Source organism: Cucurbita pepo, chromosome 10 (genome assembly GCF_057944985.1).
Source record: "Cucurbita pepo subsp. pepo isolate OVF chromosome 10, ASM5794498v1, whole genome shotgun sequence".
Classification (NCBI taxonomy): domain Eukaryota; kingdom Viridiplantae; phylum Streptophyta; class Magnoliopsida; order Cucurbitales; family Cucurbitaceae; genus Cucurbita; species Cucurbita pepo.
In genome coordinates this window covers 7777065-7849153 of record NC_141807.1, presented here as the reverse complement: position 1 = coordinate 7849153, position 72089 = coordinate 7777065, and the positions used below count along the sequence as shown (strand labels likewise).

The 72089-nt window shown below is 35.0% G+C and overlaps 4 non-coding genes across 4 annotated transcripts; all 4 read left to right on the top strand.

Annotated features, from left to right (window-relative positions):
* Window positions 1-14285: 14285 nt before the first annotated feature.
* TRNAA-AGC (transfer RNA alanine (anticodon AGC)) lies at window positions 14286-14358 on the top strand. The gene has a single exon. It is a non-coding gene; the product is annotated as a tRNA-Ala (tRNA).
* Window positions 14359-36781: 22423 nt separating this feature from the next.
* On the top strand, window positions 36782-36854 carry TRNAF-GAA (transfer RNA phenylalanine (anticodon GAA)). The gene has a single exon. It is a non-coding gene; the product is annotated as a tRNA-Phe (tRNA).
* Window positions 36855-38277: 1423 nt separating this feature from the next.
* Window positions 38278-38349, top strand: TRNAC-GCA (transfer RNA cysteine (anticodon GCA)). Its single transcript has one exon. It is a non-coding gene; the product is annotated as a tRNA-Cys (tRNA).
* A 1773-nt stretch (window positions 38350-40122) lies between these two features.
* TRNAQ-UUG (transfer RNA glutamine (anticodon UUG)) lies at window positions 40123-40194 on the top strand. The gene has a single exon. It is a non-coding gene; the product is annotated as a tRNA-Gln (tRNA).
* Window positions 40195-72089: the final 31895 nt, after the last annotated feature.

Below are 72089 nucleotides of genomic sequence, written 5' to 3'. Positions count from 1 at the left end.
GGAGCAACAATACGGAATAAGAATCGAGAAAGGTCGATCCCCCAATCGAAGGCAATAAGCGTTTAGATTGTGGGTCTCCTACTCTCAGATTTCTTCCAAATTCGAGAGCAATCCTCCACCATTTCTCTTCAAACTTCTAAATAACGAAGAATCTGGAGCTCTCAATGTCGGTTTAAGCTCCTCCTATAAAGTCTGAAGTAGGAGAAACAATACGGAATAAGAATCGAGAAAGGTCGATCCCCCAATCGAGGGCAATAAGCGTTTAGATTATGGGTCTCCTACTTTCAGATTTCTTCCAAATTTGAGAGCAATTCTCCACCATTTCTCTTCAAACTTATTCCTACCGTTTCTCAACAAGATTACCCACAAGTTCTATGAAGGAATATAGTGCTAAAGGAGCCTAGAAACCATTCCCCCAATTCAATCAACCATTGAAGAACTTCAAGTAAAACTTGAAAATCCAATCTGAGGATACATGATGATTCGTCGAGCAAGAATGATTACAATCAGTTTCAACACCTCCAAGGAATGCTTCCATAGAAGACCACAAAGAAAAGTAACCTCGAGAGCGTGTCGAATTGAAGGGAATAGGATTTGAAATTAAATTGGGGATAAGAGTCGAATTCCTATCTACGATCTCTTTTCCTTCAAATAAAGGATCCTCTAGCTTCAGAGGAAGAAGTTGAGTAAACTTGATGAAGGAATCGAGAGAGGAAACATCGTAAAACAAGCTACCCAAGAGATTGAAAAATCTAGCGTTTCGAGTGAGTTGAATACCGAGAGCGATTTTTGAAAATTAACATCTTACATTCAAAGACGTTCCTCCAAACCAATTCCTTTAGCCTGAAGAAAGGATATGGAAGAGGTTCGATGAAGAAATAGGGCCTTGAAACCCCTAGAATCGGCTACCCAATAAGAAATCCTTTGTTTTATCTCCAGCGATAAATCAGATTTTGGATGAACTTTGGAAGTGAATATCATAGGCTACGATCCACGAGAAGGTATCAAATCAATCACTAGCCCTTCCTTGTAATACCCATCTTTAAGTTTCACGAAGAAATCGAGGAGAGAAACGCTGTAAATGTGGCTGTACAGGCCGAGTTTCAGATGGCGGGGACGTGAAAAATCCGCATCTTCTTCCTGTTCAAAGGAAGAAAACGAGGATATGGCCAGTTCAACTGAACTGTCCAAGTCAACTCAAAATTTGACCTTTTCTCGGGTTTTCTCAATTTTAACCCCATTCCAGACCGATTCTCATAGAAAATCTTATGGTTTCAGAAACTAGACACAATAAGAAGTACGTGGAAGGAAATTTTGAAGTAATTTAGATACTGGAAGCTCAAGAATGGACGTCCCAAACGTCGACGACGAGGCAAGTAGCCACCTTGGACTTTTTGTTAAGAAATACTTGTAGAAATCGCTTGGATTTTCATATGAACCCTAAACCAAGTATGAATTAAGGATATATGAAAGAAAAACTCAAAGAACCGTGAGTTAAGACCCTGAACCGATCAAATAGCTCGAGATTTAAGTAACGTTAAAATAACCCAGTATATGAGCTCCGCTGCCTATCAAATTTTAATACTGAGCATATTATAGTATGTTGAAATCAGATATGAAATTTGGTGGTCATTGGATAAGGATAAGTAGGTAAACCAAGAAACAGTGTAAAATGACCATAGTGCCCCTAAGGTAATTTACCTTCGATTCATGACCTAGATGACCTTCAAATGCTATGAAATTCATCGGTAGATCTTATTTTATGAAATGTTATATGAATCCTTATCCCAAAAGGTTATATAAGGTAATGAAGTTTCAGAGTTATTGGAAAACTTTAGTTAGCGAAACCAAGATATGGGAGAAAATGCTCATCACGATCCATATGACCTTTGCCATGAAGCACGATGTTTATAAGTTTTGTAGTCAATGTTGCCAATGTTTGCTGCACAAAAAAAGATAGGGATGTTAAATTTTTAAGTCACTCTTGGAATACTAAGTCATAAATTGGGTAACAAAATATTAGGAGCATTGCTTAGGGCTATTATTTATAAGAATATTAAGTCATAAATTGGGTAACAAATTATTGTTTTCAACTACATGTCATCTTCAGATTAACGAGCAAACTAAGGTGGTTAATAGAACGTTATGAGCATTGCTTAGGGCTATTAACAACAACTCTTTAATAAACTAAAATCATACCGTCAACATACTTAAACTATATAAAACTCTCTCGCCTTCCCAATTAAGTTTAGCTCTCCATACAAACTGAATTAAATAGAGGAATCCGCATCTTCATCATGTAAAATTGATGGAATAAGGAAAGAGAATAAGGAAATAGAGAGTTATCCCGGTTTGTTGCCGTTCGTCAATGGATGTTCCCTTCTCTTGAGCTCTCACGTCCACCCCTTTGCCCTAATCAATCCTTGTTGGTCTCCTTTTCTTTCTGCTGTCAACAGCTGCTGGATTAATGTTTTCTTCTTCTTCTCTGGTTTCACAGCAGAGGCTGCTGCTGTGTAATTCGATTTTCTCCCCCAAAATGTGGCTCCTCTCCTCTTGGTCTTCCTTTTTCTTTTATATTGAGCATGAGTTCCCCTTTAGGGCTGAAAAGGAATAAGCAGTCCACATAGGATGTTCCTCATTGGGTAGTCAATGACCCACTTGGACTGATGATGTGGTTTTAAAATTTTCATGTCATCCCCCATTTGTTTCCAAATTTGCTACTCCCACATGGTTTAGCATAAATGTCTAAAATTTTACCATATAACTCAACTAAATATACAATTAAGATCGATTTATGTCAAATCATATTTTTTTTTCATGTTAGACCGCAATAAACGATTTCATGCTCACTTAGTAGAATAAATGGGTAATAAATGAGAAAATTGTGAATAAGGGTGCAATATTAACTATAAAAAGACTTGATATAACTCTACTTTTAGAGAGTTATCAATATTATAATGGCTACTACCTAAATTATAACCTAAAGTTGATAATTGATGTCCAATTAGCAAACCCTAAATTTGTAATCATTGTGGAGTGATTGAAATTACAATGGAAGTAGTTTAAACTCCTAGTACCTTAAATGAAGTTGGTCTCTTCTAATAAAACACGAATTTCTCTTTAATATCATTAATACAATTATGCTTCATCTTGAACCTACTAAACATGGAACTAAAACTGCGTTCAATTTAACTCAATTTTATTGTCATCTTGAATGACATGTAGAATATATTCTTGATTTACCTCGTTATTTCATATTAGTTAAGCTTTTTGAAAAATCACAATTAGACAACAACATAGATGAACTTGGGTCTATTTATTATTTTAAAGAAAATTTCTTTCTCCATCTAATTCCTAAAAACTTTGCAACTAAATTCATATTATGCGAAGAAACAAATTTTTTACTCGCAAGAAGTAAAATATGAAACTTTAACTAAAATTTCATCTAAACAAATTTTATTGCCATACAACATAGATGACAATTGTAGCCTTCAAACAAAAACTAGAATAGTTGTGGTGAACGGGATAGAAACTCTAGTGTTCATCCATAATATACAACCACTACCTAAATTATGACCTAAAAATTTGAAAACATAAGTTGTAGTTGAAAATTACATAAACCAATTAGTAAATCCTAAAGATAGTAGCTAACATAGAGTAATTGAAGCTCCACGTGAAGTAATTTAAAGTTCTAGTTACTTAACTAAAGTTTATCTCGTCTTTAATGAAGCATAAGTTGCACTTAAGTTCATGAAATGTTTATAGACTCCAACTCTTAGTACTATTAATGCAATTATATTTCATATGAGTTTGTCATAAATCAAACTATTGTACAATCAATACAACTTCATTTTCTTGTCATACGAAGCAAAATAGAAGAATTAAATCAAACAAACTGATGAACTGAGCCGAATAAATCCAACCCAACCCAAACTGATTAGTTTGATTCATTTGTTGGGTTGTAGTTTATTTGATAACACTGGCATATTAGAACAATTCAATATTACAAGCCTTACTTACAAGTAAAATACTAGACCATCAACTTTTTATTTTATAGTCCAACAACCGCTCAAGAAAATAGATTTCAAACTTGAGAGAAAAATATATATTGAGTAGGAGCTAAAAATGTTGCATTTTTTTTAGAAAGGGCATTTGGTCTAGTGGTATGATTCTCGCTTAGGGTGTGAGAGATATCATTTACTTGTGTAATATATGTTTCAAATGGAACTATCAAACTAAAACTTACACTAGAAAATAAAAAATAAAAACTCTAAAATAACTTCACTTGTGTACTCCACGATCTAAAATTGAACTATCAAACTAAAACTTACACGAGAAAATAAAAAATAAGAACTCCAAAATAACTTTTATTTTTTTTTTCTTCTCTCTACAGTATAGTCAAAAATAACTTTTATTCTTTTTTCTTCTCTCTACAGTAATTCTATTCTTTTTTTCTTCTCTCTCTACATTAATTCTATTCTTTTTTTCTTCTCTCTCTACCGTAATTAACTTCTAGAAAATAAAAATAACTTCTATTCTTTTTTCTTCTTACACGAGAAAATAAAAAATAAGAACTCCAAATAACTTTTATTCTTTTTTCTTCTCTCTACAGTAATTCTATTCTTTTTTTCTTCTCTCTCTACCGTAATTAACTTCTAGAAAATAAAAATAACTTATATTCTTTTTTCTTCTTACACGAGAAAATAAAAAATAAGAACTCCAAACTCCAAAATAACTTTTATTCTTTTTTCTTCTCTCTACAGTAATTCTATTATTTTTTCTTCTCTCTATAGTAATTAACTTCTATTCTTTAATTAACTTCTATTCTTTAAATAACTTCTATTCTTTTTTCTTCTCTCTATAGTAATTATCGCAAACCCTATGTAAATAATTTAACAGCGGTCTAGATCTAAAAGATCTAAAAGATATAATAATAATTGCTCATGGATTTCATTAACAAAGAAAATAAATGAAATAATGATGATACATTCCATGAACAACTTAATATATAGTCATTAATAAGGGCATTTGGTCTAGTGGTATGATTCTTGCTTTGAGTGCAAGAGGTCTCGAGTTTGATTCTCGAAATGCCTCTCCAAAAGAAAAAAAGCACAATTTTGAAAGAAAAAAAAAAACAAAAAAACAAAATAGTTATCAATGGGGCCTAACCCAAAGGAATGTGTGGCAATGCACCTTCAACTTCTATAAATTTTTCATATATTGAGGCACGGAAAATATATAGACTAGCAACTAAGAATTATAAATCTACTACAAAGACATTTGGTCTAAGTGGTATGATTATCATTTTGGGTGTGAGAGGTCTCAAGTTCGATTCTCAAAATGCCCCCAACAATATTATATCAAAATGAATTATGCAAGATAATATGATTTAAAATGTGGTTTTTATTAAACATTGAACCAATAAGATGAGAATAAAGAATGAAACATATTCTTGGAAGGGCCGGACTTCAAAAAGAGCATTACTGTGGTCACAATCCTTTTAAGAAAGATGCGCCCAAATAACCGAGGAAGAAGTTTCAGAGAGCCATAGGTTCGAATCCTGTCACCTTGATGTGATATTCTAAGGGGCCGAAGTGCAAATCCCCAAAGCCTATCTGTGGTCAAGAAGGCAGGCGAACCACGCACACTGAAAAAAAAAAAAAAAGATCTCCTTTTCTATCACACGTAGAATTGTCATTCTTTTGTCTTTTAAAACCCCTTACCTTATCGGTCATCAGGGAGGTTTTTGGTATCATATATCGAGATAATTAGTATGAAAAATCTATTCCACTAGTGTGACTTAGATACCCTTTCTTTGTGGTATCAGCCATGCTATTTGAATAACCTGAAGTCATCATAGCCTCTCCACCGGTTCCGAAGACTCCTTCGGCATCAATGTGCTCCAATGAAAGAGATGAGACCCTTTCCTGAACCATAACCGAGCATAAAACGCCGAGGAGAAAGTCGAAAGCGAGCTCTTTTCGCGTATACGCAATCTCGAAACCTAATTAGCTCACGGACTGTCTCCTCAACCTTGGCGAGTATGAGTGCTTGGTAAGAGAGAATGTCGAATGAGAAAGACATTCGATTACGGCAACATTCGCAACTACCAAAGTGCACTAAACCTAGTAGAGATCTTCGACCTAACGACAATGGAACTTCAAGCCCATTTTATCAATCCGCTTTGTACCTTATTGTTGACCGAATCGGATGCACGCCAGGCCTAAATTCTCTCTCAGTCACCCGGAGACGAAAGGATGATCAGAGCCGAAGTTTACGAATCGAAGAGAAAGTGGATCTGAGTTCTACACGCTTTCATTTTCAAAAGCTTCGCTTGCCTACGGTACTTTATTTAGGATGTGCAACAATACGGTCATCTCTCAGCCGTGTATAGAGAATTCCTTGATCGTTTCCTTGGCGGATAACACAAATGAAATCGTTTCCTTGACCGCCCATCTTATGAGTCCATTCTTGTCTTGTTGGTTTGTTGTACTATTCTATACCTCACTCGATTGATAGAAAGACGTTCGGGAGCTGGGAGGGCCTATCGTGAGGGAACTTTCCTTTTCACGATAGGCAAAGGTAAAACGGGAGCTGCATATATCCATGGTGATAAAGGCAGAGCGACTCCTTCTTTAAAAGAGGTTGGTTTTATCGAAACTGTTAGATCCGCTTTCGTTAAAGAAAAAATAGTAGCTCTTGGTTTGGCCGATGTCGATTCGTATGCCAATGTGGACTCGACTCAGGATGAGGATTTCGCTTTTCATACTGCTGCTATGAGTCGAAAGAACTGGTAAGCTATCTCGCTAAACAAAAGGAAAAAGCACGTATGCGTTGACCTCTTTAGGACCGGTTGCTTCCTCTTTTTGTTTATACGTTTGGAGAAACCTGCTAAGCACGTCTTTCTTACCAGGTGTGGTTCAATCTTTCAGCTCAAACTTTCCTATCGTCCGATGGAAAAGGTAGGAGTACGACTACCTTTTCCTTTTCTTGCCCGAGCCAAGGGATCATTCAGTTTCTACCAAAAAGTTCGCTATCTATTAGTTGCCGTAATCGAATGTATTTCTCATTTCATGTTAGCTCCTCCAAGAGCTTCCTGGTCCGTAGTAGACGAAATCTTGGACTTCTATCGCACTTATAGCATTGCCTGGTGAGCTCGCCATTGAGGGTGTGCCTTACAGGAGATCGAGCAGCCTTTCTTTCCCTACCTGGTATGCTTTTCCGCTTATCGTGCAACTAGCCAACTAGCCAACTAGCCAAAGAGAGAGGGAGAGGGATCATGTCAATCAATTTGTATGTGCATTTTGTCCGTCCTGTACTTGCTTGCTTAGCTTTCTTAACCAACATCTCCGGTTTCCCTCGAATCAAGAGGTCCTGCTTATCTATACCCAACAGTCACACTTTCAGCCGAAAGACTGATTTTTTTCATAAAGTCGGTTCATAGATCAAGAAAGAATGAAGCTGCTTACAGGGACGGTTATGCGATACGTCTTTTCATACTCGCCTTTTCTTTAACCCTGCTATCAACCTAGCCATTCTCGCTTGTTGCTTTAAGGGGTCTCCCCACTGTAGATTACTTAGATTTGTTCTCGCGTCCCTGTGCCAAAAAGGATGGGTGAGTTTGGTTTGAGTGTTCATCGATTGGGTGGATCAATTTGCTCCGGGGGGGGGGGGGGTGAGACGAGGTGTAGCGCAGTCTGGTCAGCGCATCTGTTTTGGGTATGTTATCCGCTAAATGTTTTAGGACAGGGGGTACAAATTTTCTACATAGGTCATATGTGGTCACAATTCTTTTAAGGAAGATGCTCCCAAATAATCGGTGAACAATAGCCTTTAAAGAAGTTTCAGAGAGCAAGAAGAGGCAGAACAGAGAATAGGAGTGAGTCGTGCAAGGAAGAAGGAACTAGTAGGTTTAATTTGGGTTCTTTTGAACTCAAAAGCGAACCAATTTTTTTCAAACGAACCCAAATTCAAGACTCACTAGCCCATAGTCCATATGTGATAAAAAAAAAAAAAACCTTCCGTGGCCCAACCCTTATTTGCAATCAGCATCCAACCATTTCTTTTTCAACCTACACGTATGCTCCAGGCCAAACTCACGTAACTAGTCAGAAGATGCGGCCCACAACTGAACGAAAGACAAGTGTCACAATCGCACTCTTGCAGTAGTGAGGCAATGATTATGTGACATTTGTTCTAATCCAATGAACAAGTCAACCATGCAAAATTTAGACTGAATGAACAATAACAGTGTATGCTCGAATCACATTTAGAAGAAATATTTTAGAAAACGTGAGCGAGAAAATACGTTAAAAACAATTTCAAATAAAGCAATGTTATAAGCTAAAAGTGAAGAAACAACAACCGGTCATGTTCTCCTATAGTACATTTTGGGACATTTTAGTCCTGATGGGTGTAGATATGATTTTGAGGGCTAATCATACACCCCGTATTGGCACAACAATAATAGTAAAAGCTTATTTAAGATGAAAGCAAGTAAAAGGTGTTTGAAATGAGCATGCCACCATGAACCACAAATCGTTTACAAGAATAGCTGAGACATCTAACATGCAGCCACAGGCAACATGCCTTGGCAAATCATGACCGTGACATCTACCCTTACACAATTTGTCAATATCTCTATCAACCGGCTCTTCATAAACTCAACGTTGTAGAATGAGGCTGACTTTAGGTCTCCCGACGCACTTCTAGCTGATCTCAGTATTGAGAAGTCTTTTCCAACCTACTAGGAGCTATTGAAAATCACTTCTCGGTTTGTTAACTCATCAAGTCTTCTCTGTTGGTGTTTATCTTACTTTCTTCGCTTGAAACAATTTCTTCTTTGCATGATGTCATACCACCTGCTTTTACTTGATGTTTTCTTGGTCGGAATAATAACGTTTCAAGTTACTGACGTGGACAACAGGGTTAGTCTGTATCTATAGGAGCAATTGGATCCTATATGATGTCTTCCTAATCTTGTGGATAACTTCGACTAGTCCATAGAATTTTCGCACCAGTCTTTGGTTCTTGTTGCTTTGAACTCAAAGTTGATCTGACCTTAACTTATCATAACTCTCTATTTGCTTTGAAATTATCGTGGTCGACCCTTCTCTACATCCGTCTGGATGGTATTTTTGCGTGAACATGTGATGCTTTAGTGGTTTGTTTTTGTCTCCCTTCTTCAGTAGAGGTGTTGGCTTGGTGGCTTTGCCAAGCATTTGAGTGATCACTGACAAGAGCCTTTGCAGGTCAAATAAACCCGACTGTGAACATGCCATTTTGCTATTTGTAGAATTCAACTAGCTCAGGCTGAGCCGCATGACATCTATTTGTGGTAGGCGACATAAAACTAATCTTGTGATTTATCTCTCTTGGTGGGGTTAAAACCCAATATCCGACCTTCTTGTTTTGGGTCGTGGTGTTCATGTAGTGGCAATAAAGTTTTTGTTGAGGTTGGCACACTTGAGCTCCCCTTTTCAAATACAACAATGGCAGCAAGTGTAGATTCATCATGGCTAAGATTCTTTCTCAACTGTACTATCGTCATCATTTTCACCCCTCTTGGTTGATGGATGTTTGTCTGAATGATCGTTGGGTTAGACTCCGTTACTACTAGGCATTTTTCTAGGGGCATGTACTTGACTTTGTGTTCTAGCAGGATGTCAATCCCTGATTATTTGGGCTCTAGAAGGTTGGATATGAAGGCTGACTATTTATAGTAAAAATCTGATAGAGATATATATACTAAATAATTAAAGATAGTAGGCGGTTACATGTAGTATAGCTATATATAATAAACTGAAATCATATGTATACCCATTAGTCAGTGCTTTCTAAATGTACATTTCTCATTCTCCATATCCTCTCTTTGCATACCAGAAGTCATTAATACAAAACCATTAGTCAATATTTCTTCTTACATTTTCTCTATCACGTTCTTTGTGTTCATTTAGATCAAGTGTGTGCGTTGTTGTGTGATTCTAATAACTGGTATCAAAGCGAGGAGAGATTCACCACGATCTGTGAAGATGGAAAGTTCAAAGACAGGAATTGAAAAGTTTGATGGATTCGATATCAATTTCTAGAAGATGCAGATTGAAGATTATCTGTACGAGAAACATATTCAGGAACCCATTTTGGGGGTGAAGCTGGATACCATAACCACGGAGGAGTGGAAGCTCAAGGATTGTCACGCCGTAGGGTTAATCTGGTTGACGCTGCCAGGGAACCAAAGAAAGTGCGATTGGAAATGGTCCATACAGACGTTTGGGGACCATCTCCAGTTTCTTCATTTCTAGTACCAAAATTTCATGGATTAGAGGTCTCGCCCTGTGCAACGACAACTCTCTGTTTTCGTAAGGCTAGTCAGATATCTCATGACCACTCTTTTCCTCCTCACCATATCTAGACACTATAATGTTGATCCAGTATTGTCTTATATAGTTAACGTTCACTCTTTAACGTCCGAGGACATTTTATAACTACCACGAAAATCAAAACATACAATAAATTCATACAAGTTTTACAACATATCATATACTGCTTACTTGGTCGCGGAGAGACGTGCCATCGAGCTGAGTCATAGAGATATAAGACTCTTTATCCTGAGAAAAAATCTATATAATTTAAAATCTGGCTGCTCTGATATCAATCTGTCACAACCCAACTTTTAAGGGTTCCAAACTCAAATAGAAACTAAAATTGATAGTGAAAACAAATAAATATAAAAGTAAATTAATATAAAATAAGAAAATGTTGTAAAATTAAAATGAGATGAAGAAAACAACACAACATTAAATATAAAATTAAATTAAATTATAAGACGGTGTTGATCAAATTTATCCAAACAAAAAAAAAAGGGTTTGGGATACAATTACAAACAAAAATACAAAAAAATACAAAAAAACTCAAACGACAAACTAATGCTACAAAACAACCCCATCTGTGAGTGCACAACCTTTGAAGGCTCCCTCATCTCAATGGTAAGTTCTATTACGAACCCATCCAAAATAATCACACTTGTGACCGCATCTCCTGACTTTAAACTGCTAGTCTGAACTTGGTTTCGTCACGAAAGCTTTAGAGATAAATCTATCTTTACAAAAATATTTTTCTCTTAATTTATAATTAGTCATAAAAAGAAATAATTAGTTACAAATTTGGTCTAGAATTCAAAACTTTCAAATCTTACTGTTCCTTAACCAGATTCAAATCTAGATTCTTGAACTCCGAGTACCATAAATAAAGTTGGTATCCTGTAATAAAACATGAATTTCTCTTAAGATCATTAAATTCTTATAGACTCTAGTCTCAATATCATTAATACAATTATGTTTTATCTTGAACACGCTAGACATGAAACTAAAGTGCGTTCAATTTAACTCCATTTTATTGCCATCTTGAATAAGGTGCATTCAATACAACTTTATTTTTTCTTGTCATACGAGGCAAAATAGAAAAATTAAATCAAACAAACTAATGAACTGAACCGAATCAATCCAACCAAAATTGATTAGTTTGTTTCTTTTGTTAGGTTGTTGGTTTATTTGATAACCCTTGTATATTATAACGATTCAACTTTTCGTTTTATAGCCCTCCAACTACTAAGAGAAAAATATATTTGAGTAGAAACTAAAAATAATTGATATACAAGAAAAGGCATTTGGTTTAGTGGTATGATTCTCACTTGGGGTGCAAGAGGTTTTGAGTTCAATTCTTGAAATGCCCCTATGTCTAAATCTTTTCTTATCCAAGGACTTGTGTTTCCTGCAATACGACAAAATACGACCTTAATACCTAGGCCTAAGGCTTCATACATACGTTTCAAGTGGTATAATACCTAGGCCTAAGGCTTCATACATACGTTTCAAGTGGTATAACAAGGGCATTTGGTCTAGTGCTATGAAAGTTCGATTCTCAAAATGCCCCTTCAAGAGATTGTAGTATGAAAGACATTTACCAAGTAAATAAATACATTAAAATAACACAAGTGATACATATGTAAACTATGTTATTAATATTTTATTTCTATTACATCTTTCCTTATTTATGAAATAATGAGCGGAGATATTTTTCATTTTCACAATTACCGATGACGGGAGGTTTACGATTTTTTAATGTAAGAATCGTGGGGATGTAGCTTAGATGGTAGAGCGCTCGCTTCTGATGTGGAAAGTACGGAGATCGATACCTTGCATCTCCAAATGAATCGATCACTAATATATTATTTATTTTCAATTTTTTCTTATTTACGACATAATGAGCAGGGATAGTTTTTCATGTCACTATTATTGATGACGAGACGTTTAGGATTTTGTGACGTGAGAATCGTGGGGATGTAGCTCAAATGGTAGACCGCTTGCTTTGCATGCGAGAGGTACGGGGATAGATACCACGCATCTCCAAAATAAAACTATCTATTATTAAATATATTATTGAAAATTATTTATTTTCAATTTTTCCTTATTCATGACAGGTTGAGTAGCGATATTTCTTCATTTTCACTATTATTGATGATGAAAATTTTAGGGTTTTGTGATGCAAGAATTGTGGGGATGTAGCTTCGCTTAGCATAAGAGAGGTACGACTTAGCATTCGAGAGGTACGAGGATCGATACCTCGCATCTCCAAAAGAAACTATTTATTATTAATATTTTATTTCTATTCAATATTTCCTTATTTATGACATAATATGCAGAGATACTTTTTCATTTTCACAATTATTGATGAAGGGACGTTTAGGGTTTTCTGATGTAAGAATCGTAGGGATGTAGTTCAAATGGTAGAGCGTTCATTTCCCATGTGGAAAGTACGGGGATCAATACCTTGCATCTCCAGTTGAATCTATTACTAAATATATTATTTCTTTTCAATTTTTTCTTATTTAGGACATAATGAGCTCGGATAATTTTTCATTTTCACTATTACTAATGACGAGATGTTTAGGACTTTGTGACATAATAATTGTGGGGATATAGCTTAGATGGTAGATCACTTGCTTTGCATGCGAGAGGTATGAGGATCAATACCTTGCATCTCTAGATTTTCTTCATTTTCACTATTATTGATGATGAGAATTTGAGGGTTTTATGATGCAACAATTGTGGGGATGTAGCTTATGATGGGAAATACGTTATTAATATTTTACTTCTATTCAACCTTTCCTTATTTATGACATAATTAGCGGAGATATTTTTTCATTTTCACTAGAATTGATGACCGGACATTTAGGGTTTTTTGATATAAGTATTGTGGGAATGTAGCTTAGATGGTAGATTGCTTGCTTAGCATGCAAGAGGTACAGGGATCGGATCAATACACCATATCTCCAAAAGAAACTATTCGTTATTACTATTTTATTGCTATTCAATTTTTCCTTATTTATGACATAATGAATAGCGTTATTTTTTTATTTTCACTATTATTGATGACGAGATGTTTAGGATTTTGTGACGTAAGAATCTTGAGGATATAGCTTAGATGGTAGAGCGTTTGCATCCCATGTGAGAATTACTGGGATCGATACCATGCATCAACAAAGGAAACGATTACTAAATATATTAGTTCTTTTAAATTTTTCCTTATTAATGACATAATGAGTGGGGATAGTTTTTCATTTTCAATATCATTGATGACGGGAAGTTTAGAGTTTTTTGATGTAAAATCGTGGGATTGTAGCATGCGAGAGATACGGGGATCGATACCTCGCATCTCCAAAAGAAACTATTCGTTATTACTATTTTATTTCTATTCAATATTTCCTTATTTATGACATAATGAGTAGCGATATTTTTCATTTTCACTATTATTCATGATGAGACGTTTAGGGTTTTGTGACGTAAAAATTGTGGAGATGTAGCTTAGATGGTAGAGCGCTCGCTTTGCATGCGAGTTGTACGGGGATTGATAACCCGCATCTCCAAAAGAAAGTATTTAATTTGTTATTATATTTTTTCATTTTTACAATTATCGATGCCCCGCATCACCAAACCAAACTATTTGTTATTAATATTTTGATATTTTGTTTTCACTATTATTGATGGGACATTTAGGGTTTATGATGTAAAAATCATGGGGATGTAGCTCAGATGGTAGAGCACTCGCTTTGCATGCGAGAGGTACGGGGATCGATGCCCCGCACCTCCCAAAATAGGACTATCTATTATTAAATATATTATTTCTTTTAAATTTTTCCTTATTCATGACATGTTGGGTAGCAATATTTCTTCATTTTCACTATTATTGATGACGGGAAATTCAGGGTTTTGTGATGCAAAAATTGTGGGGATGTAGCTCAGATGGTAGAGTGCTCGCTTAGCATGCGAGAGGTACGGGGATCGATACCCCGCATCTCCAAAAGAGAGATTATTTTTTTAAGTATGAGTTAATTTAACATGTTATGTATCTGTGGGTACGAGAGAAAAAGAAAACATACTTATATAAGGATTATTATATCATTATGGCTATGCCAGTTTTACAGATAAAAGAGAGTATTATATCATTATGGCTATGCCATTTTTACAGATAAAAGAGAGTATTATATCATTATGGCTATGCCATTTTTACAGATAAAAGAGAGTATTATATCATTATGGCTATGCCATTTTTACAGATAAAAGAGAGTATTATATCATTATGGCTATGCCATTTTTACAGATAAAAGAGAGTATTATATCATTATGGCTATGCCATTTTTACAGATAAAAGAGAGTAATGTCCCACAAGCACATATAGAGAAAGGAAAGATACTTATATAAGGATTATTATATCATTATGGCTATGCCATTTTTATAGATAAAAGAGAGTAATGCCCCACAAGCACATATAGAGAGAACTTATTGTAAGTAAAGAAAGCAATCTAGTAGTTATACTGCTACTTGTGAAGAGGGAATTTGATGAATTCCTCAAAAGATAAGAGCTTATAGGATGGCGGTAGATGCATATGACGGAACTTCTTCACAATTGCAATATCTGACCAATGAATATTATTGTCAGCTTATAGGATGGCGGTAGATGCATATGACGAAACTTCTTCACAATTGCAATATCTGACCAATGAATATTATTGTCATTTATAGCTTCTATCACAATACTATAAAATTGGCCTATATGGGACTGAAAAGACCATTCACCACACGCTTGTAAATTAAATTATATCTATCACCTCTGAAATTTTCCACGGCAAACCTTCCAATAGCTTGCACTTCTTCATCATTGAAATCCTTTATTGGAACTAGATTTTAAGGCAAATCTTCTCCACGACTCACTTTTGAACACTTTTTATAGATAGTTTCAACAAACTTACTTTGCTCGTGAATACTTTGGAGTTCAATATTTATAGTTGGAGAACGCTATCCAAATTGATATGGTCGAATCTTACAACAAAGTCTAATTGAGCCTCACTCTATTAGGAGATAGCCTCGAATCAAATTCTTTAGTTTGGGCAATGGTTGCATTGTTTTAGTCAAACAACCGAGACTAGTGTATTACCAATAGTATAGACATTTTGTACGTGTATTTTCTTACATATTAACAATTGTATACAAATAATAATTAAATTTATGAGTAGAAGTTTGGATGGAGTTTTATTAAATAGTTACTTCAATTATATATAAAAATATATAAGATTTTATTTTAATTTTTTTTTTTTTTTATATACATTTAGGAGAACAAAACAAAGACTCAAGAAGATGTCATTCCTGCCATGTTTTAATTTTTATTCTTTCTTATTTCTCGAAGATTAAAAAAAAAAAGTTATCCTCTCTCAAATATGGTTCGTTATTTGATTATTTTCTCTTGAGTGAATTTTAAGTGAAACACATTCTCTACCCAAGTAATTGCAAGATGCAAGCTTCACACCAAGAGGAATCAAAGTCCCAAGTATCAACGTCCTTAAGTGTCAATTTTTATTCTCCATCTCAACATAAATTAAACTTATTTTCGTGAAGATATCTATTTATAAAAGCAAAATATCTCAGAGTCACAAAAATAAAAATGAGATATAGATACGAGACATAAATATGATACCAAATAGATATGATAACTGTAAGGATTAGATTTGATCGAGTTATTTGGATTAGATTTTATCTAGTTATTTGAATTAGATTTGATCGAGTTATTTGGATTAGATTTTATCTAGGTATTTGAATTAGATTTGATTTAGTCATTCTTCGATTGGATGAGAGATTTCTCCCAATTCTTCTGATCTTTCCAGTTTTCTTTTTCTGTTCCTAACATTTTGGTATTAGAGTCATGCCCTAAACTAGTTAAAACTAGAAGCAGCAGTCTTCTACTCGTGTCATAATAAAAGTATGTCGATGGAGAGTCCACTTGTGCAGTCTGCTGGAGGAAGGAGTCAAGGTCGTGGAAGCTTTAGAGGCATAGGAAGGGGACGAGGCAGACAAACCTTCAACAAGACCATAGTGGAGTGCTATAACTGTCACAAGCTAGGACATTTTCAATGGGAATGTCAAAGCAATACCAGACGAGACAGACAAACCTTCAACAAGGCCATAATGGAGTGCTATAACTGTCACAAGCTAGGACATTTTCAATAGGAATGTCAAAGCAAGGAGAATGAGACAAACTATGCAGAGAGTCAAGAAGAGATGTCGCTGAGGCTTACGTGAATATGAATAAGGCCAATAAAGAAGATATGTGGTTCCTTGACTTGGGATGTAGCAATCATATGTGTGGGAAGAAGAAATATATTTTCAGATTTTGATGGAAGTTTCAGAGATTCAGTGAAGCTAGGCAACAACTCAAGCATGGTTGTAACCGAAAAGGGTAATGTACTGCTGGAAATGAATGGAATCATAATGATAATCACAGGAGTATTCTATGTGCCAGACCTGAGGAACAATTTGTTGAGTATTGGTAAATTGCAAGCAAAGGGGTTACCTTTTTGTTTCAAAATAGAACATGCAAGATGTTTCATCCTGAGAGAGGCTTAATCATGGAGACAAAGATGTCTTTGAATCGAATGTTCGTATTGCATGCTATATCTCAACCTGTAGCAGCCGTTCAAACTCAATTGAAATTTATGGGGAGTAGTGGTTCAAGGTCTTTGTCCTACACTCACCGCTCCAATTCCTATCGCCATAGTCAGAGAAGCAGAAGGGACCCAAGTTCTTCCCCCTATCATTCCACTACCAATTCCAGGAGAAGCAGCCGTTCAAGTTCCCTCAGCCGCCAACGTAGAAGTAGGTCTTCCTCGTTATCTCCTTTCCCCAAATCGTCCAGTTCCAGTCCTAGTCGTGCATCCACTGATCGGAATCATTCCATAGAGAAGCTTAAGAAAGAGAAAGAAGAGAAGAAAAGGCGTGAAACAGAGTTGAAGAAGTTAGAAGAAGATGCAGCTAGGAGGATGGAAGAACTAATTCAGAAGAATGTTGAAGAAAGGCTAAAATCTGAAGAGACTAAATTAGAAATACAGAGGCGAATAGAGGAAGGTCGCACGAAGTTGTTTGATGATGTTGATGTGCAGCTTGAGAAAGAGAAAGAAGCCGCTCTTACTGCTACAAGACAAAAAGAAGAACAAGCACGAAAAGAGAGAGAAGAGCTAGATAAAATGCTGGAAGAGAATAGAAGTGTTAGGCTATGGAGCCTGATACTTATTTATAGCTTGGTCAACGGTTATATCCGGTAAAGCTATATTTAGTAAAGCTATATATAGTAAAACTATATATGGTAAAGCTATATCCGGTAAAGTTATATATGGTAAATAGCTATATATAGTAGATGGCTAAATCTGGTAAAACTATTTATAGTAAACTATACCATATATATATCTGGTCCGGTAGAGCTTTGAAAATGTACTTTTCTATTCTCTGTACTCTCTCTTGTTGTACATACCTGAAGTCATCAATACAAAATCCTTTTAGCCAGAGTTCTCCTTGCAACTTTTCTCTATCCTTTTTTTCTTTGTGTTCATCTAGATCGAGCGTGTGCGTTATTGTGCGATCCTAACAACTGGTATTGATCCTAACAAGAAGAAGGGTAGAAAAAACACAGCAACGATTAGTTCTGGAGCTGCAGCGGAAGGAAGAAGAACAATATTGTGAGCTCGAGTTGATTTAGAGACAAAAAGAGGAGGCAGCTCAGAGAACTAAGCTAGATGATAAGAGTTTGAGTTATGTTTTGCTGGGAGTTAGTGAAGAGTCAAAAGCTTACGGACTCTATGATATAGAAACGGCAGATGAAAATAAGGATATAAAAGTGGCAGATGAAAATAAGGATATAGAAGTGGCAGATGAAAATAATGATATAGAAGCGGTAGATGAAAATACTGCAGAGGAAAATATTTCATCTGGCTCTTTGGCTGAAGCAAGCTCTCCTAGCTCGAATAAGGCAATGAATAAGAGACCACCAGTCTGGATGAGGGACTATGCAATAGGAGAAGTTTTTTTTTGTAAAGAAGATGACGAAGCTCAGCCATGTTTACCCCTACTGAACCTTCAAACTTTGTAAACTTTAGAGAAGTATTGAAGAGTGAGAAATGGAGGCAAGCCAGGGATCTGGAGTTATAAACAGAAATGGCACATGGGAATTGATGAAGTTACCTGGTGGAAGTTTGGTATGAGATCGTAGATATAAACTGATTACTATTCGTGTTCGGTTTAAGGGAGGGATTGTTAGGATTAGATTTTATTGAGTTATTTGGATTAGATTTGATCTAGTTATTTGAATTAGATTTGATTTAGTCATTCTTCAATTGGATGAGAGATTTCTCCCAATTCTTCTGATCTTACCGTTTTCTTTTTCTGTTACTAACAGTAACATGTCATTTTTAAAAAACTAGGATACCGATGTGGCAATGATACATTAATTAAAAAGAATTATTTCAAAAAATTTATCAATTTTATATTAGAAATAAATTCATATAAATAAGTTTATATATTTGTATACTTAAAAAAAAGCTTAATGTATGTTCCACTCTCAAAATATATTCAAAGTCAAGTGTCTGATACGATGGATTATAAATTTGTAATGTATCCATTGTATTAACAAGTGTTCAGTACATGCCCAACACGTGTCAGATTAGTGAACTTAAGTTATTCTCATGCTCTCTTTACACCCATTTAAAGTAGTTTGAAAACTAGCACGTCAAATATTATAATTGACTAACTACAACTTCAATTTTGTGCTTTAAGGATGGTTTTGACCCAAGAGAAATAAAATCCTTAATTTAGTACATGGTAGCAAAGATGGACATGAGAATGAGTTATTCTCATATGGAAAGAGATTTAACCTTAAGTTATATCTCATATCCTCTCTTAACAAATTATTTAGTTTTATTTAGTATGTTTGAGAAAGATACGTCCATCAATCCTAAAAAAATAAAATAAAATAAAATAGAATAGATTAAATTAGCCACTAACATAATTAAAAAAAAAAAAAGAAACATAAAGGATGAATTGATTAAATTGGCTAATTGCTAACATAATTAAAAAAAAATGAAACAAACACACCGAAGTAAGATTAGGAACACAAGTAAAAAAAAAGAAAAAAAAAAAGAAAACACAAACAGCCAAAAAAATCAAGATTTGGAAAGTGTTAAACAGTTTTGATATATAGACATTTCAAGACCTTACTCGTGCAATTTTCCCATGAAATCTAACACTAGAGCATCATAAAAATGTAGAGAAATGATTGAAATTGATGTCATGTTCATATAGGTTAACTTTAATACAAAAGAAAAATCAAACTTTGTTAAGGATAAAATGGGGACACCAGCCTAAGCTAATCAGGTAGGTGGCCTTACCATCCATATGGTTATATTTGATGTTGACTGTGCTCGTGGTTCTGCAAGTGTCATATATATTGATATGTGTGAAATGTTTGTGAATCGATATGCTTATGATATGTTATAATATGTGAATTGTATGATAATACTTACGGTACCATGTGTTCAATGGTATATTTGAGATAGGATACGAGAAGGATGCACTAAACGTAATGTAAAGATAGGAGTAAGACATGTTCATGAAACGTTATGGTTTGGTTACGTATCGAAGTGTTATGGGTATGACAGATTGATAACAATGATATGGTCACGATGGATTCATAAAACAATACGATTAGGTTATGGGTAGAAAGGGATAGGATTATGATAGATTGATAGAACGATAGCATTAGGATACGTTCCTGTAATGTTAAGACTAAGGTACGTTCAGGTAACGACACAACTATGATATGTCTAAGGACGTTAAGGCTATGATAAATTAGGGAATGATATAATCACGAAGTTTTTACGACATGATATGATTATGATACGACATGTGAAGGACAGATATATATCCAACAAGTGTCTAAGAGGGACGTGAGAATAAATTATTCTCGAGCTTTCTTTACATCGGTCAAAGAGTATTTCATAAGCTTTCAAGATGAAGGGTTTTCTCTTTTCTTCTTCCTTCTTTCTCCATTTTTACGTTTATTTTTATTTTTTTTTAAATAAAAAAAAGTTTAATGTGAGAATGAAGAAGTTAGAAAGGAGAAAGAAATGAATGTAATAAAAATTTTCGGTCGGTAGGAATGGAAATGGTGAATGGGTCCTTGACGATAGTCGACCGCTATACTCTTTTTTTGGATGTATGTGATGATTATCAGCAATATGAGTTCTGTCAATACCACACCGTTATCAAGAGGAAGTAAAGTAGAGTAGAATAGATCAAGTGATCCATTTGTTGAGAGTACTGTAAGAGGCACACAATTAAGAATGTTGGATATAACTACTCTTTCACATCTGAGGGATGAGTATCCAACTACAATATCAAAGAAACTTCGGGTGGTAGCGATTGCTTGCATTGGTGTCTCCGTGGTATCCCAGACACATGTAACATGATTTTTCTTGCTCAAATATAGCTTCATTTGTCTTAAAAGTTCACTTTTGAGTAATCGTGGAAGGCTTCTTAATTTGTAGCCTCTGGTGAATATGATCACTCCGAGGTGGGTTTGTTAGTGATGATGCAATTATATAATCAGGGTTTTATATCAATCGTTCCATTTATATCTATAAATGAAATTTGTGGTGTATTTTTTGGAAATTCAACAATAATCATCGGTTATTTGGTTACCATTCTAAAGAAATTCAACTTTCGACCTTTTGTGAATGCTCAAAGCTACTTGCAAAGTACTGTTGATTATGATCCATAATACTCACTGACTCGAAATTGAGGTTTGTTCATGTTTGAAAATGTGAGAAACCAAAAGACAAGATGCTAATTAATATTGTTTGTGATTGTTGTGGTGAATTCTTCATCTTTGAATACATATTTTGGTTGGCTCATGAATTTTTCCATCTTTTAAAAATATTATTTTTTTAGTTCGTGCCTAATTTCGCTATTGAATCACAATATTGCAATATTTTAAGTTATTTTTAAGATTAAAGGTCCATGAATAAAGTAATTACGGCAAGTTCTTTTTATGCATCTTATTTTGATCTAGCACATAAATGCTTCCTAATTATTCTATTTATTTTTTTATGAATTAGGTTATGAAGATCATTTGAATTATAAACGCTTTAATTCAAACAATATTTAATAACTAATCATTTTAATATTTATACTCAAATATACTAACAAGTACTAGTAACACTAGTCTCAATGACTTAAAGAATACAACTATTATCTCGAACTATAAAGAATTTAATTCCAACCTATTCTAATGGACAAATGCTTTATTAGACTCTATTGTAAGATTTCACTTCATCAATTTAAGTAGCGTTCAACTACAACTATAAATATCAAATTCTTATGTATTCATGAACAAAATCGGCCTAACAATGTCTCTTGGAACTATTTACAAAAGGTGTTAGAATGAGTCGTGTGGAAGGGTTGCCTTTAGATGCTTTAGTACCAATTAAAGATGTCAATATCCTAGTAGTGCAGAATGCAGGAAGGTTCGTAGTTGAAAAGAATAACGAGAATAGAGGACATCGTTTCATCTACAAGCGTGTGGTGAACGGTCTGGTTGGTATGACTAGAGAACGTCGTCCTCACAGAATTTATATCATTGTGATAGAAGTTATAAATAACAATGATATTCCTTAGTCTTTTATTACAAAGGTGCAGAACTTTTAAAGAAGATCTCGTGTTCCTTGTCCCCAAGTAGCAATACAACTACTAGAATGCTATCTCTACTTATAATAAAGCCCCCTCTCTCTCGAAATATATATGTGTGTTTGTGGATGTATTACTCTCTTTTATTAATGAAATATGACATAGTCATAATGATATTATGAGTATCTTTTCTATCCCTCCCTTCCTTATCGCTATATAAAGAATATGAAGATTATAAGTAAAAGATGTACAAGTAATTTGTTACTTTTGAACTTAAAATGCTTATAATTCAATATATCTTTGTTATCATCAATAATTATCAAACGGTATATAATTTTGTCCAAGTAAGGTCGCTTCTCATTCCCTGTATGATATCATAACACAAAATCGAGCGGAAGGGTTAACGATAAAATGATAACAAAAACTCATTCGTCGAACTAACTTTAAAGGAAGGGTTGGTTGGAAACCATGTCTATACTTCTTTGCTTTAATCACAGGTAACTAAAGATATATAAGAACAACAGAATATGGCATGCCCAGTCAAAACATAAAAAATTTCTTGCCATGTTATAGTTAATGAATATGGTATGCACAAAGATCCGATGTCACACTTTATGATTGGAGACCAATACAGTGAGCTATGGTCGTCCATAACGTCCTTTGGTCCAATTATGTCAAGCAAATGTTGTAGCAAGCAAAGAGTTTTTTATTAGTTTGCTATTGCAAAAAGCTCGGTTTAAGGCACAAATGTCTCTGATGTGAAAGGCGCACCAATTCAACGAGATTTAAGTAACCATGAATAAGACACATGATACAGCTTGTAAACAAAACGATGTCCATGACTCTTGTTATTTTCTTCCACTACAAACCTTCTAGCCTCTTGCCCTTTTTTGTCATTGACATCCTTAATTGAAATTAGAATTGAAGGAAACACTTCTCCACAACTCATTATGGAACACCTTTGATAGATAGTTTCAACAGATTTACTTTGCCGAGGAATACTTTAAAATTCGATATTTATAGTTGAACGCTACTTAAATTGATGAAGTGAAATTTTACAACAGATGTTAATAAATTGTTTGTTAATAAATCGTTTGTCTATTAGAAGAGAGCTTGGAATTAAATTCTTTATAGTTGGGATAAGGGATGTTTTAGTCAAATTAAGTATACTTTTTAGTTTTAAAATAAATTAATTTTTTAGTTTAAAATAAATTGTTTTTTTAGTTTTAATTTTATTCCTAATAAATTAATTTTGATGTGGTGTTATGTATTTTAATAAAATTAATATTAACTTAATCAACAAAAATTTGTATTTTTTTTTAAATTATAAGCTAAATTAATAAAAATACCATTGAACTTTGCACTTTATCCAAAAAAAATACTCATAATTTTTTTAGAAGTTTCAATAATACTCATAATTTATAGAAACTATTAATTTATTTTTTTAAAAAATACAGTTGAATTTTCAAAAAAAAAAAAAAATTGAAAACTACTCCGTTAACTCTCAAAAGTGTTTAAAAAAAGATAGATGGGGAGAAAATTGTGTTCATTGGGAGAAAATTGAAGGTTATTTTAGGAGAAGGTTTTCAAGATCAATATAAGATCCTGAAAACATAACAAGAAGTAATATCGTAGCTTAAGGTCGCCATTAAGAACCTACTAGTAGGCTACTTACTAAGTTTTACTCACTCCATGTTTATCATTTTTTTTCGAGTAACTAAGAGTTGGTCGTGGATGAGAGCGGACTTTGGAGTGTGGGCCATGGACTAACCTCTATTTTTAATCTAGTATTTTTTGTTCTTCTTTTAAGTCTGCTTCTTATTTTGTGTTTGTAACGAGTATGTATATGTAACACCCAAAAAATGAAGGAAATTATCTCCCATAAGAATAAGCCACTCATGAAAGACCCAATGGATAGAAAGGAAAAAAATTAAAGGATTAAGCAAGAACAAAGGACTTAGTCAAGTCACTCGTGTCCCCTAACCAGTGATTTCACGGAGTTAAAAGCCTTTTGAAAAGGATTGGAAACGAAAAAGTAAATCAAAAGGGCAAAAAAGTCATTTTATCAATTATAAAAAATCTTTCCGGATTTGTAATTCCTTATCTAGAAGGAATCTCAAGATTAAAAAAAAAGGGAAAAATGATAAAAAAGGGATTAGAAATTTGTAGAAAATTTTTGGATTTTTCAAGAAAAATAATAATAAAATATTCCGAAAGTGGTAAATTACCAAAAAACCCTAGAAGAATGGATAATTACAGAAATGCCACTCTAATTAGAATCAGAGCATCTACCGTGACCATCCGAGCAAAATCTTTCAAACTCAAATCTCAACCGTCGGATGTCCTCCAAAATTTGATATGATCTAGAACGAACACGCACGGATCATCACATCCAACGACTAGTATGCAAAGCCAAGGTCGAATGGCGATGATCGGAGTTGATATCACCAAAAAATTATCCAGAAAGATCGATCTCTAAATAACAAAGATTCTGGAGCTCTCAATGTCGGTTTAAGCTCCTCCTATAAAGTCGGAAGTAGGAGCAACAATACGGAATAAAAATCAAGAAAGGTCGATCCCCCAATTGAAGGCAATAAACGTTTAGATTGTGTTTCTCCTACTCTCAGATTTCTTCCAAATTTGAGAGCAATCCTCCACCATTTCTCTTCAAACTTCTAAATAACGAAGAATCTGGAGCTCTCAATGTCGGTTTAAGCTCCTCCTATAAAGTCTAAAGTAGGAGCAACAATATGGAATAAGAATCGAGAAAGGTCGATCCCCCAATCGGAGGCAATAGGCGTTTAGATTATGGGTCTCCTACTCTCAGATTTCTTCCAAATTCGAGAGCAATCCTCCACCATTTCTCTTCAAACTTATTCCTACCGTTTCTCAACAAGATTACCCACAAGTTCTATGAAGGAATAGAGTGCTGAAAGTGCCTTGAAACCATTCCCCCAATTCAATCTGCCATTGAAGAACTTCAAGAAAAACTTGAAAATCCAACCCGAGGATACATGATGACTCGTCGAGAAAGAATGATTCCAATCAGTTTCTGTACTTCCAAGGAATGCTTCCATAGAAGACCACGAAGAAAAATAACCTCGAGAGCGTGCCAAATTGAAGGAAATAGGTTTCAAATTTAAATTGGGGATAAAGAGTCAAAATTCCTATATACGATCTATTTTCCTTCAAATTAAGGATTCCTCTAGCTTCAGAGGAAGAAGTTGAGTAAACTTGATGAAGGAATCCAGAGCTAAAACGTCGTAGAATAAGCTACCCACGAGATTGAAAATCTGGCGTTTCGAGTGAGTTGCATACTGAGAACGATTTCTGGAAATTAAGGTCCTACACTCAAAGGCGTTCCTACAAACCAATTCCTTTAGCTTGAAGATAAGATATGGAAGAGGTTCAATGAAGAAATAGAGCCTTGAAACCCCTAGAATCGGCTACCCAATAAGAAATCCTTTGTTTTATCTCCAGCAATAAATCAGATTTTGGATGAACTTTGGTAGCGAATGTCTTAGGCTACGATCCACGAGAAGTTATCAAATAAATCCCAAGCCCTTTCTTGTAACATCCATCTTTAAGTTTCACGAAGAAATCGAGGAGAGAAACACTGTAAATGTGGCTGTACAGGCCAAGTTTCAGATGGCGACGATGCGAAAAATGTGCATCTTATTTCAGTTCAGAGGAAGAAAATGATGATACGGCCTGTTCTTTCTTGTAACATCCATCTTTAAGTTTCACGAAGAAATCGAGGAGAGAAACACTGTAAATGTGGCTGTACAGGCCAAGTTTTAGATGGCGACGATGCGAAAAATGTGCATCTTATTTCAGTTCAGAGGAAGAAAACGATGATACAGCCTGTTCTTTCTTGTAACATCCATCTTTAAGTTTCACGAAGAAATCGAGGCGAGAAACACTGTAAATGTGGCTGTACAGGCCAAGTTTCAGATGGCGACGATGCGAAAAATGTGCATCTTATTTCAGTTCAGAGGAAGAAAACGATGATACGGCCTGTTCAACTGAACTGTCCAAGTCAACTCAAAAGTTGACATTTTCTCGGGTTTTCTCGTTGTATGAATCCTATGAATCCTTTTCCCGAGAGGTTATATAAGGTAATGAAGTTTGGGAGTAAGTGGTATCCCTAAAGTAATAGATTCCTCAGGCTCCTAGGATAACTAAAGTGGTATCCCTAAAGTAATAGATTCCTCAGGCTCCTAGGATAACTAAAGTGGTATCCCTAAAGTAATAGATTCCCCAGATGTGGTATCCCTAAAGTAATAGATTCCCCAGATGTACCCTTGGTCGCTATTCCTAAGAACTTATAAGTTCCAAGCTTGACCCAAGACATTATGCATAGAGGGATGTACCCTTGGTCGCTATTCCTAATAACTTATAAGTTCCAAGCTTGACCCAAGACATTATGCATAGAGGCCCCTATTTCTCTTTAGGTGGGATGCTAGGGTATATGTACCATGCACCACAATTATGACAACGCCACCTATGCACTCAAGGGAAGTGGTAACACCATTTTGTTTTAAAATGTCTTGTGTTGTCAAAGGTCCTACCGGGAGTAGAACCCAAGTCGTTGGATTTAAAGTCCAAAATGCTAACCACTACACCATAGAACCCCTTGTAAAAATTTATTTTGGAATGGTTTTCCTATTTTATGCAGATTCCACAAGAAGGGAGATCCTATCATGAGTCAAACACAAGTTATTGGATTCAAAGTTCTAGAGCTGTTTTATCTAACTCGTTGTGATCTTGAGCACCTTTAGAGTGGTTGCAGAAGTAACCCTCCAATGTTGATTGAAGCTCTCGGAGAACATGTAATTTTATATATTTCTTATAGTTAATTTATATATTGTTGTATATTACAAACAAATTGAAATAATACTTTACATCCCCGTCTTTCTTTCTTCCGTGCAAAACTTAACATGAAAACTATATTATTTCAATATTCACTCGAGAAACAAGGGGTGAAAACTATATTATTTCAAACCCTCCATTATTGCTTCTACTTTGCGTGAAAATGCTTCCACTAAATCATGTTACTAACTAGTTGGTTTTGTTTGGTTCAATTCTTGGGTCCACTAGATTGAATTGACGTAGCTCAATTAAACTCTTGATAATATAAAAATCATAAGTTTCTTAAATTAAGTTAACTTAAAAGTTTAACCCCTAATTTTTTTTAGGATATTTAGCTTTGTGTCTAGTTGATCTCTAAATGCTTAGAAGTATCTAATAAGACTTCTATTTAAGGAACTTTTCACTATAAAAGATGTAAGACTTCACGTTTATTATTAAGGAATTTCAAATGAGTGATTTGATATATCGTAGAGGACAAAATATTTATTTGTTCAAATATCTTACGTTGACCATTCTTTTTTGTCAAGTATTTTGAATATTATCATTGTGAATTACTAATGGCATTATATTGAATCTCATTAATAACAATATCTCAAAACTCAGATAAAGATGACATCAAAATTAATACTTTAATTTCATCTTCAAAATTTATTTCCACTTAACTCAGTTGACTAATAATCATAATAGTTACCCGTGCACAAATATTTACAACCTTACAAGAAAAAAGTGTTTAAAATAGTTTCAAAATATAGAAAAAAAAATAGTAGGAATTGGTCAAAGTCAACATCCATGGATCACTTATGGCACAACACAAAACATAGGAGGGTAACATTTTTTCATTTCTCTACTATATTAGGCCCTTTGGTTTATTGGCTTTACAAGAGGGAGACATGAAGTTTTCTATGTTCAAAATAAATTTGGTTGATTGTTTTCTGGTTAGCATTGGTACCATCAAAACTTGTTTATTTCTTTGAAATGTTTGAGTTTACAATTTACATGTTTTCATTGTTTTCATTTTTCTACTTTGTCGGCTTGCATTTAGAAACGAAGCAAAATTAGTCTGAGGGTTTTAGGCAGATTGTTATAATTCTAATTTTTAACTAAAAAAAAAAATTAGTCTCATTGTCACGCTTAAAACTACCCTATAGGTATAATCGACTTATTATCCTTCCACCAATAGGAGAAAAAGACAACGTTACTATGTGAAACTAGTTTCATGTCATTTATTCAACAATAAGGGTGTTAGCATGCATTTGGAAATGAACCCATATTTAAAAAATTTATATAAAATAGAAAAGAATTGTTATCTCAAAGACAATGATACTATGTGAAACTAGCCTCAAGATGCTTCCTTAACTCTTAGGGGCAGTAAACCAACGGTTCCTTCACCCAAGACCCATGGCCCGACTCCCAACATGGAAGGGATAATCTAGAGAATCATTCCAAGAACCCTAACGGATGGGTTACAAACTCACATTTCGGTGGGTTCTCCAAGCACGGATTGGAAGTTAAAAGAGGTTGAAAACAAAGTAAAATGATAAAGGAACCAACCAAATTCGAACAAACTCACATTTCGGTGGGTTCTCCAAGCACGGATTGGAAGTTAAAAGAGGTTGAAAACAAAGTAAAATGATAAAGGAACCAACCAAATTCGAACAGGTGACCTCTTGATCTGCAGTCAAATGCTTTACCACTGAGCTATGGACCCATTTTGCATGATTTCAACCTTAATGACCCCTTCTACAGAGTATCAGTCTAAAAGTGTAAAAAGTTTCTCTCCAAAATAAAAGGGCCCAACCAAGTTCAAACGGGTGACCGGTCAAATTCTCTACCACTGAGCCATGGATCCATTTTGTAGGATTTTAACCTTAGTGACCCCTTAGACATAGTGTCGGTCCAAAAAGTATAACAAATTTCTATCCAAGATAGAAGGGCCTGTTAGGATCGCACAACAACACACACGCTCGATCTAGATGAACACAAAGAACAGGATAGAGAAAAGTGCAAGGAGAACTCTGGCTAAAAGGATTTTTCTATTGATGACTTCACGTATGTACAGTAAGAGAGAATTACATAGAATAGAAAGTACTTTTCAAAGCTCTAGTGGACGGGATATATATAGTTCAGTTTACTATATATACGTTTACCAGATTTAACCATCTACTATATATAGCCATTTACTATATATAGCTTTACCCGATTTAACCATCTACTATATATAGCTATTTACCATATATAGGTTTACCGGATATAGTTTTACCAAATATAGCTGTACCGGATATAGCTTTACCAAATATAGCTTTACCGGATATAACCGTTGACCAAGCTATAAATAAGCCGCAGGCTCCATAACCTAACAATTCTCCCACTTGGAGACTGATCTAGTCAACCAAGAATTTCATTCTCAAACGACCATGAGCATCTTCATGGTCTTCATGGCACCATATCAATTGAGACTTTGCACAACCTCAATATTCCAACATCAACACATTTTGTCAACATGTTTGCTGGATTCTTTGCACCCTCTATCTTCTCCAAACACATCACCATCTTTCACTAACCTGCAAGTGAAATGGTATCGTCTTATGTGTTTTCTCTTTAAATGATAGACCGGGTTCCTTCGCCAACTGTATGACACTATGACTATTTTTGTTAAGAATCTTCGTGCTGCTTCTTGCCCATTCTTCCAGATAGTCAGTCATCCATATCGTCTTCTTTCCAGCTTCAACTATTGCCACGTACTCAATGTCAGTACAACGCATTTTTGAAGCCTAGACGTCCCATCATCCATGGCTTGCTCCTACTTGGTTGTATCCTCCAACTGTAGGATCTCATCAAAGGGTTGTGGTTCCCTTTCATCAGCAACAGATAGTGTAATGAAGGTACATACATATCTGGTACTCTGATAGTAAAGGATGATCTTCTCAACACCAGTTCAAGTGTCAGTTGCTCCACTGCTGATTCCTCCGCAACAACCTCAGGAGTTTGTTGAGTATCTTCTACAAGATCACTTGGTGATTTTCTCCGCAACTCAACCTCAACTCCCACTTGCTTTGTTGTCTTGGAACCTTGCTTCACATCTGGTTCCTCAGCAGTAGTCTCAGGAGTTTCTTGAGTATCTGCTACAACATCACTAGGTGAGTTTCCCTGCAACTCAAGCTCAACTCCCACTATCTTCGTGCTCTTGGAACCGTGCTCCACATCTGGTTCCATTTCCAATCGCACTTTCTTCAATTCTCTAGCGGTCCTTGTGAAGCTAACTCGTTTCTGCTTGCTCATAACGTAGTTCTCACAACGACCCACATCAACAGATTTCAAACCTTCTAAAACTCCTTTCGCAGCCAGCCTCTTCATTCCTTTCGCGCTCATAGGTTCAAGTCTATTGTGCTGTAGACTTGAATTTGAAGCACTCTCAGCAACAATAGCTATGTTCATACACCCTGCAGTGGTGTATAAGGTTCCATATTTTGAGCCACGTGCTACCACCGTAGCACCCTTCATAATCTTCCACGAACTCTTCCCTAACTTTGTTTCGTACGCCACCACAGTTTGGCGTCGTCTATGAGATACATCGCGGCTACGGTCACCTTCTTGTCGTCGGTACAAGCCGTCGTGGCTTTGAAGTACTATTCGACATCAAAGATGAAGTTTTCCAACTCTTTGGCATCCCGATTCCCTTTGAAGGCTCTAGGGTCTGGGAACCTTAGTTTGTTGGATCCTGCATTAGTTTGCCCAGCCGTGACGCCCTCCATGGCTTTCATGGTCACTTCAATTCGAGTGCTCATGGCGGCCATCCTGTCTTGGAGGTCGTCGATTGTTGTTCTGAATTCATCAGCTAATCCATTGAACAAACTCATCATTGTATTTTGTAGTACGTCGAACTCTTCGCCACGTCCCTCTTTGTGCGCGACAGAGCTATCCGGACTACCAGACGATTTTGGGCTGCTCGTAGGAGCAACTCTTTCTTGGAGCGAGGTCTCTCGAAACATCAGTTCTGCGATTGGCAACCCATCCAGGCGGTTGCCCATTGCATCGACTTCTACGACTTTCTCGCTCAGTTCGATCACCCGCTTTTCCAGGAACCGGAGCGTGTCAGGGACTTCTTTGAGGAACAGCATTTCCTCCTCTATTAGCATAAGCCGGTCGGCTTGTGCTTTGGGTGTCGACTTTGACGTCGACATGATCTTGGTCTTTATGACGTTACGGAGCTAACAAAGCTCTGATGCCACTTGACACAATCGCGCTTTCGAAGGCAGCGGACTAGCGATTGTGCGGCACTCACTTTCCAGCGACAAGTGAGCTTAAGCCAATTTGTTCTTGCGTCGCCTACGGCCAAGCGACGTACGATCGAGCCTCTAGCCTCGGTTTTAAAAGAAGGTTTTAGAAAACGAGGAGAGAGAGAGATTTTAGAAATAGAGATTTTGGAAAGAGACGTTATATAAGCAAGCAAGAGAAAGATAACAACGGCTTAGCATATATAACCTTGGGTAGGGAAAAGTTGACAACTAGTCATATCCCCCTATAGTACATTCTGAGCCATTTTAAGTCTGGTAGGCCTAGACATGATATTTTTGAGGCGTCATACGCCCTAGAATTACAAAAGAAAAAACACTAGAATGAAAAGACATGACAAGGGTTGGCTTGTCATGGGCATGCGGCCATGGGCAACATGCCCTGGACGAGCATGACCGTGACACGTGGCTCGCCTGCCTTCCTGACCACTGATAGGCTTTGGGGATTTGCACTTCGGCCCCTTAGAATACCACATCAAGGTGACAGGATTCGAACCTATGGCTCTCTGAATCTTCTTCATCGGTTATTTGGGCGCATCTTTCTTAAATAGATTGTGACGACAGATGACCTATGTGACAACAGCGGACAACATGCATGCCTTCCTTACCACGGATAGACTACGGGGCTTTGCACGTCGACCCCTGAGAATATCACATCAAGGTGACAAGATTCGAACCTATGGCTCTCTGAAACTTCTTCATCGATTATTTGGGCGCATCTTTCTTGAAAGAATTGTGACGACAGATGACCTATGTGACGACAGCGGACAACATGTCTGCCTTCCTGACCACGGATGCACTACGAGGCTTTGCATTTCGGCCCCTGAGAATACCACATCAAGGTGACAGGATTCGAACCTATGGCTCTTTGAAACTTCTTCATCGGTTATTTGGGCGCATCTTTCTTAAAAGGATTGTCACGACAGATAACCTATGCGAAGACAGCGGACAACATGTCTGCCTTCCTGACCACGGATAGACTACGGAGCTTTGCACTTCGACCCCTGAGAATACCACATCAAGGTGACAGGATTCGAACCTATGGCTCTCTGAAAATTCTTTATCGGTTATTTGGGCGCATCTTCCATAAAAGGATTGTGACAACAGATGATCTATTTGACGACAGCGGACAACATAATGAAAAGTTCCTAGAAAGAATACAATAGAACAATTTGTGTAATGCTCTTTTTAAAGTCCGACCCTTCCAAGAATATGTTTCATTTTGTATTCTCTTCTTCTTGGTTCAATGTTTAAAAACCACATTTTAAATCATATTATCTTGCATAATTCATTTTGATATAATATTGTTGTGGGCATTTTGAGAATCGAACTTCAGACCTCTCACACCCAAAATGATAATCATACCACTTAGACCAAATAACTTTGTAGAAGATTTATAATTCTTATTTGCTAGTCTATATATTTTTCGTGCCTCAATAATCATACCACTAAGTTGAAGAAGCATTGCCACGCATTCCTTTGGGTTAGGCCCCATTGATAACTATTTTGTTTTTTTTTTTTGTTTTTTTTTTCTTTCAAAATTGTGATTTTTTTCTTTTTGAGGGGCATTTCGATTATCAAAACTTGAGACCTCTTGCACCCAAAGCAAGAATCATACCACCAGACCAAATGCCCTTATTAATGACTATATATTAAGTTGTTTATGGAATGTATCATCATTATTTCATTTATTTTCTTTGTTAATGAAATCCATGAGCAATTATTATTATATCTTTTAGATCTTTTAGATCTAGACAGCTGTTAAATTATTTACGTAGGGTTTGCGATAATTACTGTAGAGAGAAGAAAAAAGAATAGAAGTTATTTAAAGAATAGAAGTTAATTAAACAATAAAAGAATAGAAGTTATTTAAAGAATAGAAGTTAATTACTAGAGAGAGAACAAAAAAGAATAGAATTACTATAGAGAAGAAAAAAGAATAGAATTAGAGAAAAAAAAAAGAATAGAAGTTATTTAAAGAATAGAAGTTAATTACTAGAGAGAGAACAAAAAAGAATAGAATTACTATAGAAAAGAAAAAAGAATAGAATTAGAGAAAAAAAAAAAGAATAGAATTATTTTTATTTTCTACAAGTTAATTACTGTAGAGAGAAGAAAAAAAAATAGAAGTTATTTTGGAGTTCTTATTTTTTATTTTCTCGTGTAAGTTTTAGTTTGATAGTTCCATTTGAGACATATATTACATAGTTCCATTTGAGACATATATTACACAAGTAAATGATATTAAGAGCATTATCATTAAATGATAATATACTAGGTTGAGACATATATGGTGGAGTACACAAGTATTTTGGAGTTCTTATTTTTTATTTTTTCGTGTAAGTTTTAGTTTGATAGTTCCATTCGCACCCTAAATGAGAATCATACCACTAGACCAAATGCCCTTTCTAAAAAAAATGCAACATTTTTAACTCCTACTCAATATATTTTTTTCTCTCAAGTTTGAAATCTATTTTCTTGAGCGATTGTTGGACTATAAAACAAAAAGTTGATGGTCTAGCATTTTACTTGTAAGTAAGGCTTGTAATATTGAATTGTTCTAATATGCAAGTGTTATCAAATAAACTACAACCCAACAAATGAATCAAACTAATCACTTTGGGTTGGGTTGGATTTATTCGACTCAGTTCATCAGTTTGTTTGATTTAATTCTTCTATTTTGCTTCGTATGACAAGAAAATGAAGTTGTATTGAATGTACCATAGTTTGATTTATGACAAACTCATATGAAATATAATTGCATTAATAGTACTAAGAGTTGGAGTCTATAAACATTTCATGAACTTAAGTGCAACTCATGCTTCATTAAAGACGAGATAAACTTTAGTTAAGTAACTGGAACTTTAAATTACTTCATGTGGAGCTTCAATTACTCTATGTTAGCTACTATCTTTAGGATTTACTAATTGAACAGAGTTCTTGGATTTAGGGGATTGTTTTATGTAATTTTCAACTACAACTTATGTTTTCAAATTTTTAGGTCATAATTTAGGTAGTGGTTATATATTATGGATGAACACTAGAGTTTCTATCCCGTTCACCACAACTATTCTAGTTTTTGTTTGAAGGCTATAATTGTCATCTATGTTGTATGGCAATAAAATTTGTTTAGATGAAATTTTAGTTAAAGTTGCATATTTTACTTCTTGCGAGTAAAAAATTTGTTTCTTCGCATAATATGAATTTAGTTGCAAAGTTTTTAGGAATAAGATGGAGAAAGAAATTTTCTTTAAAATAATAATTAGACCCAAGTTCATCTTTGTTGTTGTCTAATTGTGATTTTGCAAAAAGCTTAACTAATATGAAATATCGAGGTAAATCAAGAATATATCCTACACGTCATTCAAGATGACAATAAAATTGAGTTAAATTGAACGCAATTTTAGTTTCATGTTTAGTAGGTTCAAGATGAAGCATAATTGTATTAATGATATTAAAGAGAAATTGGTGTTTTATTAGAAGAGACCAACTTCAGTTAAGGTACTAGGAGTTTAAACTACTTCCATTGTAATTTCAATCACTCCACAATGATTACAAATTTAGGGTTGGCTAATTGGACATCAATTATCAACTTTAGGTTATAATTTAGGTAGTAGCCATTATAATATTGATAACTCTCTAAAAGTAGAGTTATATCAAGTCTTTTTATAGTTAATATTGCACCCTTATTCACAATTTTCTCATTTATTACCCATTTATTCTACTTAGTGAGCATGAAATCGTTTATTGCGGTCTAACATGAAAAAAAAATATGATTTGGCATAAATCGATCTTAATTGTATATTTAATTGAGTTATATGGTAAAATTTAAGACATTTATGCTAAACCATGTAGGAGTAGCAAATTTGGAAACAAATGGGGGATGACATGAAAATTTTAAATCCACGTCATCAGTCCAAGTGGGTCATTGACTACCCAATGAGAAACATCCTATGTGGACTACTTATTCCTGTTCAGCCCTAAAGGGGAACCCATGCTCAATATAAAAGGAAAAGGAAGACCAAGAGGAGAGAAGCCACATTTTGGGGAGAAAATCGAATTACACAGCAGCAGCCTCTGCTGTGAAACCAGAGAAGAAGAAGAAAACACTAATCCAGCAGCTGTTGACAGCAGAAAGAAAAGGAGACCAACAAGGATTGATTAGGGCAAAGAGGTGGACGTGAGAGCTCAAGAGAAGGGAACTTCCATTGACGAATGGCAACAAACCGGGATAACTCTCTATTTCCTTATTCTCTTTCCTTATTCCATCAATTTTACATGATGAAGATGCGGATTCCTCTGTTTAATTCAGTTTGTATGGAGAGCTAAACTTAATAGGGGAGGCGAGAGAGTTTTATATAGTTTAAGTATGTTGACGGTATGATTTTAGTTTATTAAAGAGTTGTTGTTAATAGCCCTAAGCAATGCTCCTAACATATACCCTCAACATGTCTTCCAATATTTGCTTGAGCACTTCTGTTTGACCATCTGTTTATGGGTGGAATGTCGTACTATAACTGCGTACCCAATGCCTTAGTTGAATTTTCCAGAAGCGAGATTTAAATCTGGCATCTCGGTCTAATACTATTACCTTTTGTTGAATTTCCAGAAGCGTACCCAATACATTTACGGATAAATATTCATTTTTAATGTTAGCAAGAGTAGCTCAGTTGGGAGATTGTTAGACTGAAGATTTGAAGGTCACACGTATTTTATCCACGTTCAACGCACCTAATACAAGTTTATTACCAGGCTATACAATCTAAAAACATAACTTGCTCATTCAATCTAAAATTAGTGATATTTCTTTTTTTAAATATAATGAATTAGCGGAAATACCTTTACTTATGAATTTTCATTTTTAATATTAGCAGGGATAACTCTGTTGGGAGAGCGTCAGACTGAAGATTTGTAGGTCACGTGTTTGATCTCCACGTTCACCGCACCTAATTCTAGTTGCATAACCCGACTATTCAATCTAAAATTAGTCATTATGCCTTTCTGAAATCTCAATGAATTATCGAAAATACCTAACGTGTTCTAGTTCACCGCACCTTATACAAGTTGGATAACTTGAATATCTTATTAAAAATTAGTGATTATTTCTATTTAAAATTTCAATGAATTAGCGAAAATACCATTACTCATGAATTTTCATTTTTAATGTTAGTGTGAATAGCTCAGTTGAGATAGCGTTAGATTGAAGATCTGAAGGTCTTGTGTTCGATCCATTTTCACCACACATGGTTCATGGTGCATAATTTGACTATTCAATCTAAAATTAGTAATTATTTCTTTCTAACATTTGAATTAATTAGTGGAAATACCTTTACTTAAAACTTAAAAACTTTCATTTTTAATGTTAGCGGGGATAGCTCAGTTTGGAGAGCCTCAAATTTAAGATTTGAAGGTCACGTGTTCGATCTCCACGTTCACCGCACTTGTTTCTTTTTGCATAACCTGACTATTCAATAAAAAATTAGTCATTATTTCTTTTTAAAATCTCAATGAATCAGCGAAAATACCTTTAATGATGAATTTTCATTACCAATGATTGCGGGGATAGCTCAGTTGGGAGAGCGTCAGACTGAAGATCTAAAGGTCACGTGTTCGATCCACGTTCACCGCACTTTGTTCATGTTGCATAATTTGACTATTCTATCTAAGATTAGTGATTATTTATGTTTAAAATATAATGAATTAGTGGAAATACCTTTACTTATGAATTTTCAATTTTAATATTAGCGTGGATAGCTCAAGGAGAGCGTCATATTGAAGATTTAAAGGTAACGTTTGATCCACGTTCACTGCATTAGCAATTATTTCTTTTTAAAATCTCAATCTCAATTAATTAGTAGAAGGAAGATTTAAAGGTAACGTTTGATCCAGGTTCACTACATTAGCGATTATTTCTTTTTAAAATCTCAATGAATTAGCATAAGATCTGTCACGTTTTTTATCCAACTGGCATAAGTTGACTAAGTTGCATAACTTTACTATTCAATCTAAAACATGTGATTATTTATTTTTTATGCTATCTAGGATGGCTTAGTTGGGAGAGCATCAAATTGAATATTGGAAGGTATTATGTTCAATCTACATTCATCGCACCTTATAGTTTTATGCATTTTTATTTTTAATGTTAGCGGGGATAGCTCAGTTGGGAGAGTGTCAAACTAAAGATTTGAAGGTAGCATGTTTAATCTCCACGTTCACCGCACCTGTTTCCATTTGCCATAAGCTGACTATTCAATAAAAAATAAACTAGTTACGACTGATATCGATCCTAATAAGACGGTGATGTGTTTGGAGAAGATAGAGGGTGCAAAGAATCCAGCAAACACGTTGACAAAATGTGTTGATGTTGAAATATTACTAGATCAGTCTCCAAGTGGGAGAATTGTTAGGTTATGAAGCCTACAGCTTATTTATAGCTTGGTCAACGGTTATATCCGGTAAAGCTATATTTGGTAAAGCTATATCCGGTACAGCTATATTTGGTAAAACTATATCCGGTAAACCTATATATGGTAAATAGCTATATATAGTAGATGGTTAAATCGGGTAAAGCTATATATAGTAAATGGTTATATATAGTAGATGGTTAAATCTGGTAAATCTATATATAGTAAACTGAACTATATATATAACGTCCGCTAGAGCTTTGAAAAGTACTTTCTATTCTCTGTAATTCTCTCTTACTGTACATACGTGAAGTCATCAATAGAAAAATCCTTTTAGCCAGAGTTCTCCTTGCACTTTTCTCTATCCTGTTCTTTGTGTTCATCTAGATCGAGCGTGTGCGTTGTTGTGCGATCCTAACAGGCCCTTCTATCTTGGATAGAAATTTGTTACACTTTTTGGACCGACAATATGTCTAAGGGGTCATTAAGGTTAAAATCCTACAAAATGGATCCATGGCTTAGTGGTAGAGAATTTGACCGGTCACCCGTTTGAACTTGGTTGGGCCCTTTTATTTTGGAGAGACACTTTTTACACTTTTAGACTGACACTCTGTAGAAGGGGTCACTCAGGTTGAAATCATGCAAAATGGGTCCATAGCTCAGTGGTAAAGCATTTGATTGCAGATCAAGAGGTCACTCGTTCGAATTTGGTTGGGCCCTTTTATCATTTTATTTTGTTTTCAACCTCTTTTAACCTGCAATCCGTGCTTGCAGAACCCACCGAAATGTGAGTTTGTACCGAAATGTGAGTTTGTAACCCATCCGGTAGGGTTCTTGGAATGATTCTCTAGATTATCCCTTCCATGTTGGGAGTCGGGCCATAGGTCTTGGGTGAAGGAACCGTTAGTTTTCTCATTGTCTTTGAGATAACAATTCTTTTCTATTTTATATAAATTTTTTAAATATGGGTTCATTTTCAAATGCATGCTAACACCCTTATTGTTTAATAAATGACATGAAACTAGTTTCACATAGTAACTTTGCCTTTCGCTCCTATTGGTGGAAGGATAATAGGTCGATTATACCTATAGGGTAGTTTTAAGCGTGACAACGAGACAAATTTTTTTTTTTTAGTTAAAAATTAGAATTATAACAATCTGCCTAAAACCCTCCGACTAATTTTGCTTCATTTCTAAATGCAAGCAGACAAAGTAGAAAAATGAAAACATGTAAATTGTAAACTCAAACATTTCGAAGAAATAAATAAGTTTTGATGGTACCAATGCTAACCAGAAAACAATCAACCAAATTTATTTTGAACATAGAAAACTTCATGTCTCCATCTTGTAAAGCCAATAAACCAAAGGGCCTAATATAGTAGAGAAATAAAAAAATGTTACCCTCATCTATGTTGTGTTGTTTCATAAGTGATCAATGGATGTTGACTTTGACCAATTCCTACTATCTTTTTTTCTATATTTTGAAACTATTTTAAACACTTTTTTCTTGTACTCCTTATAATTTTACCTTTTAAAGTTGTAAATATTTGTGAACCGGTGACTATTATGATTATTAGTCAACTGAGTTAAGTGGAAATAAAATTTGAAGATGAAATTAAATTATTAATTTTGATGTCGTCTTTACCTGAGTTTTGGGATATTGTTATTAATGAGATTCAATCTAATGCCATTAGTAATTCACAATGATAATATTCAAAATACTTGACAAAAAAAAAAAAAAAATGGTCAACATAAGATATTTGAAATAAATAAATATTTTGTCCTCTGTGATATATCAAATCACTCATTTGAAATTCCTTAATAATAAACGTGAAGTCTTACATCTTTTATAGTGAAAAGTTCCTTAAATAGAAGTCTTATTAGATATTTCTAAGCATTTAGAGATCAACTAGACACAAAGCTAAACATTCTAAAAAAGATTAGGGGTTAAACTTTTAAGTTAACTTAATTTAAGAAACTTATGATTTTTATATTATCAAGAGTTTAATTGAGCTACGTCAATTCAATCTAGTGGACCCAAGAATTGAACCAAACCAAACCAACTAGTTAGTAACATGATTTAGTGGAAGCATTTTGACGCAAAGTAGAAGCAATAATGGAGGGTTTGAAATAATATAGTTTTCACCCCTTGTTTCTCGAGTGAATATTGAAATAATATAGTTTTCATGTTAAGTTTTGCACGGAAGAAAGAAAGACGGGGATGTAAAGTATTATTTCAATTTGTTTGTAATATACAATAATATATAAATTAACTATAAGAAATATATAAAATTACATGTTCTCCAAGAGCTTCAATCAACACGGGAGGGTTACTTCTACAACCACTCTAAAGGTGCTCAAGATCACAACGAGTTGGATAAAACAGCTCTAGAACTTTGAATCCAATAACTTGAGTTTGACTCATGATAGGATCTCCCTTCTTGTGGAATCGGCATAAAATAGGAAAACCATTCCAAAATAAATTTGTACAAGGGGTTCTATGGTGTAGTGGTTAGCACTTTGGACTTTGAATCCAACGATCTGGGTTCAACTCCCGGTAGGACCTTTATGAAATGACCTTGATGTGAAAACACAGAATAAGGAACGACAACATAAGACATTTTAAAACAAAACGTTGTTACCACTTCCCATGAGTGCATAGGTGGCGTTGTCATAATCGTGGTGCTATTTATTAGAGACCAAGGGTATAAGCCCAGCATGATATTGTGCAGACCAAGGGTACATCTGGGGAATCTATTATTTTAGGGATACCACTTTAGTTATCCTAGGAGGTAAAGTCATATGGAGAGCATTTTCTCCCATATCTTGGTTTCACTAACTAAAGTTTTCCAATAACTCCCAAACTTCATTACCTTATATAACCTCTCGGGAAAAGGATTCATACAACATTTCATAAAAGGTACATCTGGGGAATCTATTATTTTAGGGATACCACTTTAGTTATCCTAGGAGGTAAAGTCATATGGAGAGCATTTTCTCCCATATCTTGGTTTCACTAACTAAAGTTTTCCAATAACTCCCAAACTTCATTACCTTATATAACCTCTCGGGAAAAGGATTCATACAACATTTCATAAAATAAGATCTACTAAGAAAACACGAGAAAAGGTAAACTTTTTAGTTGACTTGGACAGTTCAGCTGAACTGGCCGTATCATCGTTTTCTTCCTCTGAACAGGAAGAAGATGCACATTTTTTGCATCGCCGCCATTTGAAACTCGGCCTGTACAGCCACATTTACAGTGTTTCTCTCCTCGATTTCTTCGTGAAACTTAAAGATGGATGTTACAAGAAAGGGCTTGGGATTTATTTGATAACTTCTCGTGGATCGTAGCCTAAGATATTCGCTACAAAAGTTCATCCAAAATCTGATTTATCGCTCGAGATAAAACAAAGGATTTCTTATTGGGTAGCCGATTCTAGGGGTTTCAAGGCCCTATTTCTTCATTGAACCTCTTCCATATCCTATCTTCAGGCTCAAGGAATTGGTTTGGAGGAACGTCTTTGAGTGTAGGACCTTAATTTCAAGAAATCGTTCTCGGTATGCAACTCACTCGAAACGCCAGATTTTCGATCTCGTGGGTAGCTTATTCTACGACGTTTCAGCACTGGATTCCTTCATCAAGTTTACTCAACTTCTTCCTCTCAAGCTAGAGGAATCCTTAATTTGAAGGAAAAGAGGTCGTAGATAGGAATTTTGACTCTTATCCCCAATTTAATTTTGAAACCTATTTCCTTCAATTTGGCACGCTCTCGAGGTTATTTTTCTTCGTGGTCTTCTATGGAAGCATTCCTTGGAGGTACAGAAACTGATTGGAATCATTCTTGCTCGACGAGTCATCATGTATCCTCAGGTTGGATTTTCAAGTTTTTCTTGAAGTTCTTCAATGGTGGATTGAATTGGGGGAATGGTTTCTAGGCTCTTTCAGCACTCTATTCCTTCATAGAACTTGTGGGTAATCTTGTTGAGAAACGGTAGGAATAAGTTTGAAGAGAAATGGTGGAGGATTGCTCTCGAATTTGGAAGAAATCTTAGAGTAGGAGACCCATAATCTAAACGCTTATTGCCTTCGATTGGGGGATCGACCTTTCTCGATTCTTATTCCATATTGTTGCTCCTACTTTAGACTTTATAGGAGGAGCTTAAACCGACATTGAGAGCTCCAGATTCTTCGTTATTTAGAAGTTTGAAGAGAAATGGTGGAGGATTGCTCTCGAATTTGGAAGAAATCTGAGAGTAGAAGAAACACAATCTAAACGTTTATTGCCTTTAATTGGGGAATTGACCTTTCTCGATTCTTATTCCGTATTGTTGCTCATACTTTCAACTTTATAGGAGGAGCTTAAACCGACATTGAGAGCTCCAAAATCTTCGTTATTTAGAGATCAATCTTTCTGGATAATTTTTTGGTGATATCAACTCCGATCATGGCCTTATCGACCTTGGCTTTGCATACTAGTCGTTGGATGTGATGATTCGTGCGTGTTCGTTCTAGATCATATCAAATTTTTTAGGACATCCGACGGTTGAGATTTGAGTTCGAAAGATTTTGTTCGGATGGTCACAGTAGATGCTCTGATTCTAATTGGAGTGACATTTCTGTAATTATCCATTCTTCTAGGGGTATTTTGGTAATTTACCACTTTACTAATATTTTATTATTATTTTTCTACAAATTTCTCATCCTTTTTGATCATTTTTCCCTTTTTTTTTTGAATCTTGAGATTCCTTTTAGATAAGGAATTACAAATTCGGAAAGATTTTTTATAATTGATAAAATGACTTTTTTGCCCTTTTGATTTACTTTTTCGTTTCCAATCCTTTTCAAAAGGCCTTTAACTCCTTGAAATCACTTGTTAGGGTACACGAGTGACTTGACTAAGTCCTTTGTTCTTGCTTAATCCTTTAATTTTTTTCCTTTCTATCCATTGGGTCTTTCATGAGTGGCTTATTCTTATGGGAGATAATTTCCTTCATTTTTTGGGTGTTACACATACATACTCGTTACATACACAAAATAAGAAGCAGACTTAAAAGAAGAACAAAAAATACTAGATTAAAAACAGAGGTTAGTCCATGTCCCACACTCCAAAGTCCGCTCTCACCCACGACCAACTCTTAGTTACTTGGAAAAAAAAATGATAAACATGGAGTGAGTAAAACTTAGAAAGTAGCCTACTAGTAGGTTCTTAATGGCTACCTTAAGCTAGAATATTACTTCTTGTTATGTTTTCAGGATCTTATACTGAACTTGAAAACCTTCTCCTAAAATAACCTTCAATTTTATCCCCATGAACACAATTTTCAACCATCTATTTTTTTTAAACACTTTTGAAAGTTAACGGTATTTTTTTTTTTTTTTAACACAGTTTTGAAGCTTTTTTTTTTTTTTTTTTTGAAAATTCAACGGTATTTTTGTAAAAAACAAATTAATAGTTTCTATAGATTTTTTTTTTAAAGATTAAGTGTATTATTGAAACTTCTAAAAAAATTATGAGTATTTTTTTTAGATAAAGTGCAAAGTTCAATGGTATTTTTATTAATTTAGCTTATAATTTTAAAAAAAATACAAATTTTTGTTGATTAAGTTAATATTAATTTTATTAAAATACATAACACCACATCAAAATTAATTTATTAGGAATAAAATTAAAACTAAAAAATCAATTTATTTTAAACTAAAAAATTAATTTATTTTAAAACTAAAAAGTATACTTAATTTGACTAAAACATCCCTTATCCCAACTATAAAGAATTTAAATTCCAAGCTCTGTTCTAATAGACAAACGATTTATTAACATCTGTTGTAAAATTTCACTTCATCAATTTAAGTAGCGTTCAACTATAAATATCGAATTTTAAAGTATTCCTCGACAAAGTAAATCTGTTGAAACTATCTATCAAAGGTGTTCCGCAATGAGTTGTGGAGAAGTGTTTCCTTCAATTCTAATTTCAATTAAGGATGTCAATGACAAAAAAGTGCAAGAGGCTAGAAGGTTTGTAGTGGAAGAAAATAACAAGAGTCATGGACATCGTTTTGTTTACAAGCTGTATCATGTGTCTTATTCATGGTTACTTAAATCTGGTTGAATTGGTGCGCCTTTCACATCAGAGACATTTGTGCCTTAAACCGAGCTCTTTGCAATAGCAAACTTATTAAAAACTCTTTGCTTGCTACAACATTTGCTTGACATAATTGGACCAAAGGACGTTGTTGATGACCATAGCTCACTGTATTGGTCTCCAATCATGAAGTGTGACATCGGATCTTTGTGCATACCATATTCATTAACTATAACATGGCAAGAAATTTTTTATATTTTGACTGGGCATGCCATATTCTGTTGTTCTTATATATCTTTAGTTACCTGTGATTAAAGCAAAGAAGTATAGACATGGTTTCCAACCAACCCTTCCTTTATAGTTAGTTCGACGAATGGGTTTTTGTTATCATTTTATCGTTAACCTTTCCGCTCAATTTTGTGTTATGATATAATACAGGGAATGAGAAGCGACCTTACTTGGACAAAATTATGTACGGTTTGATAATTATTGATGATAACAAAGATATATTGAATTATAAGCATTTTAAGTTCAAAAGTAACAAATTACTTGTACATCTTTTACTTATAATCTTCATATTCTTTATATAGTGATAAGGAAGGGAGGGATAGAAAAGATACTCATAATATCATTATGACTATGCCATATTTCATTAATAAAAGAGAGTAATACATCCACAAACATACACATATATATTTCGAGAGAGAGAGGGCTTTATTATAAGTAGAGATAGCATTTTAGTAGTTGTATTGCTACTTGGGGACAAGGAACTCGAGAACTTCTTTAAAAGTTCTGCACCTTTGTAATAAAAGACCAAGGAATATCATCGTTATTTATAACTTCTATCACAATAATATAAATTCTGCGAGGACGACGTTCTCTAGTCATACCAACCAGACCGTTCACCACACGCTTGTAGATGAAACGATGTCCACTATTCTCGTTATTCTTTTCAACTACGAACCTTCCTGCATTCTGCACTACTAGGATATTGACATCCTTAATTGGTACTAAAGCATCTAAAGGCAACCCTTCCACACGGCTCATTCTAACACCTTTGGTAAATAGTTCCAAGAGACATTGTTAGGCCGATTTTGTTCATGAATACTTAAGAATTTGATATTTATAGTTGTAGTTGAACGCTACTTAAATTGATGAAGTGAAATCTTACAATAGAGTCTAATAAAGCGTTTGTCCATTAGAATAGGTTGGAATTAAATTCTTTATAGTTCGAGATAATAGTTGTATTTTTTAAGTCATTGAGACTAGTGTTACTAGTACTTGTTAGTATATTTGAGTATAAATATTAAAATGATTAGTTATTAAATATTGTATAAATTAAAGCGTTTATAATTCGAATGATCTTCATAACCTAATTCATAAATAAATAAATAAAATATTGTATAAATTAAAGCATTTATGTGCTAGATTAAAATAAGATGCATAAAAAGAACTTTCCGTAATTACTTTATTCATGGACCTTTAATCTTAAAAGTAACTTAAAATATTGCAAGATTGTGATTCAATAGCCTATTATGAAATTAGGCCCGAACTAAAAAAATAATATTTTTAAAAGATGGAAAAATTCATGAGCCAACCAAAATATGTATTCAAAGATGAAGAATTCACAACAACAATCACAAACAATATTAATTAGCATCTTGTCTTTTGGTTTGTCACATTTTCAAACATGAACAAACCTCAATTTCGAGTCAGTGAGTATTATGGATCATAATCAACAGTACTTTGCAAGTAGCTTTGAGCATTCACAAAAGGTCGAAAGTTGAATTTCTTTAGAATGGTAACCAAATAACCGATGATTATTGTTGAATTTCCAAAAAAATACACCACAAATTTCATTTATAGATATAAATGGAACCATTGATAGAAAACCCTGATTATATAATTGCATCTTCACTAACAAACCCACCTCGGAGTGATCATCTTCACAAATTAATAAGCCTTTCCGAATTACTCAAAAGTGAACTTTTAAGACAAATGAAGCTATATTTGAGAAAGAAAAATCATGTTACATGTGTCTGGGATACCACGGAGCCACCAATGCAAGCAATCACTACCACCCGAAGTTTCTTTGATATTGTAGTTGGATCTATGAGACTCATCCCTCAGATGTGAAAGAGTAGTTATATCCAACATTCTTACTTGTGTGCCTCTTACAGTACTCTCAACAAATCGATCGCTTGATCTATTCTACTCTACTTTACTTCCTCTTGATAACGGTGTGGTATTGACACAACTCATATTGCTGATAATCATCACTTACATCCAAAACAAGAGTATAGCGGTCGACTATCGTCAAGGACCCATTCACCATTTCCATTCCTACCGACGGAAAAGTTTTATTACATTCATTTCTTTCTCCTTTCTAACTTCTTCATTCTCACATTAAACTTTTTTTTATTTAAATAAATAAATAAATAAACGTGAAAAGGGAGAAAGAAGGAAGAAGAAAAGAGAAAACCCTTCATTTTGAAAGCTTATCAAATACTCTTTGACCGATGTAAAGAAAGCTCGAGAATAATTTATTCTCACGTCCCTCTTAGACACTTGTTGGATATATATCCGTCCTTCACATGTCGTATCATAATCATATCATGTCGTAAAAACTTCGTGATATATCCTTCCCTTATTTATCATAGCCTTAACGTCCTTAGACATATCATAGTTGTGTCGTTACCTGAACGTACCTTAGTCTTAACGTTACAGGAACGTATCCTAACGCTATCGTTCTATCAATCTATCATAATCCTATCCCTTTCTACCCATAACCTAATCGTATTGTTTTATGAATCCATCGTGACCATATCGTTGTTATCGATCTGTCATACCCATAACACTTCGATACGTAACCAAACCATAACGTTTCATGAACATGTCTTACTCTTATCGTTACATTACGTTTAGTGCATCCTTCTCGTATCCTATCTCAAATATACCATTGAACACATGGTACCGTAAGTATTATCATACAATTCACATATTCTAACATATCATAAGCATATCGATTCACAAACATTTCACATATATCAATATATATGACACTTGCAAAACCACGAGCACAGTCAACATCAAATATAACCATACGGATGGTAAGGCCACCTACATGATTAGCTTAGACTGGTGTCCCCAATTTATCCTTAAGAAAGTTCGATTTGTCTTTTGTATTAAAGTCAACCTATATGAACATGACATCAATTTCAATCATTTCTCTAAATTTTATGATGCTCTGGTGTTAGATTTCATGGGAAAATTGCACGAGTAAGGTCTTGAAATGTCTATATATCAAAACTGTTTAACACTTTCCAAATCTTGATTTTTTGGGTGTTTGTGTTTTTTTTTTTTTTTTAATTATGTTAGCAATTAGCCAATTAATCAATTCATCCTTTATGTTTATTTTTTTTTAAATTATGTTAGTCATTACTTTTGGCTAATTTAATCTATTCTATTTATTTTATTTTATTTTAATCTTTTGCTATTGACGGGCGTATCTTTCTAAAACATACTAAATAAAACTAAATAATTGGTTAGGAGAGGATATGAGATATAACTTAAGGTTAAATCTCTTTCCCTATGACAATAACTCATTCTCTTGTCCATCTTTGCTACCATGTAGTAAATTAAGGATTTTATTTCTCTTGGGTCAAAACAATCCTTAAAACACAAAATTGAAGTTGTGGTTAGTCAATTATAATATTTGACGTGCTAGTTTTCAAACTACTTTAAATGGGTGTAAAGAGAGCATGAGAATAACTTAGTTTCACTAATCTGACACGTGTTGGGCATGTACTGAACACTTGTTAATACAATGGATACATTACAAATTTATAATCCATCGTATCAGACACTTGACTTTGAATATATTTTGAGAGTGAAACATACATTAAGTTTTTTTTTAAGTATACAAATATATAAACTTATTTATATGAATTTATTTCTAATATAAAATTGATAAATTTTTTGAAATAATTCTTTTTAATTAATGTATCATTGTCACATCGGTATCCTAGTTTTTTAAGAATGACATGTTACTGTTAGTAACAGAAAAAGAAAACGGTAAGATCAGAAGAATTGGGAGAAATCTCTCATCCAATTGAAGAATGACTAAATCAAATCTAATTCAAATAACTAGATCAAATCTAATCCAAATAACTCAATCAAATCTAATCCTAACAATCCCTCCCTTAAACTGAACACGAATAGTAATCAGTTTATATCTACGACCTCATACCAAACTTCCACCAGGTAACTTCATCAATTCCCATGTGCCATTTCTGTTTATTGCTCCAGATCCCTGGCTTGCCTCCATTTCTCACTCTTCAATACTTCTCTAAAGTTTACAAAGTTTGCAGGTTCAGTAGGGGTAAACATGGCAGAGCTTCATCATCTTCTTTACAAAAAAAAACTTCTCCTATTGCATAGTCTCTCATCCGGACTGGTGGTCTCTTATTCCTTGCCTTATTCGAGCTAGGAGAGCTTGCTTCAGCCAAAGAGCCAGATGAAATATTTTCCTCTGCAGTATTTTCATCTGCCGCTTCTATATCATTATTTTCATCTGCCGCTTCTATATTCTTATTTTCATCTGCCGTTTCTATATCATAGAGTCTGTAAGCTTTTGACTCTTCACTAACTCCCAGCAAAACATAACTCAAACTCTTATCATCTAGCTTAGTTCTCTGAGCTGCCTCCTCTTTTTATCTCTGAATCAACTCGAGCTCACAATATTGTTCTTCTTCCTTCCGCTGCAGCTCCAGAACTAATCGTCGCTGTGCTTTTTCTACCCTTCTTCTATTCTATTCCAGCATTTTATCTAGCTCTTCTCTCTCTTTTCGTGCTTGTTCTTCTTTTTGTCTTATAGTAGTAAGAGCGGCTTCTTTCTCTTTCTCAAGCTGCACATCAACATCATCAAACAACTTCGTGCGACCTTCCTCTATTCGCCTCTGTATTTCTAATTTAGTCTCTTTAGATTTTAGCCTTTCTTCAACATTCTTCTGAATTAGTTCTTCCATCCTCCTAGTTGCATCTTCTTCTAACTTCTTCAACTCTTTTTCACGCATTTTCTTCTCTTCTTCCTCTTTCTTAAGCTTCTCTATGGAATGATTCCGATCAGTGGATGCACGACTAGGACTGGAACTGGACGATTTGGGGAAAGGAGATAACGAGGAAGACCTACTTCTGCATTGGCGGCTGAGGAAACTTGAACGGCTGCTTCTCTTGGAATTGGTAGTGGAATGATAGGGGGAAGAACTTGGGTCCCTTCTGCTTCTCTGACTATGGCGATAGGAATTGGAGCGGTGAGTGTACGACAGAGACCTTAAACCACTTTTCTCCATAAGTTTCAATTGAGTTTGAACGGCTGCTACAGGCTGAGATATAGCATGCAATATGAACATTCGATTCAAAGACATCTTTGTCTCCATGATTAAGCTTCTCTTAGGATGAAACACCTTGCATGTTCCATTTTGAAACAAAAAGGTAACGCCTTTGCTTGCAATTTACCAATACTCAACAAATTGTTCCTCAGGTCTGGCACATAGAACACTCCTGTGATTATCATTATGATTCCATTCACTTCCAGCAGTACATTACCCTTTCCAGTTACAACCATGCTTGAGTTGTTGCCCAGCTTCACTGAATCTCTGAAACTTCCATCAAAATCTGAAAAATATTCCTTCTTCCCACACTTATGATTGCTACATCCCGAGTCAAGGAACCACATATCTTCTCTATTGGCCTTATTCATATTCACGTAAGCCTCAACGACATCTCTTCTTGACTCTCTGCATAGTTTGTCTCCTTCTCCTTGCTTTGACATTCCCATTGAAAATGTCCTAGCTTGTGACAGTTATAGCACTCCACTATGGCCTTGTTGAAGGTTTGTCTGCCTCGTCTGGTATTGCTTTGACATTTCCATTGAAAATGTCCTAGCTTGTGACAGTTATAGCACTCCACTATGGCCTTGTTGAAGGTTTGTCTGCCTCTAAAGCTTCCACGACCTTGTCTCCTTCCTCCAGCAGACTGCACAAGTGGACTCTCCATCGACATACTTTTATTATGACACACGTAGAAGACTTCTGCTTTTAGTTTTAACTAGTTTAGGGCATGACTCTGATACCAAAATGTTAGGAACAAAAAAAGAAAACTGGAAAGATTAGAAGAATCGGGAGAAATCTCTCATCCAATTGAAGAATGACTAAATCAAATCTAATTCAAATAACTAGATAAAATCTAATCCAAATAACTCGATCAAATCTAATCCTTACAGTTATCATATCTATTTGGTATAATATTTATGTATCGTATCTATATCTCATTTTTCTTTTTGTTACTCTGAGATATTTTGCTTTTATAAATAGATATCTTCAAAAAAATAAGTTTAATTTATGTTGAGATGGAGAATAAAAATTGACACTTAAGGACGTTGATACTTGGGACTTTGATTCCTCTTGGTGTGAAGCTTGCATCTTGCAATTACTTGGGTAGAGAATGTGTTTCACTTAAAATTCACTCAAGAGAAAATAATCAAATAACGAACCATATTTGAGAGAGGATAACTTTTTTTTTTTTAATCTTCGAGAAATAAGAAAGAATAAAAATTAAAACATGACAGGAATGACATCTTCTTCAATCTTTGTTTTGTTCTCCTAAATGTATATAAAAAAAATAAAAAAATAAAAATCTTATATATTTTTATATATAATTTAAGTACCTATTTAATAAAACTCCATCCAAACTTCTACTCATAAATTTAATTATTATTTGTATACAATTGTTAATATGTAAGAAAATACACGTACAAAATGTCTATACTATTCGTAATACACTAGTCTCGATTGTTTGACTAAAACAATGCAACCATTGTCCAAACTAAAGAATTTGATTCGAGGCTATCTCCTAATAGAGTGAGGCTCAATTAGACTTTGTTGTAAGATTCGACCATATCAATTTGAATAGTGTTCTCCAACTATAAATATTGAACTCCAAAGTATTCACGAGAAAAGTAAGTTTGTTGAAACTATCTATAAAAGTGTTCAAAAGTGAGTGGTGGAGAAGATTTGCCTTAAAATCTAGTTCCAATTAAGGATTTCATTAAAGAGGAGATAAACTTTAGTTAGGTAAGGGGAACTTTAAATTACTTCATGTGGAGCTTCAATTACTATATGCTAGTTACAAGCTTTAGGATTGACTAATTCGACACGAATTCATGGATTTAGGGAAATTTTTGTGTAATTATCAACTACAACTTATGTTTTAAAATTTTTAGGACATAATTTAGGTAGTTGTTTTTATGAGTCGTAAACTTGTTTCTTTGCATAATATGGATTTAGTTGAATTATTATTATCGATAAGATGGAGAAAGAAATTGTCTTTGAATTGACTAATAGACCTAGGTTCATCGTTGTTGTCTTTTAACTTGTGATTTTGCAAAAAGCTTAACTAATATGAACTGTCATGTCACAAGAATATACCCTACACATCATTCAAGATGGCAATAAAATGGAGTTAAATTGAACGCACTTTAGTTTCATGTCTAGCGTGTTCAAGATAAAACATAATTGTATTAATGATATTGAGTCTGAAGTCTATAAGAATTTAATGATCTTAAGAGAAATTCCTGTTTTATTAGAGGATACCAACTTTATTTATGGTACTAGGAGTTCAAGAATCTAGATTTGAATCTCGTTAAGTAACGGTAAGATTTGAAAGTTTTGAATTCTAGACCAAATTTGTACCTAATTATTTCTTTTTATGACTAATTATAAATTAAGAGAAAAATATTTTTGTAAAGATAGATTTATCTCTAAAGGTTTCGTGACCAAACCATGTTCAGACTAGCAGTTTAAAGTCAGGAGATGCGGTCACAGGTGTGATTATTTTGGATGGGTTCGTAATAGAACTTACCATTGAGATGAGGGAGCCTTCAAAGGTTGTGCACTCACAGATGGTGTTGTTATGTAGCGTTAGTCTGTCTTTGTGTTTGAGCTTTTTTGTATTTTTTTTTTTTTTTTTTTTTGTAATTGTATCCCAAACACTTTTTTTTTGTTTGGATAAATTTGATCAACACCGTCTTATAATTTAATTTAATTTTATATTTAATGTTGTGTTGTTTTCTCAATCTCATTTTAATTTTACAACATTTTCTTATTTTATATTAATTTACTTTTATTTTTATTTGTTTTCACTCTCAATTTTAGTTTCTATTTGAGTTTTGAACCCTTAAAAGTTGAGTTGTGACAGATTGGTATCAGAGCAGCCAGATTTTAAATTATATAGATTTTTTCTTAGGATAAATAGTCGTATATCTCTATGACTCAGCTCGATGACACGTCTCTCCGCGACCAAGTAAGCAGTATATGATATGTTGTAAAACTTGTATGAATTTATTGTATGTTTTGATTTTCGTGGTAGTTATAAAATGTCCTTGGACGTTAAAGAGTGAACGTTAACTATATAAGACAATACTGGATCAACGTTATAGTGTCTAGATATGGTGAGGAGGAAAAGAGTGGTCATGAGATATCTGACTAGCCTTACGAAAACAGAGAGTTGTCGTTGCAAGGGCGAGACCTCTAATCCATGAAATTTTGGTACTAGAAATGAAGAAACTGGAGATGGTCCCCAAACGTCTGTATGGACCATTTCCAATCGCACTTTCTTTGGTTCCCTGGCAGCGTTAACCAGATTAACCCTACGGCGTGACAATCCTTGAACTTCCACTCCTCCGTGGTCATGGTATCCAGCTTCACCCCCAAAATGGGTTCCTGAATATCTTTCTCCTACAGATAATCTTCAATCTGCATCTTCTAGAAACTGATATCGAATCCATCAAACTTTTCAATTCCAGTCTTTGAACTTTCCATCTTCACAGATCGTGGTGAATCTCTCCTCGCTCTGATACCAGTTATTAAAATCACACAACAACGCACACACTTGATCTAAATGAACACAAAGAACGTGATAGAGAAAATGTATGAAGAAATATTGACTAATGGTTTTGTATTAATGACTTCTGGTATGCAAAGAGAGGATATGGAGAATGAGAAATATACATTTAGGAAGCACTGACTAATGGGTATACATATGATTTCAGTTTATTATATATAGCTTAACTACATGTAACCGCCTACTATATATAATTATTTAGTATATATATCTCTATCATATTTTTACTATAAATAGTCAGCCTTCATATCCAACCTTCTAGAGCCCAAATAGTCAGGGATTGACATCCTGCTAGAACACAAAGCCATATACATGCCCCTAGAAAAATGCCTAGTAGTAACGGAGTCTAACCCAACGATCATTCAGACAAACATCCATCAACCAAGAGGGGTGAAAATGATGACGATAGTACAGTTGAGAAAGAATCTTAGCCATGATGAATCAACACTTGCTGCCATTGTTGTATTTGAAAAAGGGAGCTCAAGTGTGCCAACCTCAACAAAAACTTTATTGCCACTACATGAACACCACGACCCAAAACAAGAAGGTCAGATATTGGGTTTTAACCCTACCAAGAGAGATAAATCACAAGATTAGTTTTATGTCGCCTACCACAAATAGAGGTCATGCGGCTCAGCCTGAGCTAGTTGAATTCTACAACTAGCAAAATGTCATGTTCACAGTCGGGTTTATTTGACTTGCAAAGGCTCTTGTCAGTGATTACTCAAATGCTTGGCAAAGCCACCAAGCCAACACCTCTACTGAAGAAGGGAGACAAAAACAAACCACTAAAGCAACACATGTTCAGGCAAAAATACCATCCAGACGGATGTAGAGAAGGGTCGACCACCATCCAGATGGATGTAGAGATATTGACAAATTGTGTAAGGGCAGATGTCGCGGTCATGATTGGCCGAGGCATGTTGCATGTGGCTGCATGTTAGATGTCTCAGCTATTCTTGTAAACGATTTGTTGTTCATGGTGGCATGCTCATTCCAAACACCTTTTACTTGCTTTTATCTTAGATAGGCTTTTACTATTATTGTTGTGCCAATACGGGGTGTATGATTAGCCCTCAAAATCATATCTACACCCATCAGGACTAAAATGTCCCAAAATGTACTATAGGAGAACGTGACCAGTTGTTGTTTCTTCACTTTTAGCTTATAACATTGCTTTATTTGAAATTGTTTTTAACATATTTTCTCGCTCACGTTTTCTAAAATATTTCTTCTAAATGTGACTCGAGCATACACTGCTATTGTTCGTTCAGTCTAAATTTTGCATGGTTGACTTGTTCATTGGATTAGAACAAATGTCACATAATCATTGTCTCACTACTGCAAGAGTGCGATTGTGACACTTGTCTTCCGTTCAGTTGTGGGCCACATCTTCTGACTAGTTACGTGAGTTTGGCCTTGAGCATACGTGTAGGTTGAAAAAGAAATGGTTGGATGCTGATTGCAAATAAGGGTTGGGCCACGGAAGGTTTTTTTTTACCACATATGGACTATGGGCTAGTGAGTCTTGAATTTGGGTTCGATTGAAAAAATTTTGTTCGTTTTTTAGTTCAAACGAACCCAAATTAAACCTACTAGTTCCTTCTTCCTTGCACGACTCACTCCTATTCTCTGTTCTGCCTCTTCTTGCTCTCTGAAACTTCTTTAAAGGCTATTGTTCACCGATTATTTGGGAGCATCTTCCTTAAAAGGATTGTGACCACAGATGACTTATGTAGAAAATTTGTACCCCATTTCCTAAAACATTTAGCGGATAACATACCCAAAACAGATGCGTTGACCAGACTGCGCTACACCTCGTCTCACCCCCCCCCCCCCCGGAGCAAATGGATCCACCCAATCGATGAACACTCAAATCAAACTCGCCCATCCTTTTTGGCACAGGGACGCGAGAACCAATTCGAGTAATCTACAGTGGGGAGACCCCTTAAGGCAACAAGCGAGAATGGCTAGGTTGATAGCAGGGTTAAAGAAAAGGCGAGTACAAAAAGACGTATCGCATAACCGTCCCTGTAAGCAGCTTCATTCTTTCTTGATCTATGAACCGACTTTATGAAAAAAATCAGTCATTCGGCTGAAAGTGTGACTGTTGGGTATAGATAAGCAGGACCTATTGGTTCGAGGGAAACCGGAGATGTTGGTTAAGAAAGCTAAGCAAGCAAGTACAGGACGGACAAAATGCACATACAAATTGATTGACATGATCCCTCTCCCTCTCTCTTTGGCTAGTTGGCTAGTTGCACGATAAGCGGAAAAGCATACCAGGTAGGGAAAGAAAGGCTGCTCGATCTCCTGTAAGGCACACCCTCAACGGCGAGCTCACCAGGCAATGCTATAAGTCCGATAGAAGTCCAAGATTTCGTCTACTACGGACCAGGAAGCTCTTGGAGGAGCTAAAATGAAATGAGAAATACATTCGATTACGGCAACTAATAGATAGCGAACTTTTTGGTAGAAACTGAATGATCCCTTGGCTCGGGCAAGAAAAGGAAAAGGTAGTCGTACTCCTACCTTTTCCATCGGACGATAGAAAAGTTTGAGCTGAAAGATTGAATCACACCTGGTAAGAAAGGTGGGCTTAACAGGTTTCTCCAAACGTTTAAACAAAAAGAGGAAGCAACAGGTCCTAAAGAAGTCAACGCATACGTGCTTTTTCCTTTCGTTTAGCGAGATAGCTTACCAGCTCTTTCGGCTCATAGCAGCAGTATGAAAAGCGAAATCCTCATCCTGAGTCGAGTCCGCATTGCCATACGAATCAACATCGGCCAAACCAAGAGCTACTATTTTTTCTTTAACGAAAGCGGATCTAACAGTTTCGATAAAACCAACTTCTTTTAAAGAAGGAGTCGCTCTGCCTTGATCACTGTGGATATATGCAGCTCCCGCTTTACCTTTGCCTACCGTGAAAAGGAAAGTTCCCTCACGATAGGCCCTCCCAGCTCCCGAACATCTTTCTATCAATCGAGAGAGGTATAGAATCGTACAACAAACCAACAAGACAAGAATGGACTCATAAGATGGGCGGTTAGGGAAACGATATCATTTGTGTTATCCGCCAAGGAAATGATCAAGGAATTCTCTATACACGGCTGAGAGATGACCGTATTGTTGCACATCCTGATTAAAGTACCGTAGGCAAGCGAAGCTTTTGAAAATGAAAGCGTGTAGAACTCAGATCCACTTTCTCTTCGATTCGAAAACTTCGGATCTGATCATCCTTTCGTCTCCGGGTGACTGAGAGAGAATTTAGGCCTGGCGTGCATCCGATTTGGTCATAAATAAGGTACAAAGCGGATTGATAAAATGGGCTTGAAGATCCATTGTCGTTAGGTCGAAGATCTCTACTAGGTTTAGTGCACTTTGGTAGTTGCGAATGTTGCCGTAATCGAATGTCTTTCTCATTCGACATTCTCTCTTACCAAGCACTCATACTCGCCAGGGTTGAGGAGACAGTCCGTGAGCTAATTGGGTTTCGAGATTGCTTATACGCGAAAAGAGCTCGCTTTCGACTTTCTCCTCGGCGTTTTATGCCCGGTTCTGGTTCAGGAAAGGGTCTCATCTCTTTCATTGGAGCACATTGATGCCGAAGGAGTCTTCGGAACAGGTGGAGAGGCTATGATGACTTCAGGCTATTCAAATAGCATGGCTGATACCACAAAGAAAGGGTATCTAAGTCACACTAGTGGAATAGATTTTTCATAATAATTATCTCGATATATGATACCAAAAACCTGCTTGATGACTGATAAGGTAAGGGGTTTCAAAAGACAAAAGAATGACAATTCTACGTGTGATAGAAAAGGAGATATTTTTTTTTTCAGTGTGCGTGGTTCGCCTGCCTTCCTGACCATGGATAGGCTTTGGGGATTTGCACTTCGGCCCCTTAGAATACCACATCAAGGTGAAAGGATTCGAACACATGGCTCTCTGAAAATTCTTCATCGGTTAATTTGGCTCATCTTTCTTAAATAGATTGTGACGACAGATGACCTATGTGACAACAGCGGACAACATGCCTGCCTTCCTGATCACGGATAGACTACGGGGCTTTGCACGTTGGCCCCTGAGAATACCACATCAAGGTGACAGGATTCGAACCTATGGCTCTCTGAAACTTCTTCATCGGTTATTTGGGCGCATCTTTCTTAAAAGGATTGTGACGACAGATGACCTATGTGACGACAGCGGACAACATGTCTGCCTTCCTGACCACGGATGGACTACGGGGCTTTGCACTTCGGCCCCTGAGAATATACAACATCAAGGTGACAGGATTCGAACCTATGGCTCTCTGAAAATTCTTCATCGGTTATTTAGGTGCATCTTTCTTAAAAGTATTGTGATGACAGATGACCTATGTGACGACAGCGGACAACATGCCTGCCTTCCTTACAACAGATAGACTACGGGGCTTTGCACTTCGGCCCCTGAGAATACCACATCAAGGTGACATGATTCGAACTTATGTCTCTCGGAAACTTCTTTATCGGTTATTTGGGCGCATCTTCCTTAAAAGGATTGTGACAACAGATGATCTATTTGACGACAACCGACAACATAATGAAAAGTTCCTAGAAAGAATCTATTTGACGACAACCGACAACATAATGAAAAGTTCCTAGAAAGAATACAATAGAACAAATGATCAATTTGGGACAACATAATGAAAAGTTCCTAGAAAGAATAGAACAATTTATGTAATACTCTTTTTGAAGTCGGGCCCTTCCAAGAATATGTTTCATTCTGTATTCTCATCTTCTTGGTTCAATGTTTAAAAACCACATTTTAAATCATATTATCTTGCATAATTCATTTTGATATTAATATTGTTGGGGGCATTTTGAGAATCGAACTTGAGACCTCTCACACCCAATACGATAATCATACCACTTAGACCAAATGCTTTTGTAGTAGATTTACAATTCTTAGTTGCTAGTCTATATATTTTCCATGCCTCAATATATGAAAAATTTATAGAAGTTGAAGGTGCATTGCCACGCATTCCTTTGGGTTAGGCCCTAATAACTATTTTATTTTTTTTGTTTCAAATCCTTTGGGTCTTTGGGTTTTATTTTTTTTGTTTTTTTTCTATCAAAATTGTGCTTTTTTTGCCACGCATTCCTTTGGGTTAGGCCCCATTGATAACTATTTTGTTTTTTTGTTTTTTTTTTTCTTTTTGAGGGGCATTTCAAGAATCAAACTCGAGACCTCTTGCACCCAAAGCAAGAATCATACCACTAGACCAAATGCCCTTATTAATGACTATATATTAAGTTTTTTATGGAATGTATCATCATTATTTCATTTATTTTCTTTGTTAATGAAATCCATGAGCAATTATTATTATATCTTTTAGATCTAGACCGCTGTTAAATTATTTACATAGGGTTTGTGATAATTACTGTTGTAGAGAGAAGAAAAAAGAATAGAAGTTATTTAAAGAATAGAAGTTAATTACCGGAGAGAAGAAAAACTAATAGAATTACTATAGAGAGAAAAAAGAATAGAAGTTATTTATATTTTCTAGAATTTAATTAGGAGAGGAGAGAGAAAAAAAGAATAGAAGTTATTTATATTTTCTAGAATTTAATTACGGTAGGGAGAGAAGAAAAAAAGAATAGAAGTTATTTTGGATTTATTATGTTTTATTTTTTATTTTCTCTTTTATTTTTTATTTTCTCGTGTAAGTTTTAGTTTGATAATTCCATTTGAGACATATATGGTTGAGTACAGAAGTACAAGAACAAAGAATAGTTTGATAATTCCATTTGAGACATATATGGTGGAGTACAGAAGTGAACAAAGAATAGAAGTTATTTTGGATTTCTTATGTTTTATTTTTTATTTTCTCTTTTATTTTTTATTTTCTCGTGTAAGTTTTAGTTTGATAATTCCATTTGAGACATATATCGTGGAGTACACTTCCATTTGAGATTTCTTATGTTTTATTTTTTATTTTCTCTTTTATTTTTTATTTTCTCGTGTAAGTTTTAGTTTGATAATTCCATTTGAGACATATATCGTGGAGTACACTTCCATTTGAGACATATATCGTGGAGTACACAAGTAAATGATATTAAAAGAGCATTATCATTAAATGATAATACACTAGGTTGAGACATATATCGTGGAGTACACAAGTAAATGATATTTAAAAAGAGAATTATCATTAAATGATAATACACTAGGTTGGCTCATCTTTAGATGACATGAAAATAGGGGCATTCTGAGAATTGAACTAGAGACCTCTCGCACCCTAAGCGAGAATCATACCACTAGACCAAATGCCCTTTCTAAAAAAATGCAACATTTTTAACTCCTACTCAATATATTTTTTTCTCTCAAGTTTGAAATCTATTTTCTTGAGCGGTTGTTGGATTATAAAACAAAAAGTTGATGGTCTAGTATTTTACTTGTAAGTAAGGCTTGTAATATTGAATTGTTCTAATATGCAAGTGTTATCAAATAAACTACAACCCAACAAATAAATCAAACTAATCAGTTTCGGTTGGGTTGGATTTATTCGGCTCAGTTCATCAGTTTGTTTGATTTAATTCTTCTATTTTGCTTCGTATGACAAGAAAATAAAGTTGTATTGAATGTACCATAGTTTGATTTATGACAAACTCATATGAAATATAATTGCATTAATAGTACTAAGAGTTGGAGTTTATAAACATTTCATGAACTTAAGTGCAACTCATGCTTCATTAAAGACGAGATAAACTTTAGTTAAGTAACTGGAACTTTAAATTACTTCATGTGGAGCTTCAATTACTCTATGTTAGCTACTATCTTTAGGATTTACTAATTGGACAGAGTTCTTGGATTTAAGGGATTGTTTTATGTAATTTTCAACTACAACTTATGTTTTCAAATTTTTCGGTCATAATTTAGGTAGTGGTTGTACATTATGGATGAACACTAGAGTTTCTATCCCGTTCACCACAACTATTCTAGTTTTTGTTTGAAGGCTATAATTGTCATCTATGTTGTATGGCAATAAAATTTGTTTAGATGAAATTTTAGTTAAAGTTGCATATTTTACTTCTTGCGAGTAAAAAATTTGTTTCTTCGCATAATATGAATTTAATTGCAAAGTTTTTAGGAATAAGATGGAGAAAGAAATTTTCTTTAAAATAATAAATAGACCCAAGTTCATCTTTGTTGTTGTCTAATTGTGATTTTGCAAAAAGCTTAACTAATATGAAATATCGAGGTAAATCAAGAATATATCCTACACGTCATTCAAGATGACAATAAAATTGAGTTAAATTGAACGCAGTTTTAGTTTCATGTTTAGTAGGTTCAAGATGAAGCATAATTGTATTAATGATATTAAAGAGAAATTCGTGTTTTATTAGAAGAGACCAACTTCATTTAAGGTACTAGGAGTTTAAACTATTTCCATTGTAATTCAATCACTCCACAATGATTACAAATTTAGGGTTTGCTAATTGGACATCAATTATCAACTTTAGGTTATAATTTAGGTAGTAGCCATTATAATATTGATAACTCTCTAAAAGTAAAGTTATATCAAGTCTTTTTGCACCCTTATTCACAATTTTCTCATTTATTACCCATTTATTCTACTTAGTGAGCATGAAATCGTTTATTGCGGTCTAACATGAAAAAAAAAATATGATTTGGCATAAATCGATCTTAATTGTATATTTAGTTGAGTTATATGGTAAAATTTCATACATTTATGCTAAACCATGTGGGAGTAGCAAATTTGAAAACAAATGGGGATGACATGAAAATTTTAAATCCACATCATCAGTCCAAGTGGGTCATTGACTACCCAATGACGAACATCCTATGTGAACTACTTATTCCTTTTTAGCCCTAAAGGGGAACCCATGCTCAATATAAAAGGAAAAGGAAGACCAAGAGGAGAGGAGCCACATTTTGGGGAGAAAATCAAATTACACAGCAGCAGCCTCTGCTGTGAAACCAGAGAAGAAGAAGAAAACACTAATCCAGCAGCTGTTGACAGCAGAAAGAAAAGGAGACCAACAAGTATTGATTAGGGCAAAGAGGTGGACGTGAGAGCTCAAGAGAAGGGAACTTCCATTGACAAACGGCAACAAACCGGGATAACTCTCTATTTCCTTATTCTCTTTCCTTATTCCATCAATTTTACATGATGAAGATGCGGATTCCTCTGTCTAATTAAGTTTGTATGGAGAGCTAAACTTAATAGGGGAGGCGAGAGAGTTTTATATAGTTTAAGTATGTTGACGGTATGATTTTAGTTTACTAAAGAGTTGTTGTTAATAGCCCTAAGCAATGCTCCTAACGTTCTATTAACCACCTTAGTTTGCTCGTTAATATGAAGATGACATGTAGTTGAAAACAATAATTTGTTACCCAATTTATGATTTAATATTCTTATAAATAATAGCTCTAAGCAATGCTCCTAATATTTTGTTACCCAATTTATGACTTAATATTCCAAAAGTGACTTAAAAATTTAACATCCCTATCTTTTTTTGTGTGCAGGAAACATCGTGCTTCATGGCAAAGGTCATATGGATCGTGATGAGCATTTTCTCCCATATCTTGGTTTCGCTAACTAAAGTTTTCCAATAACTCCCAAACTTCATTACCTTATATAACCTCTTGGGATAAGGATTCATATAATATCTCATAAAATAAGATCTACCGATGAATTTCATAGCATTTGAAGGTCATCTAGGTCATGAACCGAAGGTAAATTACCTTAGGGGCACTATGGTCATTTTACACTGTTTCTTGGTTTACCTACTTATCTTTATCCAATGACCACCAAGTTTCATATCTGACCTCAACATACTATAATATGCTCAGTATTAAAATTTGATAGGCAGCGGAGCTCATATAGTGGGTTATTTTAACGTTACTTAAATCTCAAGCTATTTAATCGGTTCAGGGTCTTAACTCACGGTTCTTTGGGTTTTTCTTTCATATATCCTTAATTCATACTTGGTTTAGGGATCATATGAAAATCCAAGCGATTTCTACAAGTATTTCTTAACAAAAAGTCCAAGGTGGTTACTTGCCTCGTCGTCAACGTTTGGGACGTCCATTCTTGAGCTTCCAGTATCTAAATTACTTCAAAATTTCCTTCCACGTACTCCTTATTGTGTCTAGTTTCTGAAACCATAAGATTTTCTATGAGAATCGGTCTGGAATGGGGTTAAAATTGAGAAAACCCGAGAAAAGGTCAAATTTTGAGTTGACTTGGACAGTTTAGTTGAACTTGCCAAATCATCGTTTTCTTCCTCTGAACAGGAAGAAGATGCGCATTTTTCGCGTCGCCGCCATCTGAAACTTGGCCTGTACAGCCACATTTACAGCGTTTCTCTCCTCGATTTCTTCGTGAAACTTAAAGATGGGTATTACAAGGAAGGGCTAGGGATTTATTTGATACCTTCTCGTGGATCATAGCCTAAGATATTCGCTTCCAAAGTTTATCCAAAATCTGATTTATCGCTGGAGATAAAACAAAGGATTTATTATTGGGTAGCCGATTCTAGGAGTTTCAAGGCCCTATTTCTTCATTGAACCTCTTCCATATCCTATCTTCAGGCTCAAGGAATTGGTTTGGAGGAACATCTTTGAGTGGAGGACCTTAATTTCTAGAAATCGTTCTCGGTATGCAACAAACTCGAAACGCCAGATTTTCGATCTCGTGGGTAGCTTCTTCTACGACGTTTCAGCACTGGATTCCTTCATCAAGTTTACTCAACTTCTTCCTCTGAAGCTAGAGGAATCCTTAATTTGAAGGAAAGAAGATCGTAGATAGGAATTTTGACTCTTATAACCAATTTAATTTTGAAACCTATTTCCTTCAATTTGGCACGCTCTCGAGGTTATTTTTCTTCGTGGTCTTCTATGGAAGCATTCCTTGGAGGTACGGAAACTGATTGGAATCATTCTTGCTCGTCGAGTCATCATGTATCCTCGGGTTGGATTTTCAAGTTTTTCTTGAAGTTCTTCAATGGCGGATTGAATTGGGGGAATGGTTTCTAGGCACTTTCAGCACTCTATTCCTTCATAGAACTTGTGGGTAATCTTGTTGAGAAACGGTAGGAATAAGTTTGAAGAGATATTGTGGAGGATTGCTCTCGAATTTGGAAGAAATCTGAGAGTAGGAGACCCATAATCTAAACGCTTATTGCCTTCGATTGGGGGATCGACCTTTCTCGATTCTTATTCCATATTGTTGCTCCTACTTCAGATTTTATAGGAGGAGCTTAAACCGACATTGAGAGCTCCAGATTCTTCGTTATTTAGAAGTTTGAAGAGAAATGGTGGAGGATTGCTCTCGAATTTGGAAGAAATCAGAGAGTAGGAGACCCACAATCTAAACGCTTATTGCCTTCGATTGGGGTATCGACCTTTCTCCGTATTGTTGCTCCTACTTCAGACTTTATAGGAGGAGCTTAAACCAACATTGAGAGCTCCAGAATCTTCGTTATTTAGAGATCGAACTTTCTGGATAATTTTTTGGAGATATCAACTCCGATCATAGCCTTACCGACCTTGGCTTTGAATACTAGTCGTTGGATGTGATGATCCGTGCGTGTTCGTTCTAGATCATATCAAATTTTGGAGGAGATCCGACGGTTGAAATTTGTGTTCGATGGATTTTGCTCGGATGGTCACGGTAGATGCTCTAATTCTAATTAGAGTGGCATTTATGTCATTCTTCTAGGGGTATTTTGGTAATTTGCCACTTTCTGAATATTCTATTATTATTTTTCTCGAAAAATCCATAATTTTTCTACAAATTCCTCATCGCTTTTTTTTTTTTTTTTTTATCATTTTTCGCTTATTTTGAATCTAGAGAAGAACAAAAAATACTAGATTAAAAATAGAGGTTAGTCCATGGCCCACACTCCAAAGTTCACTCTCATCCACAACCAACTCTTAGTTACTTGAAAAAAAATGATAAACATGGAGTGAGTAAAACTTAGTAAGTAGCCTACTCGTAGGTTCTTAATCGCGACCTTAAGCTAGGATATTACTTCTTGTTATGTTTTCAGGATCTTAGAACTTAGAGGTCATCGTGTCATGTATCATATACTGATCCTGAAAACCTTCCGCTAAAATAGCCTTCAATTTTCTCCCCATGAACACATGAGTGGTGTCGTCATAATCATGTAATCCTACTAGTAAATCGTGGTGCAGGACATCTCGTTTAGCTGATGGGAAAGGTAGGCCTATCATAACATCCAGCTCATGATACATATTGTAGGACATCCTACCCAAAGAGGAATAGGGGCCTTTTAGTACATATCGTAATGCACATAATGGTTACTTATGGGTATTGATCCTAGCAACTTATTTAGCATGTTATTCACATAGTTCTAGGTACTTGGTACATGGATTATTGATGAACCTAGATTTATACATAATGTCATGGGTTAGGCTTTAGGAGTTGAGGTTTTAGCTTAGGAAAACATTAGAGGGTAACCTAACGTGGACTAATTCGTGTGAAAACCTACTAGCACTTTGAGGACCTCTTTCCTTCACCAAACTTATGGGTAAACTTATTTAGAAGGTGCAGGAATAAGTTTGGAAATGAATAGTGGACTATAGTTCTCGAATTCTAGGTAAACCCATGAACACGATACCCCAAAACAAAAAACTTGTATCTCTCGATTGGGTACTCGATTAAGCTTGCTTCTTGCCCCTAATAGTCTACCATTATTCATAATTTATAGACGGATTTTCCACTACCATTGAAACGTCTAGAATTTCTATAACTTCATTCTTGATTTTTCTGAATCTTCTGCTAGAAAAGTCTTCTCCAATCGGAGCCTTCCTTTTTTAACCAACTTGTAATTCTTATTCTATAAAAAATTTAATGATTCAGGATGTTTATACAAATTAGAAAAAGTACCATTTTCTCAATGTTTTTTCAATTTTACTTGTTCTTTACTTCTAGATACAACCTAGTAGGGATTATACACTGTCTCTTATTGGAGACCTTGAGTGTTGCAAATTCTCCTCTCCTTTGAAAACTTTCAGTCATCGAAAGTGTTTATTCTAAAATAGTACAAGGTTCTTATTTGCCTTCTGTTTCACAAGTGGCTTCTTTTACTCCATGATAATTCCATAGGACCTTAACAAGAGAGATTTCCTTGTTTCTCAATCATTTGACTTTCTTGTCTATTATTTGAATCGGGTCTTCTTTATACGTTAGGTCATCTCTCAAGAAGAGAGTTTCATGAGCCAGTACGTGCGAACGATCTAGGGTATACTTCCGTAGTATGGATACATGAAAGATATTATGTACTGCAGACAAGTTTGGGCATTGCCCGATTCTATAGGCCACAGATCCAATCCTTTCTAATATCTCAAAGGGACGGATAAACCTAGGGCTTAGCTTCCCCTTTTTACCCTACCTGAGCACCCCTCTCATGGGGTGCTACCTTTAGGAATATATGATCCCCTACCTACAATTCCATGTCCTTGCGCCTTAGGTCTGCATAGCTTTTCTCTCGGCTTTGTGCGGTTTGTATCCTAGCTTTAATCTTCTGGACTGCGGCATTGGTACTTTGCACCAACTCTGGCCCAATAGTTGTCGTTTGCCCCCCTTCTTCCCAATGTCGTGTGAAGGTCATTGGTACTTTGCACCAACTCTCGGCTTTGTGTGAAGGTCACGTGTTCGATCCACGTTCACCGCACCTGATTCAAGTCACATAACTTCACTCATGACTATTCAATTTAAAATTAGTGATTATTTCCTTCTAAAATATCAATGAATTAGCTAAATACTTTACTAATATGTTTTCATTTTTAATGTTAGCCGGGATAGCTTCGTTGGGAGAGCGTCACTAAAGATCTCAATGGCACGTGTTTGATCCACGTTCACTGCACCTGATTCAAGTTGACTAAGTTGCATAACCTGGCTATTCAATCTAAAATTAGTGATTATTTCTTTTTAAAATCTCAATGAAGTAGTGAAAATATCTTATTAACCGATGAATTTTTATTTTTAATGTTAGCGGGGATAGCTCAGATTGGAGAGCGTTCAAGTTGACTAAGTTGCATAACCTGGCTATTCAATCTAAAATTACTGATTATTTCTTTTTAAAATCTCAATGAAGTAGTGAAAACATCTTAACCGATAAATTTTTATTTTTAATGTTAGCGGGGATAGCTCAGTTTGGAGAGCGTCACTGAAGATCTGAAAGTCACGTGAGAGCATCACTGAAGATCTGAAAGTCACGTGTTTGATCCACGTTCACGGCACCTAATTCAAGTTGACTAACTTGCATAACCTAAATATTCAATCTAAATTTAGTGATTAGGTCACGTGTTTGATCCACGTTCACTGCACCTGATTCAAGTTGACCAAGTTGCATAACCTCGCTATTCAATCTAAAATTAGAGATTATTTCTTTTTAAAATCTCAAGAAGTAGTGAAAATATCTTATTAACCGATGAATTTTTATTTTTAATGTTAGCGGGGATAGCTCAGTTTGGAGAGCGTTCAAGTTGACTAAGTTGCATAACCTGGCTATTCAATCTAAAATTAGTGATTATTTCTTTTTAAAATCTCAATGAAGTAGTGAAAACATCTTAACCGATAAATTTTTATTTTTAATGTTAGCGGGGATAGCTCAGTTTGGAGAGCGTCACTGAAGATCTGAAAGTCACGTGAGAGCATCACTAAAGATCTGAAAGTCACCTGTTTGATCCACGTTCACCGCACCTAATTCAAGTTGACTAACTTGCATAACCTAAATATTCAATCAAAAATTAGTGACTATTTAATCTAAATTTAGTTATTATTTCTTTTTAAAATTAAAGAATTTTCATTTTCAATGTTATAGGGGATAGCTTAGTTGGGAGAGCTTAATATTGAAGATTTGAAGGTCAGGTGTTGTTGGACCTTCACCACACCTGATTGATTCAAGTAATATAACTTACTATCTTATCTAAATTTAGAGATGATTTCTTTTTAAAATTTCAATGAGTTAGCGTAAATAATTTTACTGATGAATTTTCATTTTAATGCTAGCGTGGATAGCTCAATTGGGAGTGCGTTTGTAGATAGCGTGAATTCCTAATTCTTTATTTGACTATAAATGCTCTATAACACATTTAGTAAAATGACTCATTTTATTGCATGGAACAATAAAATTGATCTTCCCTTAGAATTGTCAATACATTCTACTTTCAATGTTGCTAAGTTGAGTCCTTGTGATGTAGGTGATGATTTTTCTTATTCGAGGACAAATCCTAAAGAGGGGGATGATGATAAGAATCACAGTGTACATTTTACTTTCAATGTTGCTGAGTTTAGTCCTTTTGATGTAGGTGATGATTTTTCTGATTCGAGGACGAATCCTTTTGAAGAGGGGAATGATGATAAGAATCACAGTATTCCAACTAGACCTATTACACAACCCAAGGCCAAGAAGATTCAACAAGTATTCATACTTCATCTACAAAATTGGATAGGCTAGGTTCAACCATCATTTCATGTGTGACAAGCTGATTCGTTTGAGTCAAGACCATTTGGAGATTCAAAAGTAAATATTTGCATGGTTGAAGTAGCGGATGAAGTTGCAAGCATCATTTCATGAGTCGTTCGAAAACTTTATTTCTTATTTTAATTTCATCAAGTTTGTAATGCTCAAATTGATTTCGTCTTCTGTGGAGATCTAAAGGGATCGAGATTAAATCACGGCCACTAACTTCTTTTGTGGTGAGACTATAAATACCCACACATTATTATGTTAAAGCATATTTGTGATCAATGAAATTGATCTCTCAAGTTGAGATGATCCCCCGTGTAGAAATTCGAGCATATCTTTGTCATTTCTAAGTTTTATGCAATTCTTGTGGTACATTGCATCTGAGTCATTCAATCAAGCCTTGATCAAGTTCGATTGTGGAGTGACTCAATTTAGAAAAAGGTTCCATAATCTAATTCTAGCTTTATCTCTTGGTTGATCCAAATTTTGTATAAGAAGGAGCGTCGATTGCATCGATTGCATCGATTCCATCAACAGTCTTCCAATGAGTTTATGGTGCATGACCCATTTTTTATACCATTCATCTTCGAGCGCCACCATAGTTTTGCATCGTCCATGAGATGCATTGCGACCAACGTAACTCTTAGGTCCTATGAGCAAGTTCAAGTAACCTTCAAGTATTGTCCTACGTCAAAAATAAAGCTTTTTAATTCCTTAGCATCCCGGTTTCCATTTAAGGGGTTGTGTTCTTGGATTTTAAGTTTGTTAAGCCCACATGAACTTGGCTTGAGGTGTGGTTCTCTACAGCCCAACTTGTCAAACTCACTCAGGTGCTCATCTCAACCATGATGTCGTTCAACAAGAGAGACCTCGAAAACGACTGGATTATCGCATTAACCATTTGAATCACCTGCTCATCTCAACCATGACGTCGTTCAACAAGAGAGACCTCGAAAACGACTGGATTATCGCATTAACCATTTGAATCACCTGCTCATCTCAACCATGATGTCGTTCAACAAGAGAGACCTCGAAAACGACTGGATTATCGCATTAACCATTTGAAATTGAACAAAATATCAATAACATAACTCTAACAAAGGTACGAAGTTCATAAAAGTCTAAGATAGAAACTATAAAATAAAATGAAATAAGAAAATAATATTACATTACAAGGAATTGAACCCGAGTGTCCTGGGTGAAAGCCAGATATCCTAATCGCGGGACAACAATGGATTTTTAGTGTAGATGTCCTGAAGTCTTTTGTCAGATCGCTGAAAAGTTTTAGCATGATCTTTTGCTTAATGTCTAACTCTTCGACACGTCCTTCCCTGTGTGTGTTAGAGTTCTCAGGGCTACCGCGACGTTTCAAGCTGTTCGATTGTGTGGCTCTTTCTTCAAAAGAGTCCATATAAAATGTTAGGTCTTTGATTGGCAACCCATCCAGGGGAGTGTCAATTGCATCGATTCTATCAACAATCTTCCCATGAGTTTATGGTTCATGACCCATTTTTTATACCATTCACCTTCGAGAACTACCATAGTTTTGCATCGTCCATGAGATGCATTGCGGCTAACGTAACTCTCAGGTCGTATGAGAAAGTTCCTGTAGCCCTCAACTCTCATGTCGTATGATAGAGTTCTTAGAGCTACCGCGACATTTCAAAGTGTTTGATTGTGTGGCTTTTTCTTCAAAAGAGTCAACATCAAACGTCAGGTCTTTAATTGGCAACCCATCAAGGGGAGCGTCGATTGCATCAATTCCATCAACGGTCTTCCCTTGAGTTTATGGTGCATGACCCATTTTTTATATCATCCACCTTCGAGCGCCACCGTCCATGAGATGCATTGTGGCCAACATAACTCTTAGGTTCTATGAGCAAGTTCTTGTAACCTTCAAGTATAGTTCTACGTCAAAAATAAAGCTTTTTAATTCCTTAGCATCCCGGTTCCCATTTAAGGGTTTGTGTTTTTGGATTTTCAGTTTGTTAAGCCCAACATGAGCTTGGTTTGGGGTGTGGTTCTCTACGACCCTCCTTGTCAAACTCACTTTGGTGCTCATCTCAGTCATCTCAGCCATGATGGCGTTCAACAAAAGAGACCTTGAAAATGATCGGATTATCACATTAACCATTTGAATGACCTCAACCTCACTTGTTTAAATTGAACCAAATATCTATGACATAACACTATTAAAGGTTCAAAGTTCATAAAAGTCTTTTGAATCTAAGATACTATTGAACTTGACCATTATAGTGCCTCTCAAACCAAGTTCATAAAAGTCTTTTGAATTTAAGATACTATTGAACTCATCCATTATAGTGCTTCTCAAACCTAGGTAAAGTTTAAATATAATTGGTGACAAAAGATGAAACTATAAAATAAACGAAATAAGAAAATAAAATTTCATTTTCGAGAATCGAAGTCGGGTCTCCTCGATGAAAGCCAGATCTTCTGTGTAATGTCTAACTCTTCGACAAGTTTTTTTTTATGTGTGTGATAGAGTTCTTAGAGATACCGCCACGTTTCTTGTTTTTTGATCATGTGGCTCTTTCTTCAAAACAGTCAACATCAAACATTAGGTCTTTGATTGGAAACCCATACGGGGGAACGTCGATTGCTTCAATTCCATCAATGGTCTTTCCATGATTTTTTGGTGCATGATCAGTTTTTTATACAATTCACCTTCAAGCGCCACCATAGTTTTGCATCGTCCATGAGATGCATTGTAGGCCAACGTAACTCTCAGGTCCTCTGAGAAAGTTCCTATAGTCTTGAAGTATAATATCAAAACATATTAACGTATTTGATATGTTAAATATTAAAATAATTGATGTGTATCATAAACATTAAATAAAAATATATATTTGAAATTTGAATGAGATTCATATTAATTAAACATATATTATGATATTCTACCACATTTTAATATTATTGAAATAAGATATTATATCTTAATGTATTAGGTATTCAAATATATAATTTGACAAAAAGTATCCCAAGTTCACTTTAAATAGAACCCTAGGGTTAAGTCAAAAAGCATCCAACACTAAATACTGTGACATTTTAGGTGATATTTTGGAGAGGAAGGTGATAAGGTCTTCAAAGAGCATGTGGTCATGTCTGGCATTTTAGGTTAACAACATGGTGAAAAGAAACCAGAAATTCTGATACTGGTAATTAACTACAAACCTTTGAATAAGGTTTTAGAATAAATAAGATATCCAATCCAAAACAAAAATGATTTGATAAAAAGAATTTAGAGTCAAATGTTTTTATAAAATTCGACATGAAATTGGGATTTCGGAAAATTCTAGTTTCCTAAAAGGACAAATATAAAATAGCATTTAATGTCCAATTTAGAAAATATGAGAGGAACGTCATGCCATTTAGGCTAAATAACGCTCCATCCGAATTTCAGAAGATTATGAATGATATGTTCAATCCTTTCAAAAAAAATTGATAGTTTATATCGATGATGTGTTGATATTTTCTAAAACCATTAAGATCAACACTTTAAACATCTACATACATTCATTAATGTAATCAAAAGAAATCAGCTAGTTGTGTCCATACCCAAAATCAAATAATATCAAACTCAGATACGTTTTCTTGGATTTTAAATTTATTTGAGCCTTATTAAAACCCATCCAATGGTCTTTGTCTCAAACTTTGGTGATGACGTATCCTAGAAAAGCAAACTTCAAAAAAATTTTAGGTTCTCTCAATTACGTGTCTTATATCCTTCAAGATATCAGGCACATTTACAAATGTCTTGATGAGTGTCTTCAAAATAATACAAAGTCTTGATTTGTAAGGGATATCTCTACAACCCAAAAAAATCACTTCATTAGTCAAATAAACTCTCTGCTTAAGTCTTATTGACCCAAGGGCAGATCTCAAAATGAAACGTGACGCATCAAATATCGGATATGGAGGTATCTAAAATTGTCAAAGAGGACAGAGAATCAACTATCATATTTCATTCAAAAGCCTCCAATAATACCATACAAATTACAAAATAGTAAAAAAAAAAAAATAATAATAAAATAAAATAAAATATATTCTAGAGTCAAATTTAGTTTTAGAAAAAGAGGGAATAATGTTGTGTCAAACAAAAAAATAATTTTGCTAGATAGACCTATAAAAGAAGTTGAAAACACCTTGTGGATTACCTATGGGAGAATTTCTAACAAAGTCTCTCTCCTCTCCTCTGTTCTTAAACTGATACTAATCCAATCAATCATTTACATGGACTCAAAAGTTCAATTACCTATAAAAGAAGTTGAAAACACCTTGTGAAAGTATCTAAGGATACTACGACCTCTAGCTTTGCAAAATCCAACGTTGTTCGCGCTTATCAAAATCGCTGCCAAAATAAAGTTTAACAAGTGGTTCTATGGTGTAGTGGTTAGCACTTTCGACTTTGAATCTAACGACCTGTGTTTAATTCCCGATAGATAATCCACCAATTTATACAAAATTGGTCCATAGTCGATTCGGTAGGGTCACTTTTGGATCGATAATCTGTAAAAGGGGTCACTAAGGTTGAGATCATACAAAATGGGACCATAGCTCAATGTTAGAGCATTTGATTATAGATCAAGAGGTCACCAATTCGAACCTAGTTGGGCCCTGTTAGGTTATGGAGCCTGCTGCTTATTTATAGCTTGGTCAACGGTTATATCCGGTAAAGCTATATTTGATAAAACTATATTTTGTAAAGCTATATCTTGGAAAGCTATATATTAAATAGCTATATTTGGTAAAGCTACGGCTATATCTTCTCAAGATATATATTAAATAGCTATATATAGTAGATGGTTAAATCGGGTAATAGTAGAAGGTTAAATCGGGTAAAGCTATATATAGTGAATGGCTATATATAGTAAATGGCTATATATAGTAGATG